This window comes from Drosophila navojoa, unplaced genomic scaffold (genome assembly GCF_054131105.1).
Source record: "Drosophila navojoa isolate 15081-1374.11 unplaced genomic scaffold, UAZ_NAV_1.0 NAV_Backbone_118, whole genome shotgun sequence".
Lineage (NCBI taxonomy): Eukaryota > Metazoa > Arthropoda > Insecta > Diptera > Drosophilidae > Drosophila > Drosophila navojoa.
This window is the reverse complement of record NW_028301760.1, coordinates 1-54800: the sequence shown is the minus strand read 5'-3', so window position 1 is coordinate 54800 and position 54800 is coordinate 1. Positions and strand designations below refer to the sequence as shown.

General features: G+C 38.4%; 2 long non-coding RNA genes and 1 pseudogene across 2 annotated transcripts; 2 read left to right on the top strand and 1 right to left on the bottom strand.

Moving 5' to 3' along the window:
- Positions 1 to 7322: 7322 nt before the first annotated feature.
- Positions 7323 to 8866, top strand: LOC149090465 (uncharacterized). The gene is made up of 2 exons (XR_016197611.1): positions 7323 to 8162; positions 8580 to 8866. It is a non-coding gene; the product is annotated as an uncharacterized LOC149090465 (long non-coding RNA).
- Positions 8867 to 13630: 4764 nt separating this feature from the next.
- Positions 13631 to 14054, top strand: LOC149090464 (uncharacterized). Its single transcript, XR_016197612.1, has 2 exons — positions 13631 to 13737; positions 13952 to 14054. It is a non-coding gene; the product is annotated as an uncharacterized LOC149090464 (long non-coding RNA).
- Positions 14055 to 14429: 375 nt separating this feature from the next.
- LOC108658766 (uncharacterized) lies at positions 14430 to 27994 on the bottom strand (annotated as a pseudogene).
- Positions 27995 to 54800: the final 26806 nt, after the last annotated feature.

Below are 54800 nucleotides of genomic sequence, written 5' to 3'. Positions count from 1 at the left end.
CAGAGCGAAGCCCTTAGCAAAAAACCAGGCATCGCCGTGTCACCTCTACTCAACGTGATCAGCCACGACCCAGAGGATGAATCACACCTTCAGAGGATGAATCACCACAACCTACGCGTTATCCAAGAGCTCCAAGAGGAGGTCCAATCTGCCGGGTCACCCAAAATCTGGCTTATCATTGTCACCGGGATCAGCGTCACCATCAGCGGCTCCACACTCATCCACTTAGTCTGGAGGAGAAGACGAGCCTCGCACGAGATCCAGGGGGGGATTGGAGATTTTAGTTTGAACGAGGTCGGTCAAAATCTTAAGGGGAGAGTAGTTAACACAAACATAGCATAAGCTTATTTCTCTCTCACTTGCCGAAGCTTGTGACATGGTGCTGACGAAACTGGAGTAAATTCAGCGCCCTGACCACAGCGGACAGCAACAGTAAACTGACTCCTTACATAGGTGTGCGGGGGTCAGCTTTATTGTCGAGCAAATCGGCACGCCGATTCGCTGTCCCACACTTTAGTTTTAGTTTTGTTTTTGTATTCACGAGAAAACGTCACAAAAAATACATTACTCCGGCACCAGCCGTAAATCAAAGTTCCTTAATTCGCTCAGTTTAACTTATTTTACATACATATATGAGGGCTATTTAAGAAGAAACAAATTTAAACTTATAAAATTTTTCAATTAGAAAAAAGAATAAAATAAGTATCTATTTTATAAAAAACGAAATATGTATGAAAAAAACACACAACATTGAAGGGGCTTTGAGCCTCCGCCGCTGTAACATAACTTGCGAAGCCTCTATCACCCACGCCATCGTTTTGCTTGACAATCTGGTAGCTAAAATACAATAAGCTAATAACAGAGCGTCATTTGACAAAACTACAATAACAGCTAGAAAATCCAGAAATCAATCGCAATTCTTAGAATGCTAAAAAGCGCGCTTTTGTAATGTAAGCAAACGCTAAAGAATCTGCAATAGGTGTGACCGAAAGATATTAACGAAAATTACCATACAATTGTACTCAAAAAGTGCATGATCAATATAATAATTATCGATTACTCGATAAAGATTACCAAAAGCTACAATCACTAACCAGAGAACACATAGACTAGACAACTAGTGGAAAGCTTTTTGCACGCTTTTTCTGGGACTTTAGCGCCCCAGACTGCTTTGAATTCGCTCGGCGAATTACTTTTAGGCTCGAGCAACGAAAATATACGCAAGCACAATCATTTCGCTTCACGCGCTCGACCGAGATGGTCAAATGTTGAACAAAAGATCCTTCTATGCTCAATCTTTCCCTTGCTCTCTCTCTCTCGATGCTCTATGCTCTCTCAAATGTGTATATGTGTGTATGCATGTGAGCACAAGCAGCAGCTCACGAAAATTGAAATTTCTTCGCAGCAAGAACCCATGCCTTCCCTTCTGTGTGAAGAGTATACCGAACTCTTTAAACCGTTTGCCAAGCTCGTACAAATAATGTATATGTGTCTTCGATATTACTTGTGGGAAGGGTATGAAAGCGTTGGTGCTCATAGTGAAAATGCTTTCGCGACGAGCGTGCACACACACAGTCTCCGTTACTATATGTATTATGAGCATTTGTGTGCCTGTGTGCGTAGCTCTTGCTGCCTGTAGCGATTTTAGAGCCCCGAATTCGCATTTGGTAGATCTTGTGAACTACTCACACATGCATACATACATATGTTTGCTTGTGTGTACGCAGAAGCCGCGATGCTCACATATGATGGGGTAATCATTGTAGAAGCCTTTGACTGCCTTTGTGCCTTTATATGTGCGTGTGTGTATGTGCATGTGTGTAAGCATGGGACATGAGCATTGGCGTGTGCCTACCTCAACTTAAAATTGTGCGAACGATTTTCGGTTTTGAATTGAAGAGGCGCGTTTATATGTATTTCAGTAGCTGACTGACTAAAGTGCACTTGTCACTTGTCACATCCCAATACTTTGTGGCACTGACCGAAGAGTAACTCACGCACATGTGTATGTATGTATGTATGTATGTATGTGGTATAGGGACAGCCAAGTTACTTAAGCACCTGATTTAAATGATCGTGGGTTAGCCTATCAGAATGCATTTTTAAAAAATGTAGTATCTGATCAGTGGGCAAAATGGGATGCGATTATCGATCCCTTGCATATTTGTATGTACATACATTTACAGGTGCATGCAAGTAAAAAAAAAGTGTAAAAAATGCAAGTGCACTTGTCAGTGTAGTCAGCTACTGAAATATAAGCGCGCCTCTTCAATTCAGACCCAAAATCGCTCGCACAATTTTAAGTTGAGGTAGGCACACGCCAATGCTCATGTCCCATGCTTACACACATGCACATACACACACGCACATATAAAGGCACAAAGGCAGTCAAAGGCTTCTACAATGATCACCCCATCATATGTGAGCATCGCGGCTTCTGCGTACACACAATCAAACATACATATGTATGTATGCATGTGTGAGTAGTTACAAGATCTACCAAATGTGAATTCGGGGCTCTGAAATCGCTACAGGCAGCAAGAGCTACGCACACAGGCACACAAATGCTCATAATACATATAGTAACGGAGACTGTGTGTGTGCACGCTCGTCGCGAAAGCATTTTCACTATGAGCACCAACGCTTTCATACCCTTCCCACAAGTAATATCGAAGACACATATACATATTTTGTACGAGCTTGGCAAACGATTTAAAGAGTTCGGTATACTCTTCACACAGAAGGGAAGGCATGGGTTCTTGCTGCGAAGAAATTTCAATTTTCGTGAGCTGCTGCTTGTGCTCACATGCATACACACATATACACATTTGAGAGAGCATAGAGCATCGAGAGAGAGAGAGCAAGGGAAAGATTGAGCATAGAAGGATCTTTTGTTCAACATTTGACCATCTCGGTCGAGCGCGTGAAGCGAAATGATTGTGCTTGCGTATATTTTCGTTGCTCGAGCCTAAAAGTAATTCGCCGAGCGAATTCAAAGCAGTCTGGGGCGCTAAAGTCCCAGAAAAAGCGTGCAAAAAACTTTCCACTAGTTGTCTAGTCTATGTGTTCTCTGGTTAGTGCTACAATATAATCAAAAAGCATAATTGTTTTGTACTACATTTTTTTTAAAGCCAAATTAAATTTGAAATAAGAATAAATGCCCCTTTGTAAACATAGCATCATGTATACGGACTGTGAATGAGTATTCCGCAATCGGTAGCGCCCGACTGCAACGTTCTTTCTTGTTTTTCATTAACATAAACCTAAAACAACCATTTATTAAAAATGTTGAATATTGAATTTAATCACTATGTTTAGAAACACTCATGTTGCAGCATATAGCAATAGTTTGCAACATTGTGAAATTCATCTTCATGCAAAAGCAACATCGATCGCATTGTTGAGTGTCGCGACACTAGTCTAGAAACATTATGTGTCTGACGAATTTGACTAGCACGCATTGAATGTTGCTGCGTCGCGAACTGTCTTGTTGCGATTCTTGAGCTGTGTAGATCGATGTATAGATCGATGTATGTACATATGTATGTGAGTGCATGCTGTATATTAGAAGCGTAGTTTACACATATGCATATATAGCTAGCGCAGTGGCGCCACAGTTCTTGGAAGAGAAACAGCGTTTGACGGCGAAAAATATTCTATTTGGAAATTTAGAATACGTTCTTTGTTATTGGAACAAGGTTTACTTAGTGTCGTGGATAGTGATGCTCCTCTTGAGGACAGAGAAAGATTTTTAAGAAAGAACAGTAAGAACAGTAATAGAATATATAACTGATGCATTTTTAGGCTTTGTAGCAAATGAAAATTCTGCGAAGAAAATTTTTTCCGATCTCGACGCTCTTTATGAGCGTAAAAGCATAGCGTCACAATTGTCTGTCCGAAAGCAATTATTGTCTTTAAAGTTAAAAAGCGGCACATCTCTGATTAACCATTTCAATATTTTTGACGATTTAATCACCGAATTAATTGCATCGGGTGCAAAGGTTGAGGAGATGGACAAAGTGAGCCATATATTGTTGACATTGTCGCCTTTCTATAATGGAGTCATAACTGCTATTGAAACGTTGTCCGAAGAAAATATAACTTTGTCTTTTGTGAAAAATCGGTTGCTTGACCATGAAGTTAAATTGAGAGATGATGCGAAAGACACAAGTACCAAAGTTTTACAGGCTATAAGTAGTAAAGTTTCTCCTAAAAATAAAAGAAATATAAGTTCCAACAGAAACCGTAAAACATTTTGTTCAAACAAATCTAAATCAAATATGAAATGCTATTTTTGTGGAAAAAAGGGACACCTTCAGAAAGATTGCTTTAAATTGAAAAAGCTAAAGCCAAGCAATAATAAAGAAAACGAAAAGCAGGTACAAGCAGCATCGGTTGTACCACAGCAAGCAATCGCCTTCATGATAAGACGGGCGATAAGTCACTCTACCATATGTGGCGGTGTGTCATTTATTTTGGACTCAGGAGCGTCTGATCACATCATAAACAGCAAGAGTCTGTATGCTGATCATATTGATGTGGAACCCCCTATTGGTATTGCAGTGGCAAAATGTGTCGAATATGTACATATGTATATGCCACATCAAAAGGCATAGTTAAGCTACGCAGCAGTAGCCAAGTCGATGTCACTCTGGAGGATGTTTTTTTTTTGTAAAGAAATTCCTCATAACTTGCTCTCTGTGAAGCGAATGCAAGATTCTGGAATAACAATCGAATTTTATCCAGGAGGTGTGAAGCCCACAAAAGATGGGCAAGTGGTTCTGGAAGGTATTTGTGAGTATAGCGTTCCCATTATAAAGTTTGAGCTATGCCATAGAGCATATGCAATGCATAAAGGTAATACTTATAGTAATACTAGTAGTAAAAATAAAGAAAATCGTTTGTGGCATGAAAGGTTGGGGCATTTAAGTAAAGGTAAATTTTTAGAAATCAAGAGACATAACATGTTTGAAGATACTCATCTCTTGAAAAATGTACAAATTGATAATGAAATTTGTGAAGCATGTGTAAATGGGAAGCAATGTAAAATAAAATAAGGAATATATTAGAAGACCTTTGTTTATTATCCATTCTGATGTGTGTGGTCCGATAACACCTTCTACTGTAGATGGCAAAAGTTATTACGCTGTATTTATTGATCAATATACACACTATTGCGAAACATATCTTTTGACCCATAAATCAGATATTTTTGCAATGTTTAAAGACTTTATAGCAAAAAGCGAGGCTCATTTCAGTTTGAAAGTTGCCAAGCTATATATAGATAATGGAAGGGAGTATTTATCCAACGAAATGCGACAATTTTGTGTAGATAAGGGAATAAGCTACCATTTAACAGTACCTCATACCCCTCAGCAAAATGGTGTTGCAGAACGCATGATAAGAACATTGACTGAAAAGGCTCGCACCATGGTAAATGGCGCACAAATGAATAAATTATAAATAAATTATATATTATATTATAAAATAATAAAGCCATTTTAACAGCTACTTATTTAATAAATAGACTCCCAAGTAGTGCACTAAGGGGCCACAAAAAAACTCCATATGAAATGTGGCACAACAAGAAACCAAATTTAAAATATTTAAAAGTGTTTGGTTCTATTGTGTATGTTCATCAAAAGGTGAGAAAAAGAAAGTTCGATGATAAATCAACTAAAGCCATTATTGTTGGCTTTGAGCCAAATGGTTTTCGACTTTGGGATTTAAGCGCAAGAAAGTTTGTGGTTGCAAGAGATGTTATTGTAGATGAAGCTACAATGAATTTTAGAGCTGATGCAGATTCTGTTGCAGATTCTGTGTTCTTGAATGAGAATAAGAAACATGAAGCCCTGGACCTCATTGATAATCCCAGTGATAGTGGGAATCATAAAGGTCATGATGATATCCTTAATAAGAGTAAGGATTGTGAAAATTCAGATTTGCTGAATGCAGACCTCATTGACGTCCTTAATGAAGATAAGGAGCATAAAGGTCAGGATAATATCCTTAATAAAAGTAAGGATTGTGAAAATTCAGATTTGCTGAATGTGGACCTCATTACCATTCCTAATAAGGAGCATAAAGGCCAGAAGGGTATCCGTAATGAGAGTACGGAAGAAAATGCTGATATATGTGTATCAGATGATCAGTCTAAAAATTCTCTTGAAACATCATGTGTTGGTGTGGAATCCATTGGTAAGCAATGTGATGTTAGACGAAGTGAAAGGTTAATGAACAAACCAGCGACGGCTTACAAACTTTTAAACAGCTGTTTAATGAATGCGCAGAATTTACCCAATAATGTTCCCAAGTCATTTGATGAAATCACGAATAGAGCTGGCAGAAAGCAAAGAAGAGCTGGAGTCTCATTATCAAAATGAAACATGGACTATTATAGATAGACCACAAAATAAGAATTTAGTCGACAGTAAGTGGGTTTTCTCGATAAAGCATGATGAATTTGGAAATCCAACCAAATATAAGGCGAGACTTGTAGCTCGAGGTTTTACACAGGAATACATGATTGATTATGAGGAAACATTTGCTCCAGTAGCACGAATATCTAGCTTGCGTCTTATACTATCTATGTCAAATCAATTTGATTTACAAGTTCACCACATAGACGTTAGGACCGCATTTTTAAATGGAGAACTAAAAGGAAATTTATATGATTATTCCTTAAGGCTTATCATACGGAAATGATAAAGTTTGTAAATTAAATAAAGCTCTTTATGGACTAAAGAAGCAGCTAGATGTTGGTTTCAGGTGTTCGAAAAAGCACTGCAAGAAATTGGATTTGTAAGTTCTGAAGTTGACAGTTGTATATACATAATTGATAATGGAGACATTTTAAAAAATATTTATGTACTTTTATATGTAGACGACATAATTATAGCAACAAAACACCTCGAAACTATGTCCAATTTTAAATCATATTTGAAGGGCAAATTTAGGATGATTGATTTAATGGAAATAAAATTTTTTATTGGAATTAAAATAGATAGGTCTGAAGATAGGTTAAGTCTTTGTCAGTCAACTTATATTAAAAACGTTTTAGAAAGATTTAATATGCATGAGTCTAAGCCAGTTAGTACCCCACTTGCAAATAAACTTATTTATGAAGCATTGAACTCAGAGGAGGAATGCGATGCTCCTTGTCGAAACTTGATTGGTTGCCTTATGTACATAATAATATGTACGCGCCCTGATATATGTACATCAGTGAGCATTTTGAGCAGATATACCAGCAAAAATAACAAAGAACTATGGCAATGCCTGAAAAGAGTTCTAAGATACCTGAAAGGTACGATTGATTTGAGAATGTTATTGTTGGATATGCTGACTCGGACTGGGAAGGTTGTGAAAGTGACAGGAAAAGTACGACTGGGTACATATTTAAAATGTTTCACTTAAATCTGATTTGCTGGAATTGTAGGAAACAAAATTCAGTAGCGGCTTCTTCTACAGAAGCAGAATACATGGCTTTATTTGAAGCAGTCAGGGAAGCTTTATGGCTTAAGTCATTAATGCAAGGAATAAAGTTTGAAATATACAAGCCAATCAAAATCTATGAAGACAACCAAGGTTGCATTAACATTGCGAATAACCCAACATACCACAAACGCACGAAACACATTGATATTAAATACCATTTTTCACGGGAACAAATTGCTAATAAACTAATTATTGTTTAGTTTATTTGTACAGATGGTCAGCTGGCGGATATGATGACGAAGCCTCTACCAGCAATGAGATTCCTAAGTCTGCGTGATCAGATGTGTCTGACTGAAGATTAACTAACAAAATGGTCTATGAAGAAAAATATTTGAATATTTAATTTTTCCTTTAATTGTTCCTTTTTGTATGGAATCTATTTTTGTTTCTTAAATTCATGTTGAATGTTAAATTCTTATCTTAGTTTATAATTGAATGTTTAATTTTTCCTTTGATTTTCAATTAAAATTTAAATAATATTAGTATTATTTAGAATGGTCTGGGTTCCCCCAATCCGTCGCAACGAATGCTGGACCATGTTATTGTAATTACTCCCCAGAAAGGTACAGCACATCAAGATAAGAAATCATGTACAAATGAATTAATGTATTATATATTTTTTTTTTAATTTAATTTTTTGTTATATCGATGTTTCTTGTGAGGAGGTGAACGAATACACTTGACTATGATGGTGTTTAGTTTCGTATTGATCTTTATTATTCTGAGTCTGGGTTTATATACCCAGACTCATGTATAATTTCAACCCTTAAATCTAATGTATCTATTGCTGAGTGTGTAAGGCTCAGCATTGGGCTATTACATATTCTTATCTTATCGCTGAGTGTGTAAGACTCCGCGTTGGTCTATTAGCTATTCTTATCCTATCGCTGAGTTTGTAAGGCTCAGCACTTGTCTCTTACGTTATCTTGTCGCTAAGGGTCAGAGTCGTATTTTATTTCTAGTTTGACAGTTCACACTTTCACATGTGGTATCTATTTTATGTATGCCGTCTGTCAAGTACATAGATTGTATGTTCCCATACTTATCATATTTCTATGTTCATGCATTTCCATGAACAGGAGGTGTGTTGAATATTGAATTTCATCACTATGTTTAGAAACACTCATGTTGCAGCATATAGCAATAGTTTGCAACATTGTGAAATTAATCTTCATGCAAAAGCAACATCGATCGCATTGTTGAGTGTCGCCTCACTAGTCTAGAAACATTATGTGTCTGACGAATTTGACTAGCAAGCATTGAATGTTGCTGCGTCGCGAACTGTTTTGTTGCGATTCTTGAGCTGTGTAGATCGATGTGCTGTGCCGTGCTTAAATCAAAATATAAGTCGTAATACAAAGTATAACAACTACTGTGTGATCTTATTTCGGGCCTGGTTTTTCAACAAAAAACTTAAAGCTCAAATTCACTATGCTCCTTAAAATTATATTATAATAACTAGCTGGCCCGGCAAAAGTTGCCTTGCCCTATCTATTATTTCTAGGTAAAAAAAATCTGTTGTTCAGGTTTGGGATACACTCTGATTAATTTATTAATCGGATTTTCATTCAAGCACCTTGTGGTAAACGACATTCTTTGTTTTTTGGTCAGGTGCAAGAACAATTGACCATGAGAAAACAAGTAAGAACGTTGCAGTCGGGCGCTACCGATTGCGGAATACTCATTCACAGTCCGTATACATGATGCTATGTTTACAAAGGGGCATTTATTCTTATTTCAAATTTAATTTGGCTTTAAAAAAAATGTAGTACAAAACAATTATGCTTTTTGATTATATTGTAGCACTAACCAGAGAACACATAGACTAGACAACTAGTGGAAAGCTTTTTGCACGCTTTTTCTGGGACTTTAGCGCCCCAGACTGCTTTGAATTCGCTCGGCGAATTACTTTTAGGCTCGAGCAACGAAAATATACGCAAGCACAATCATTTCGCTTCACGCGCTCGACCGAGATGGTCAAATGTTGAACAAAAGATCCTTCTATGCTCAATCTTTCCCTTGCTCTCTCTCTCTCTCGATGCTCTATGCTCTCTCAAATGTGTATATGTGTGTATGCATGTGAGCACAAGCAGCAGCTCACGAAAATTGAAATTTCTTCGCAGCAAGAACCCATGCCTTCCCTTCTGTGTGAAGAGTATACCGAACTCTTTAAACCGTTTGCCAAGCTCGTACAAAATATGTATATGTGTCTTCGATATTACTTGTGGGAAGGGTATGAAAGCGTTGGTGCTCATAGTGAAAATGCTTTCGCGACGAGCGTGCACACACACAGTCTCCGTTACTATATGTATTATGAGCATTTGTGTGCCTGTGTGCGTAGCTCTTGTACACTTTTTTTTTACTTGCATGCACCTGTAAATGTATGTACATACAAATATGCAAGGGATCGATAATCGCATCCCATTTTGCCCACTGATCAGATACTACATTTTTTAAAAATGCATTCTGATAGGCTAACCCACGATCATTTAAATCAGGTGCTTAAGTAACTTGGCTGTCCCTATACCACACACATATACATACATACATACATACACATGTGCGTGAGTTACTCTTCGGTCAGTGCCACAAACTATTGGGATGTGACAAGTGACAAGTGCACTTTAGTCAGTCAGCTACTGAAATACATATAAACGCGCCTCTTCAATTCAAAACCCAAAATCGTTCGCACAATTTTAAGTTGAGGTAGGCACACGCCAATGCTCATGTCCCATGCTTACACACATGCACATACACACACGCACATATAAAGGCACAAAGGCAGTCAAAGGCTTCTACAATGATCACCCCATCATATGTGAGCATCGCGGCTTCTGCGTACACACAAGCAAACATATGTATGTATGCATGTGTGAGTAGTTCACAAGATCTACCAAATGCGAATTCGGGGCTCTGAAATCGCTACAGGCAGCAAGAGCTACGCACACAGGCACACAAATGCTCATAATACATATAGTAACGAAGACTGTGTGTGTGCACGCTCGTCGCGAAAGCATTTTCACTATGAGCACCAACGCTTTCATACCCTTCCCACAAGTAATATCGAAGACACATATACATATTTTGTACGAGCTTGGCAAACGGTTTAAAGAGTTCGGTATACTCTTCACACAGAAGGGAAGGCATGGGTTCTTGCTGCGAAGAAATTTCAATTTTCGTGAGCTGCTGCTTGTGCTCACATGCATACACACATGTACACATTTGAGAGAGCATAGAGCATCGAGAGAGAGAGAGAGAGCAAGGGAAAGATTGAGCATAGAAGAATCTTTTGTTCAACATTTGACCATCTCGGTCGAGCGCGTGAAGCGAAATGATTGTGCTTGCGTATATTTTCGTTGCTCGAGCCTAAAAGTAATTCGCCGAGCGAATTCAAAGCAGTCTGAGGCGCTAAAGTCCCAGAAAAAGCGTGCAAAAAGCTTTCCACTAGTTGTCTAGTCTATGTGTTCTCTGGTTAGTGATTGTAGCTTTTGGTAATTTTTATCGAGTAATCGATAATTATTATATTGATCATGCACTTTTTGAGTACAATTGTATGGTAATTTTCGTTAATATCTTTCGGTCACACCTATTGCAAATTCTTTAGCGTTTGCTTACATTACAAAAGCGCGCTTTTTAGCATTCTAAGAATTGCGATTGATTTCTGGATTTTCTAGCTGTTATTGTAGTTTTGTCAAATGACGCTCTGTTATTAGCTTATTGTATTTTAGCTACCAGATTGTCAAGCAAAACGATGGCGTGGGTGATAGAGGCTTCGCAAGTTATGTTACAGCGGCGGAGGTTCAAAGCCCCTTCAATGTTGTGTGTTTTTTTCATACATATTTCGTTTTTTATAAAATAGATACTTATTTTATTCTTTTTTCTAATTGAAAAATTTTATAAGTTTAAATTTGTTTCTTCTTAAATAGCCCTCATATATGTATGTACGCATTCATGCATGTATATGTATGTACATATGTAAGTCTGCACGCATATGTAGCATCAAGCATTCCAGCCTTTCTTATGCACACGCTCATTTGTATGTGTGTATGTATGTACACATAAATGCATACTCCAGCGTTGAAATGAGACTGATTTGTTTTTGCTTTGTTCTTGAATTTACCATTCACTACTCTCATAACAAGAATCTTATTTTTGGATTTCATTTTAATTACAATAGTTGACAGTAGGGGGTGGCGCTGTCAGCAAAGGCGCCGGTTCAATTTGTTTTTGTTCTTTTGACAAACATGACTTGAGTGCGAGTTCAAATCCCGCGGAAAACTCTTTTTTGTAAATTGCAAATTTTTTTATTTTAGCTTCTTTTATATTTTTTAAATATTCAAATTTTTTTTTTAAATTTTATAAAAATCAATATCAATGCCTATTAAGCCTATTTGTATATACATGTACATACATAGATAGCTCAAGCATATAAATGTCGCAAATTGATACTACAAATGCCGATTGCCACGCCCCTAGTGGCCGTAGACACCTCATTTTTGGCCAGTTCTTAGAAAGAGTTAACGGTAACGTAAATGCGAAATTTGAATGCTTACGCTCAAAAAATGTGAAAATTACAGGGTATTTTTCGATATGCCACGCCCCCAAAGAGGGGTGACAATTATTTTTGGGGCATCGATAGAGGAGGTTACCAGTAACTTAACTATCCAAATTTGAAGCTTCTAGCTCTTAAACTGTAGGAGATATAAAGTTTTGCGGTTTGCCACGCCCCCTTTCGGCGGACATATATCCACTATAGCTTGTTGGACTTGGGAGGTGAACTCGCGTATATATACCAAATCAAGTCTCTAGCATCAATAGTGCCTAAAATATAGCCAAATTTGAAAAATCACTATATCTTCACGTCCGATTTTCCACGCCCCTATTAGGCGTAGACATAAAATTTTTCATCAGTCATTATAGAATTACAGCATTAGCTCACGTGCAAAATTTCAACGTTCTAGCTTTAGAACTTTAGGAGATACAGTTTTATCTGATTTGCCACCCCCCCAATGGGGGTAGCATAGCTTTTTGGACTTGGGGGGTCAACGCGGATCTACATACCAAACTTCAACTTTCTAGCTCTTCAACTAACATGATTTCTGGTACATCGGAAAATGCATTTTCCGATTTGCCACGCCCCTAGTGGGCGGATCGGGAAAATTTTAACACTTTATAAATCGGAGTTATACACGAGTATGTGTTCCAAATTTCAAGTCTCTAGCTTCAATAGCGGCGAAATGAACTGCGTTCATACAGACAGACGGACAGACGGACGGACGGACAGACGGACAGCAAGACGGACATTGCACAAAACCAATATACTAATTCACTTCGTAAATGAGTATAAACACGCATTTTCTAGATTGAGGCCACAAATAGTCAAAGATTGGCCCTGTGATTTGTTGATCGTCATGGCGAAGGCAAGACGAATCGGGAATTGAATTCGTTTAAGCTCAAAGGGCATATCTGTTGGGATCATCGGAATCCTAGGAATAACAACTTCATTTATAAATTTTTCTTTGAGTATAGACGCGTGAATCACATTGCTCATCAGTTTTCTTATCACTAAACGCGTTCCATTGCACAGTTTTTGTTGGTTTAAATTTCTAAGCATGATAACTACCGAACCAACCTTCAGTTGTAAATTGTGCGGTGGTAAACCAGGCACATCCAAGGAGTTCAAAAATTCAGTTGGTTTGTTACACAGTTAGATTTGAATGAATACAGAGTACCAACGATTTTATTTTGAATTATAAGATTATGGTCATCCACATCTTTATAAGCTCGCTCACTTAACCATTTAGTATTTTTGTGAAGAGCAATAATATTCGAAAATACTTTGTTGATAATCTCATTTTTTAATGAGGCTAAATTGCAAAATTGTTGAGGAATTGAAATCAAGCCACTCGATTCGTCAACAGGAATACGGCCATTACCGATATTCAACAATTGCTTCGAGAAATCATCAGCAGATAAATCGTTCAACAATGCAAATCTCATATTTACAGACGGCTGAAGTTTGGTTACATATCGCTACAGATTTGATGCTTTGAGGCAAGCGTTAATTTCATCGGCAGCAGTAGATCTTGGAATTACTGGTAGTGTGTCGGAAATCGCCAGATAATAAAATCCTTGAAACATTTCTTATGGCCGTTTCACGGGCTGCCTCTCTTTGAGAAGCACGAATTAAGGCCCTTCTTTGCTGGGAACTAACGCGGCGCCTTTCTCGGGCGATTTCTCGTTCTTCGTCAGATAATTGTCTCGCGTTATTCCATTGCCTAATTGCATGTGTCCGCCGGGAAAGATTAGATCTTCTAGGACGCGGCTTTTTTATTAATAGTAATACTGAATATGCCCTCGCACAAAACCACAAAACAATCGAGATATATAAATATGAATAATTTACACAAATTAATGTCTGGGACAAACAATTTTTTTCTTCGTTCTTCGTCAGATAATTGTCTCGCGTTATTCCGTTGCCTAATTGCATTATGGGTCCGCCGGGAAAGATTAGATCTTCTAGGACGCGGCATTTTTATTAATATTAATACTGAATATGCCCTCGCACAAAAACACTAAACAATCGAGATATATAAATATGAATAATTTACACAATTAATGTCTGGGACAAACAAATTTTTTTTTTATAAAATTAGCTATTGTATGAATTTGTTTACATTTGTTTATTTACTTCTATACTATTGTATAATATGAGAGCAGGACCGAAAACTGTCACTGTTAAAAAGCCTACTGAGTATCAATGGAAATTTGAATCTTTAGGGAAAAACCGCGTTTTTCAAGTATTCGTGAAATTTTTTCAGTATTTTTAAGATCTGCTATCCTACTCGTAGCAGAGACAAATCCAACAAATCCAAAACCATGAAAATCGGTCCAGCAGATCTCGAGTTATAAGGTCTTTTCACAACTCTCTTTTATATATATATATAACAAAAACAATTGCCTCGATGGCAGTTAAAAAAAAAAAAAGTTAGTTTGTTGAGTTTTTCCGGTTTTAATGACGCCCTTCTTGAATTAGCAATCATTCCAGCTTTGCTAAACATCCTCTCGCTCTCAGCGGATGTTGCCGGGATATAGAGGTATTTTTTTGCCGTTTTTTTTAAAAGCAACGTCGTTGTTGGCGTTCTGAAAAAATTATATCGTTACCGAAAATTTATATTTATTAATATAGTCAAATATATTTGCGCAACAACTACCTTCCAATACATTAGGGGATCCTGATTTTCGTCAAGATTACGATTTGTATAATAATTCCTGATGTGAACTATAGAGTCAGCTCTGTCGTTTTGAATTTTTTGCTCTATATTTCTTTTCACTCGTTTAAAAAATGGTTGGCTGGGTTCGGGTGCCCCATTCGGTTTTGGAGAGATCTCTTTTGGCAGCTGCAAATCTTTATTTAAAAGTGTTAGATCATTTTCCAGCAATTTCATAGCCTCTTTTGTGTGGAACGGATCCAGCAGTGTTCTATAGACGCCTTGGCTTCTGGCAATTGCCCTTCCCTGAAATTGGCATAATGTATATGGCTCTGTTTGACAAAAGTAACAATTTTTTTGCATTTGGCGAATTTCTCTTTGCGATAATTTTACACATCTTTACCATCATCGCATCATTGACATCAGTGACAACTGCCGCAACTTTATGGAGTAGGTTCCATTTATTTAAAATGCTTGTCAGCGAATCTGCAATATTTTCTGCAGTGTGATGCTTCTGTTCATTAAGTATGTTCGTCTACAACACTGCGGAACGCAATGTTCGCAATGTAAGACATATTTGCCAAAGACGTCCACAAGTCGGTAGTAATGGCCAAATTTTCGATGCATTCAAGAATATCAAACAATGCGGTCTTCATAGACATACACTGCGCGTCATCAGGTTAGCGCCCCCCTTCACACTCATCTTCTTTTGCTTTTTTCTCTTTTCCTATTGCACGCAACTTCGTAGTTTTTGTTTTGATTTTGTTGTCAACATATGAGATGTCTCTCATAATAAAATCAAGCGCGAGAGAAGAACCGTTATATTTTATTTTCTATTCTTCTTTATTTTCGCAAAGAATGCGTGCACTTATTTTGCGTCATCAGATTAGCGCCCCCAAATGCAATTTTAGTTATCTTGCTTATTTTGCCAAGTACAGTCACCAAATTTTTTGGGAAGCTCAAAGTATTCAATATCTTTAAATAAATTTACAGTATGGGTAAGAAAACAGTTTTATCTTATGATGAAAAATGAAAGATTGAGGCATACTTTGATTCTGGATTATCCTTCCATAAAATTGCTGAAAAAACAGGAAGACACAGGAAAACAATTGCCAATTTTCTTAAAAATAAGGAAAACTATGGAAAAAACTACAAAGGCGGCAATAATCAAGTGATTTCACAAGCAGATAGAAGAGCAATAGTTCGAGAAGCTTCGAATTCCCATGACTCAATCACTAAGATTAGGGAAAAAACCGGTGTTAAGGCGAGCTTATCAACGGTCCAAAGAGTAATTAAGAAAGCTAATAACATAAAGAGACTGAGATTAAAAAAAAAAACCACCACTCAATATGCTGAGAAAAGAAATGCGCATTAGTTTTGCCAGAGCGCACATGACGTGGTCTACCCAATGGCAGTATGTTGTTTTTTCAGATGAAAAAAAATGTAATTTGGAAGGACCTAATGGCTATAATTATTATTTCCATGACCTACGCAAAGAAGAACATCACTTGGAGCGGTTACACAGCCGGGTGGGGGGGGGGGGTCTTATGGTCTGGGGAGCTATATCTTACTACGGCTCATGCAAGCTTCAATTTTTGACATCGCGTATGAACGCACAGGACCATAACATCGTTTTAAAAACTGCTTTTCCACATTTCCAAAACATTATTCAAAACATGCAGTGGACTTTCCAGCACGATAATGCCCCAATTCACACCGCCCGATCCGTGAAGTCCTGGATCCAGGGCCAAAAAGTTGATCTCATGGAGTGGCCACCATACTTACCCGACCTTAATAACATCGAAAACGTCTGGGGATGGTTGGTCAGGAAAGTATATGAGTCCGGAAGGCAATATAGTACAAGGACAGAGTTAATCAATGGTATTGAACACGCTTGGTCAACCATACCCTTGAATTATATTGAACAACTTTATAATTCCATTCCTAATCGAATTTTTGAAGTAATTTTAAACAATGGCAGCACTACGCACTACTAATATTACTTACAAATAACAATAGCTTGAAATACCGGTGTTATTTTTGGTCATTAGCCTAAATAAATTGAATTTAATGCAGGGGGCGCTAATCTGATGACCAAATTTTTGTTACATATTTTTGTACATTTTACAAAAAATATTATTAAAAATAATCCTTATTGTTACAGTAGCCATTATTTTTGTATTTTAAAGAGAAATAAATGGAGTATAATATAAAAAATTTCAAAGATGGAGCTTGATGGCTTAGAATTTTATTTAGCTTTGTAGGTTAAGTGTAAAGGGGGGCGCTAACCTGATGACGCGCAGTGTATATCTTCTCTCCATTTGAACATGTTTTAAAGTACTCCTACACGGCTCATCAACTAGACTAAAGGGCTGCATACTTGCGGGCACAAATTCATCTAATGCGTCGTCTATTTTCCTTTGGGGCGTTGCCGCATATTTTTTATTTACGCAGTGCAATATGCTATCAGACACACATAAAATACACAAGCTATGATTCCATGCGTTTCCAATAGATATATCAGTTGTACTTACGTTTTATTCACAAAAACTGATTAATTATACTCATTCACGAAGTGAATTAGTATATTGGTTTTGTGCAATGTCCGTCGTGCTGTCCGTCCGTCTGTCCGTCTGTCCGTCCGTCCGTCTGTCCGTATGAACGCAGTTCATTTCGCCGCTATTGAAGCTAGAGACTTGAAATTTGGAACACATACTCGTGTATAACTCCGATTTATAAAGTGTTAAAATTTTCCCGATCCGCCCACTAGGGGCGTGGCAAATCGGAAAATGCATTTTCCGATATACCAGAAATCATGTTAGTTGAAGAGCTAGAAAGTTGAAATTTGGTATGTAGATCCGCGTTGACCCCCCAAGTCCAAAAAGCTATGGTGGATATATCTACGCCCATTGGGGGCGTGGCAAATCAGATAAAACTGTATCTCATAAAGTTCTAAAGCTAGAACGTTGAAATTTCGCACGTGAGCTAATGCTATAATTCTATAATGACTGATGAAAAAATTTTATGTCTACGCCTACTGGGGGCGTGGCAAATCGGACCTGAAGATATAGTGATTTTTCAAATTTGGCTATATTTTAGGCACTATTGATGCTAGAGACTTGAAATTTGGTATATATACGCGAGTTGACCTCCCAAGTCCAACAAGCTATAGTGGATATATGTCCGCCCAAAGGGGGCGTGGCAAACCGCAAAACTTTATATCTCCTACAGTTTAAGAGCTAGAAGCTTCAAATTTGGATAGTTGAGTTACTGGTAACCTCCTCTATCGATGCCCGAAAAATAATTGTCACGTCTTTTTGGGGGCGTGGCATATCGAAAAATACCCAGTACTTTTCACATTTTTTGAGCGTAAGCATTCAAATTTCGCATTTACGTTACAGTTAGCTCTTTCTAAGAACTGGCCAAAAATGAGGTGTCTACGGCCACTAGGGGAGTGGCAATAGGCATTTGTAGTATCAAATTGCGACATTTACATGTACATGTATATACAAATAGGCTTAATAGGCATTGATAACTCGGAAGGAAACATTTTCATAAAATTTAAAAATAAAATTTGTATATTTAAAAAATATAAAAGAAGCTAAAATAACAAAATTTGCAATTTACAAAAAAGAGTTTTCCGCGGGATTCGAACTCGCACCCAAGCCATGTTTGTCAAAATAAAAAAAAAAAACAAATTTAGCCGGCGCCTTTGTCGACAGCGCTACCGCCTACTGTGAACAAACATAATTAAAATGAAATCCAAAAATGAGATTCTTGTTATGACGCATTATAGAAAAGAAGAGCCAGAGTAGAGGATGATAAATTTGCATTACATACATACACACATACAAATGAGCGCGTGCATAAGAAAGGCTGGAATGCTTGATGCTACATATGCGTGCAGACTTATGTACATACATATACATGCATATATGCTTTTTAAGAAGAAACAAATTTCAACTTATAAAATTGTTCGATTAGAAAAAAGAATAAAATATCTATTTTATAAAAAACGAAATATGTATGAAAAAAAAAAACACAACCTTAATGGGGACTTGAACCTCCGCCGCTGTAACATAACTTGCGACGCCTTTAGCGCCCACGTTATCGCTTTGCTTTACAGACTGGTAGCTAAAATACAATAAGCTAATAACAGAGCGTCATCTGACAAAACTACAACAACAGCTAGAAAATCCAGAAATCAATCGCAATTCTTAGAATGCTAAAAAGCGCGCTTTTGTAATGTAAGCAAACGCTAAAGAATCTGCAATAGGTGTGACCGAAAGCTATCAACGAAAATTACCATACATTTGTACTCAAAAAGTGCACGATCAATTTAATAATTATCGATTACTCGATAAAAATTACCAAAAGCTACAATATAATCAAAAAGCATAATTGTTTTGTACTAATTTTTTTTTTAAAACCAAATTAAATTAAATTTACAAAGGGACTGTGAATGAGTTTTCCGCAGTCGGTAGCGCCCGACTGCAACGTTCTTACTTGTTTTTTATTCTTTCTATTGCAATTAAATTAAATCAATAAATTTTTTATAAACTTTAGCAAAAGTAAAGAAATGCGCTTCTTACTCAGTTAAAACCAACGCCAAGAATAACCTTTTTTTTCGATATATCGATAAAAAGAAAACTATATCGATCTTTCGTCAAAATTCGAAAATATCGATTATAACGATTCCGATCCGATATTTTTGCAGCACTAATTTTGGCGGCCGGTGATAGTTATCGGAAATGTTATTGATACTAGACGATTTTAGCTGCTTGGACACAAAACAAAACAACCAATCTGATAATTTGAGTTTATTATTTAGTAAATATGCACAGCAAGGTCTTTAAACTTTATAGTAATTTTTCAAGTATTTTGAAACGTTTTTTTAATGAAGCAAAAGTAGAATAAGGTATTTATTAAGTTATAGAAAAAAAAAATATTGCAAAAACTTCATCGTACATTTTTTTAAAATTAAATAAACAAAAAAAAAACCCTAATTTTGCTGAACAAAACTATTGGCACACTTAGTATTTTTTTGTTTTTTTTTTTTAACAATTTGACCGATTTGGCAACATTGTTTTTGGCAATTTCGCCATCAGCTATGTCCCGTTTTTAAAAAAATCACAAGTCTGGTTTCCAACATAGAATATTTGGTAGCAATTTGCTATTGCTGGGCTGTTTGGAAGTACGCAAGTGAAAATCAAAGAAATTAAAAGATGATCATATGTGGATAAGTTATCTAAAACTTCAAAATAAAACTAAAACAAGTAAGAACGTTGCAATCGGGCGCTACCGACTGCGGAATACTCATTCACAGTCCGTATACATGATGCTATGTTTACAAAGGGGCATATATTCTTATTTCAAATTTAATTTGGCTTTAAAAAAATTTAGTACAAAACAATTATGCTTTTTGATTATATTGTAGCTTTTGGTAATTTTTGTCGAGTAATCGATAATTATTATATTGATCGTGCACGTTTTGAGTACAATTGTATGGTAATTTTCGTTAATATCTTTCGGTCACACCTATTGCAGATTCTTTAGCGTTAGCTTACATTACAAAAGCGCGCTTTTTAGCATTCTAAGAATTGCGATTGATTTCTGGATTTTCTAGCTGTTATTGTAGTTTTATCAGATGACGCTCTGTTATTAGCTTATTGTATTTTAGCTACCAGATTGTCAAGCAAAACGATGACGTGGGTGATAGAGGCTTCGCAAGTTATGTTACAGCGGCGGAGGTTCAAAGCCCCTTCAATGTTGTGTGTTTTTTTCATACATATTTCGTTTTTTATAAAATAGATACTTATTTTATTCTTTTTTATACTCATTCACGAAGTGGGGGCGTGGCAAATCAGATAAAACTGTATCTCATAAAGTTCTAAAGCTAGAACGTCGAAATTTTGCACGTGAGCTAATGCTATAATTCTATAATGACTGATGAAAAAATTTTATGTTTGCGCCTACTGGGGGCGTGGCAAATCGGACCTGAAGATATAGTGATTTTTCAAATTTGGCTATATTTTAGGCACTATTGATGCTAGAGACTTGTAATTTGGTATATATATGCTAGTTGACCACCCAAGTCCAACAAGCTATGGGGGATATATGTCCGCCCAAAGGGGGCGTGGCAAACCGCAAAACTTTATATCTCCAACAGTTTAAGAGCTAGAAGCTCTATCGATGCCCGAAAAATAATTGTCACGCCTCTTTGGGGGCGTGGCATATCGAAAAATACCCAGTACTTTTCACATTTTTTGAGCGTAAGCATTCAAATTTCGCATTTACGTTACAGTTAGCTCTTTCTAAGAACTGGCCAAAAATGAGGTGTCTACGGCCACTAGGGGCGTGGCAATCGGCATTTGTAGTATCAAATTGCGACATTTACATGTACATGTATATACAAATAGGCTTAATAGGCATTGATAACTCGGAAGGAAACATTTTTATAAAATTTAAAAATAAAATTTGTATATTTAAAAAATATAAAAGAAGCTAAAATAACAAAATTTGCAATTTACAAAAAAGAGTTTTCCGCGGGATTCGAACTCGTACCCAAGCCATGTTTGTCAAAATAAAAAAAAAACAAATTTAGCCGGCGCCTTTGTCGACAGCGCTACCGCTTTCTGTCAACAAACATAATTAAAATGAAATCCAAAAATGAGATTCTTGTTATGACTCATTATAGAAAAGAAGAGCCAGAGTAGCGGATGATAAATTTGCATTACATACATACACACATACAAATGAGCGCGTGCATAAGAAAGGCTGTAATGCTTGATGCTACATATGCGTGCAGACTTATGTACATATATATACATGCATATATGCGTACATACATATATGAGGGCTTTTTAAGAAGAAACAAATTTAAACTTATAAAATTGTTCAATTAGAAAAAAGAATAAAATATCTATTTTATAAAAAACGAAATATGTATGATAAAAAAAAAACCCGATGGGGATTTGAACCTCCGTCGCCGTAACATAACTTGCGACGTCTTTAGCGCCCACGCTATCGCTTTGCTTCACAAACTGGTAGCTAAAATACAATAAGCTAATAACAGAGCGTCATCTGACAAAACTACAATAACAGCTAGAAAATCCAGAAATCAATCGCAATTCTTAGAATGCTAAAAAGCGCGCATTTGTAATGTAAGCAAACGCTAAAGAATCTGCAATAGGTGTGACCGAAAGCTATCAAACGAAAATTACCATACATTTGTACTCAAAAAGTGCACGATCAATTTAATAATTATCGATTACTCGATCAAAATTACCAAAAGCTACAATATAATCAAAAAGCATAATTGTTTTGTACTAATTTTTTTTTAAAACCAAATTAAATTAAATTTACAAAGGGACTGTGAATGAGTATTCCGCAGTCGGTAGCGCCCGACTGCAACGTTCTTACTTGTTTATCAATGATCGTGTGCGTTTTAAGTCATTAATTCATAAAAACAATTGTTTCAAATAAGAATTTGTTTAATTTAATATAAGATGACTCTAGTCGAGACTGCTCGACTAGGAGACACCCTCAACCCTCCAATCTGATATTCTAATCATTCTCTACTCTTATGCACATCTACATACATACACATGTACATATGTATAAAACGCGGTCTGCTAACTGCGCAGTAAGCAGCGACTGCGCTTGGGCTGCGCCGCAGTCTGGGCAATATTATGGGAATTTATTTGTTGAATATTTTAATTTCTACGCGTACTATCTTAATGAATGTGTGTATATTCCGAAGCACAAGTCTAGTATTTGAAGTACGCCTTTTACAAATCTGATGGTGAGGGGGTGGTTATAGTGGTGATGGGTAAATTTTAACAAAAACCGAAATAGTATAAAATGCATCTTAATATACGTTTTAGATTTGGAGACACTAGCTTTAAAGATGTGAGAGATATGATTGTATAACTGATCTTCATTAAGGTTTTTTATCGACAAAAAAATATCGGAATGAGTTATCGTCTTTTAGTGATAAACTCGATATGCGCGCGATATATACGGACATTTAAAAAAAAAATTGAAGTCTCTAGCTCTTATATCTTCTGAGACAGACGGACAGACAGACGGACAGGGCCAAATCGACTCAGCTCGTCGCCCTGATCAAGAATATATATACTTTGTGGGGTCTGACACGCCTCCTTCTGCCTGTTACATACATTTTAACAAAACCATTATACCCTGATTTCATATTTTCAATGGGTTCAAAAAAAAAAAAAAACAAGTAAGAACGTTGCAGTCGGGCGCTACCGATTGCGGAATACTCATTCACAGTCCGTATACATGATGCTATGTTTACAAAGGGGCATTTATTCTTATTTCAAATTTAATTTGGCTTTAAAAAAAATGTAGTACAAAACAATTATGCTTTTTGATTATATTGTAGCTTTTGGTAATTTTTATCGAGTAATCGATAATTATTATATTGATCGTGCACTTTTTGAGTACAATTGTATGGTAATTTTCGTTAATATCTTTCGGTCACACCTATTGCAGATTCTTTAGCGATTGCTTACATTACAAAAGCGCGATTTTTAGCATTCTAAGAATTGCGATTGATTTCTGGATTTTCTAGCTGTTATTGTAGTTTTATCAGATGACGCTCTGTTATTAGCTTATTATATTTTAGCTACCAGATTGTCAAGCAAAACGATGACGTGGGTGATAGAGGCTTCGCAAGTTATGTTACAGCGGCGGAGGTTCAAAGCCCCTTCAATGTTGTGTGTTTTTTTCATACATATTTCGTTTTTTATAAAATAGATACTTATTTTATTCTTTTTTCTAATTGAAAAATTTTATAAGTTTAAATTTGTTTCTGCTTAAATAGCCCTCATATATGTATGTACGCATTCATGCATGTATATGTATGTACATATGTAAGTCTGCACGCATATGTAGCATCAAGCATTCCAGCATTTCTTATGGACGCGCTCATTTGTATGTGTGTATGTATGTACACATAAATGCATACTCTAGCGTTGAAATGAGACTGATTTGTTTTTGCTTTGTTCTTGAATTTACCATTCGCTACTCTCATAACAAGAATCTTATTTTTGGATTTCATTTTAATTACAATAGTTGACAGTAGGGGTGGCGCTGTCAGCAAAGGCGCCGGTTCAATTCGTTTTTGTTCTTTTGACAAACATGACTTGGGTGCGAGTTCAAATCCCGCGGAAAGCTCTTTTTTGTAAATTGCAAATTTTGTTATTTTAGCTTCTTTTATATTTTTTAAATATTTAAATTTTATTTTTAAATTCTATAAAAATGTTTCCTTCCGTGTTATCAATGCCTATTAAGCCTATTTGTATATACATGTACATACATAGATAGCTCAAGAATATAAATGTCGAAATTCGATACTACAAATGCCGATTGCCACGCCCCTAGTGGCCGTAGACACCTTATTTTTGGCCAGTTCTTAGAAAGAGCTAACGCTAACGTAAATGCGAAATTTGAATGCTTACGCTCATAAAATGTGAAAATTACAGGGTATTTTTCGATATGCCACGCCCCCAAAGAGGCGTGACAATTATTTTTGGGGCATCATTAGAAGAGGTTACCAGTAACTCAACTATCTAAATTTGAAGCTTCTAGCTCTTAAACTGTAGGAGATATAAAGTTTTGCGGTTTGCCACGCCTCCTTTGGGCGGACATATATCAACTATAGCTTGTAGGACTTGGGAGGTCAACTCGCGTATATGTACCAAATTTCAAGTCTCTAGCATCAATAGTGCCTAAAATATAGCCAAATTTGAAAAATCACTATATCTTCAGGTCTGGTTTGCCACGCCCCTAGTAGGCGTGGACATAAAATTTGTTCATCAGTCATTATAGAATTAAAGCATTAGCTCGCGAAATTTCGACGTTCTAGCTTTAGAACTTTAGGAGATACAGTTTTATCTGATTTGCCACGCCCCCAATGGGCGTAGATATATCCACCATAGCTTTTTGGACTTGGGGGTCAACGCGTATCTACATACCAAATTTCAACTTTCTAGCTCTTCAACTAACATGATTTCTGGTATATCGAAAAATGCATTTTCCGATTTGCCACGCCCCTATTGGGCGGATCGGGAAAATTTTAACACTTTATAAATCGGAGTTATACACGATTATGTGTTCCAAACTTCAAGTCTCTAGCTTCAATAGCGGCGAAATGAACTGCGTTCATACGGACAGACGGACAGACGGACGGACAGCAAGACGGACATTGCACAAAACCAATATACTAATTCACTTCGTGAATGAGTATAACAACAAATAAAACAAAGATTGCAAACATTGGAAAATAAATTTATAAATGTAAATGTATTGGTATGTGTGTTTTCACGCACAGGCTGTTGTGCACATAGAGAAAACATCTTCTACCAGTGATGTCAATTTTTTTTTTTTGGAAAAAAAGGCAAATATGTTCGGAAAATACGAAAATAAAGGATGGCAATTACTAAAAAAGGACAGAAAAAAGGAAAAAGTTTTATATTTGTTAATTTGTGTTTTTTATTTTTTATTCAAAACATTTCAAGGCATTGTCAAGTATGCAATCCGTGTCCTCTTCACTAGCCAAAATCTTGGTTATATTTATATCCGTACTCTCGCAGTTCTGTGAGATGATCTACAGGCTCAATCGCACAATGCTTTGCTATGAACAGAGCTAATGCAGCTACTTGACGACTAGATTCGGGACACTCTGCCGGCTTAAAAAAAATTTTGTTTTTTTGCGCAAAGCACGAAGCATTTTGCATGTTTTTTTGTCGCCATAAGTGCGCGAATTTGGTCGATTTTGCAATTAATTTGCAGATTCTGCAGTACGCTTTATAGTCGTCTTCATAGCGAGCTATCCACGACTTAAAATCTGGCTGTTGTAGCCAGCAATCTCGAAATTTTAGCCTATACGTTTCTTTGGGCATTTTATTACACTTTTCGCATGGAGCACAATTTAAAAAGCAATTAAAAACGATATCGATAATACATACAAGTCATCTAAGCAATTCAATTTATCACTGTTATACTCATTTTGGCACTGTTCTTAAACAAATGTCGGTACACAATTTAGTGTATTTTATGCTAAAGTTCTGTTCAACCAACCAACTGGGAAAATATGAACACGATTCGCATTCACAAAAAAAGGAGAGATTTCCGGATAGAGGATGTTTGATATTTTTTCCGGAAAAAGCCCTTAAAAACAGGACAGATCTGTCCGAAAAGAGGACAAATTGGCATCACTGATGCATACACACATTTACAGTCCCTTGCTACATGTATGGGCTTTTGTGTGCGTGCGGCGCGAAAATCAATTCTTTCTCAGTATTTTCGTCAATCTTCAGTTACAGTCCCGTTTTACATGTATGTATGAGCTATTATGTGTTAGTGGGAAACCTTTCTTGCTGCCTGAGCATGACTGCTTACCGACTAAAAAAATCCTCCTCTTCGGGGGCTCGAAACCACCTTGGAACCAAGAGTTATCCCATCCCATACTGTGCTCTAAATGAGCGTTGCCCTCTGTGTGCCTGCGTCCAGGTCATACTTCTTCCGCCGAAAAACCTTTTCGCCGAAGTCATAGACTTTTTTTTAAGCATCTATGCTACTGCACATTTGCTGTACTAATGTCTCTACTTTGACTTCACCGACTGTTTCTGCCAGGTCGATTATTTCTTCCGACCACCTGTTTAAGTTGAAGAAAGTGGGTTCTGCATCGTCCATTGCATTTTCGCAGTAAATACAGCTGGATTCAGCAGTTTTTCCCATCTTATTTGGATACTTATTGGATACTTTCCATGTCCGGAGAGTAGTTTTGTCAAATAGAACGACGTTTCACCGTGTTTTCTATTTATCCACTTCTCTAGATTATTTTAGCGGTCCATCGCCTTCCACGAGACTATGGTTTGCTGTCGTATGCTCTTTGCCGCCTGTTCTGAGAATTCTCCTCTTTGCCGAAGATTCCATATTTTTTTGCGCTCTTGGGCAAGCAACTCAACCGGTATGATTGCTGCTATCACAGTCATGGTAGCCCCGGAGACTGTGCGGTAAGCCGATGTTATCCTTAAGGCTGCTCTTCGTTGCACTGATAACATCGGCTTTCGCCTTACATTCGCTTTTAAGGAAGTCTTTCACGAGAAGTCTTCGTTTTCCTGCCGTCGGACCGTCCATGTTTGCCATCAGTCTACTCAAAGACCCCGTTGCTGTCGCTGTTTTCCGCGTGGCATGCTTCAGCTGTTCCCAGAAGGTAAGTTTACTGTCTAGTCTAACGCCTAGATAGTTCACTATTCTCTGAGTCCTTATAAGGCTTCCGCTTACTCGCATCTCTATTTCGGTTGGGATCTGCTTCCCCGTGAACAGAAGTAACTCTGTTTTATGGGTGGCAAGTTCCAATCCTCGAGAGCTGAGCCATGTCTGCGTGCGGATCATGACTTGGGTAAGTCTCTTTTGGGCCTCTACGCTGTTTCTGGCAGTAATAACAGCTGCGATATCGTCGGCATAACCAATTAGGAAAGTGTCCTCAGGCATATCCAGTCTTAGGATGTCGTCGTAGCTGATATTCCACAGGTCTGGTCCCAGGATTGACCCCTGTGCAGCTCCTCTAGTCACTCAATACCGTCTGTGTGGAGTACAGGAGTATTCGATCCTGCAAATAGCTCCTGATCATATTCATCAGGTACTTGGTATGTGGAAACGATGCTCCAAGGAAGTAAGCATATCGGTCCACCTTACACTATTAAAGGCGTTTTTAACGTCCAGCGTTGCTAGCAGGACCACTGGGCGCGAGTATGCATTTCCTCTTTGCGTAGCTCTGGCTGCCTGAACCACGTCATCGATAGCTCACATTGTGGATTTTCCAGCTCTGATCTCGTGTTGCCTGGGGCTAAGTCCTCCAGCGGCCTCTACAGTAGTCTGGGTCTTATGAGCTTTTCTAACAGCTTCCCCGCTGTGTTTAGCGTACACAATGTGTGATAAGCCGAAGGTGATTTGGGATCGCCTTTGCTAATGAACACCAGTCTCTGTTCTCTCCACGCTTCTGGGAATATCCTTTCTTTTAGACATGCGTTATACATCCTAAGGAGAAAAGCAGGCCGTCCTGATGCTATCACCTTCAGAATCTCTGCTGGTATATTATCTGGTCCCGGCGCTTTCTTATTCTTTAGGGAGAGAGCCGCAATCTTGAGTTCTTCCACGGTGAAATTTGGGACTGAACCATCGAACTCAATGGGTGTCCGCACACACGTCTCGTGGATGTGTGTTGGAAATAGTGTTTCCACTATGTGATCCATCGTTTCATCATTCACGTCTACCTCCGTGTTTGCTGTGCCTTTTTGGCATCGAAACGTTACACGCTCTTTCCATAGCTGTTTGGCTTCTTTCGACCACTTGTTTCGAGGTCAATGTGCCGTCGAACTGTCATTCACGTCTATCTAGTTCAGCTGGTAATTTGCCTGTATCCACCTTGCTTATGTCCCATCTGTGGGAAGTCTTTCTTGGGCATGGTGGAGGGTTTTGCTGATTGGTATTGCCTGAGTATGCTCATAATACGTGAACATTAGCTTGTGATTGCCACGGGCTTTTAATTGTGCGAGCGATTTGGAATTAAATTTGCAGAGAGAGTGCTAAACGTTATTTAATTATTATTTACATGTAAGTGATTTATCTATTGTTAAGAATCGTGCCAATATTTATTTAAGTTTGTTTTTTTCAAAAATATGGCTAAATCTAGTATTTTAAAGAGATCACGAGGAAGTGGGGATAAATGCAATATTAAAGCGTTTGGTTCAAGCTTTTGAAAAATTTAGTTTCTGGATTTAATGCAGAGCTATTAGAAAGTCTACTGTGCATTGTTGCAAAAATTATCTTCAATATAACTCATACAGGGATTTGAGAACGATGGTGTAAAAAGACTAAGTTACCTAAAGTCAGCAAGTCTGTGTTTTTCTTATTAGGGGCTTTTTTTATACTCATTCACGAAGTGAATTAGTATATTGGTTTTGTGCAATGTCCGTCTTGCTGTCCGTCCGTCTGTCCGTCTGTCCGTCCGTCCGTCCGTCCGTATGAACGCAGTTCATTTCGCCGCTATTGAAGCTAGAGACTTGAAATTTGGAGCACATAATCGTGTATAACTCCGATTTATAAAGTGTTAAAATTTTCCGATCCGCCCACTAGGGGCGTGGCAAATCGGAAAATGCATTTTCCGATATACCAAAAATCATGTTAGTTGAAGAGCCAGATAGTTGAAATTTGGTATGTAGATCCGCGTTGACCCCCCAAGTCCAAAAAGCTATTGTGGATATATCTACGCCCATTGGGGGCGTGGCAAATCAGATAAAACTGTATCTCATAAAGTTCTAAAGCTAGAACGTTGAAATTTCGCACGTGAGCTAATGCTATAATTCTATAATGACTGATGAAAAAATGTTATGTCTACGCCTACTGGGGGCGTGTCAAATCGGACCTGAAGACATAGTGATTTTTCAAATTTGGCTATATTTTAGGCACTATTGATGCTAGAGACTTGAAATTTGGTATATATACGCGAGTTGACCTCCCAAGTCCAACAAGCTATAGTGGATATATGTCCGCCCAAAGGGGGCGTGGCAAACCGCAAAACTTTATATGTCCTACAGTTTAAGAGCTAGAAGCTTCAAATTTGGATAGTTGAGTTACTGGTAACCTCCTCTATCGATGCCCGAAAAATAATTGTCACGCCTTTTTGGGGGCGTGGCATATCGAAAAATACCCTGTAATTTTCACATTTTTTGAGCGTAAGCATTCAAATTTCGCATTTACGTTACCGTTAGCTCTTTCTAAGAACTGGCCAAAAATGTGTGTCTACGTGTCTACGGCCACTAGGGGCGTGGCAATCGGCATTTGTAGTATCAAATTGCGACATTTATATGCTTGAGCTATATATGTATAATACGTTGGTACTCCCTTGGAGCAACGACACAATTTGATTCATCTAAAATAAGCGTTCTTTTATTACAACGAAAAGATAATAGCACATGGTTACTAACCTAAAATAAGCGAATCAACAATTAAATGTTTATGCTTCTATGCATTCCATTGAACTTCAATTATTAATTATTATAATTATTTTTTTTAACTTAAGATTAATCTAATTATTTTTTAAAGTAGTTTAATATTGATTAATTGATTATTAAGCTCATTAACTTCACTTGTATCACAAATCTCTCTTTTTCATCTTCTTATTTATCAGCTGATCTCCCCGATAATTTATTTGTGTTTATCGATATGTGGCCCACATATGCATGTAAAACTCACAAACATATGATTAGAGAAATGTAAATGTACACAAAGCTTACATATGTATGTACATGTATATACAAATAGGCTTAATAGGCATTGATAACATGGAAAGAAAGATTTTTATAAAATTTAAAAATAAAATTTAAATATTTAAAAAATACAAAAGAAGCTAAAATAACCAAATTTGCAATTTACAACAAAGAGTTTTCCGCGGGAACTCGCACCCAAGCCATGTTTGTCAAAAATAACAAAACAAATTTCAACCGGCGCCTTTGCCGACAGCGCCACCACCTACTGTCAATTACTGTAATTAAAATGAAATAAAAAAATAAGATTCTTGTTATGAGAGTAGCGGATGATAAATTCAAGAACAAAGCAAAAACAAATCAGTCTCATTTCAACGCTAGAGTATGCATTTATGTGTACATACATACACACATACAAATGAGCGCGTGCATAAGAAAGGCTGGAATGCTTGATGCTACATATGCGTGCAGACTTACATATGTACATACATATACATGCATGAATGCGTACATACATATATGAGGGCTATTTAAGAAGAAACAAATTTAAACTTATAACATTTTTCAATTAGAAAAAAGAATAAAATAAGTATCTATTTTAAAAACAAGTAAGAAAACTCTAGTCGAGAGCGCTCGACTAGATACTACCCTGAACCAAACTAATAGAAAAGCACATTTAGTATGGTTCAATTTATAACCTATTGCGCTTGGGTTACGCTGCAGTGTTCGCAATATTATGAGAACTTATTTGTTGAATAATTTAATTTCTAGACGTACGATCGTAATGAAACTTTCAGAACGTAATCATGTTGTTTAAATGTATGTGTATACCGAAGCACAAGTCTCTAGTATTTGATATACGACTTTTACAAAGATGAGGGTGAGGGGGTGGTTTTAGGGGTGGGGGGGTAAATTTTAACAAAAACCGAAATTGTATAAAATACTTTATCTTTATATACATTTTAAATTTCGAGACTCTAGCTTAAAAGATGTAGGAGATATAATTTTTTAAGTGATCTTCGATAAGGGTTTTTTATCGATAAAAAGTATCGGAATGAGTTATCGTTTTTTAGGGATAAACTCGATATGCGCGTGATATATACGGACATTTAAAAAAAAAGTTGAAGTCTCTATCTCTTATATCATTTGAAATCGACGCGTTCAAACATACGGACAGACGGACGGACGGACGGACAGACAGACGGACAGGGCTAAATCGACTCAGCTCGTCGCCCTAATCAAGAATATATATACTTTGTGGGGTCTGCCACGCCTCCTTCTGCCTGTTACATACATGTTAACAAAACCATTATACCCTGATTTCCCATTTTTCAATGGATTCAGGGTATAAAAACGAAATATGTATGAAAAAAACACACAACATTGAAGGGGCTTTGAACCTCCGCCGCTGTAACATAACTTTGCGACGCCTCTATCACCCAAGCTATCGTTTTGCTTGACAATCTGGTAGCTAAAATACAATAAGCTAATAACAGAGCGTCATCTGACAAAACTACAATAACAGCTAGAAAATCCAGAAACCAATCGCAATTCTTAGAATGCTAAAAAGCGCGCTTTTGTAATGTAAGCAAACGCTTATGAATCTGCAATAGGTGTGACCGAAAGCTATTAACGAAAATTACCATACATTTTGTTGATATGGCAATTTTAATATTGCATAGTGGCAACGCTATCATGTACTTAGATGTTAAGAAGCATAATAAATTCAGTCTCACTTTAACAACCAAACGTTGCAGTTCTGCTTATCCACTAGTACTCGCCAACAGGTTATGGGCCCAGGGCTTATGTGTGTGTGCAAAGAAATAGTGTAAAGCAGAGGGAAAAAAGTGAGCTCGAGAAGTTTCTGTGCCTAACGGACATTGCAAGCAGAAAAGTTAAAACTGAAAAAATGAGTTCTATGTACAATATAGAAAACTAGATGACACCAACTATGACTGTTGGAGTGTCATGGTAGAAAGTGTTTTGGTTCATCAAAACTTATGGGCCGTGGTTTCAAATGAGTATGTGAAGCCAGAAGATGAAACGAGTGATGCGTTTAAGGCATGGAAACGTGAGAACGACAAAGCTAAGGCAGTGCTAATTTTGTCGATGAGTGCGTCGCAAGTAAACTACGTGAAGAGATGCATTTACGCTAAAGATGTATGGAACGAACTGGAAAAGCTACATCGATCATCTGGACCCGTGCGGAGAGTAACATTGTTTAAACAGCTTTTAAACAAGAGAATGGCAGAAGAAGAAAATCTGCAAACGTACATCATGGAATTTTCAAACATTGTTGAAAATCTATCAGCGATTGGAATTACGTTACAAGAAGAGCTCATTGTCATCATGCTACTGGCAAGTCTACCACCATCGTTCGAGATCTTTGTTGTTGCATTAGAGGCTCGTGATGAGTTGCCGAGCTTCAGCAGCATAAAGTGCAAATTGTCAGAGGAGAACGAGAGGCCAAAAATTTGCGACCAAAGAGAAGCTACGCAATCATTTTCGGCAAGGCAGACGGGACAAGAAGGCAAAGGACGGGGAATAAATGAGACGACAGAGAGACGCCGGTATTTTAAATGTTTTAAGTGTGGTCAGCAAGGCCACTACGCAGCGAATTGTACGACGAAAGAGGCGGGCAAAAAATACGGCAAGGAACGGCGTGGAAAAGGTAACGAGAAAAACGAAAATGGAAATGAAAAACAACGCTCGTTTGCTGGCATGATGGGAAACTATCGTATGAGTCGAGATGCTTGGATTATCGATAGCGGAGCAACATCGCATATGTGTGCACGTCGTGATTTATTCGATAACTTTGAGCAATACAATGAAAGTATCGAATTGGCTGGAAATAACTTTACGACGGCTTGTGGCAGAGGCACAGTAGTTATCAATAGTCTGTGTGGCTTTGAAATTACTTTAAAAGACGTATTATATGTACCAGGGCTGCAATGTAATTTCATATCAGTTGGAAAGGCAGTTGCCAATGGATGCTCTGTTAAATTTAATTCCGTTTTTGCAAAGTTGTTGACAGCGAGAACATAATTATATTAATTGCCAAGAGGATCAGCGGACTGTTTCTGTGTGAAACAAAAAATACTGAAAAGTTATGTTTATCGAAAAATGCTGATGATATCAAGAAGTGGCATGCACGATACGGCCATTTAAATGTGCAGTCTTCGGGAGCTGAAAAGTAAAGAAATGGTGCGTGGATTGGCAGTAAGCTCTGTCATTGAACATTTTGATTGCATAAGTTGCTTAAAAAGTAAATGTCACGCTAAACCATTTGAAGATAGAGCAAAAGAAATATGTGAGTTGATACATAGTGACGTGTGTGGACCTATAGGCAAGTATCGAATGGCGGCGCCAGATACTTTCATACAATGATTGACGATAAGAGCCGTTACATTCATGTTTACTTTATGAAGCAGAAATCTGAGGTGACCAAGATATTTAAAGAGCATGTAACGATGTTAGAGCGTCAGAAACGTCTGAAAGTGAAAACCATTAGAAGTGACAATGGTACAGAGTATGTCAACAAAGATTTTGACGAGTATATTAGATTGGCTGGTATTAAACGGCAGCTGACTGCACCGTACACCCCGCAGCAAAATGGTGTTGCAGAGCGCTGCAACCGGACACTGGTTGAGATGGCCAGAGTAATGCTTAATAGTGCAGCATTAAACGAGAGTTTCTGGGCGGAGGCAGTCGCGTGCGCTGCATATCTAAGAAACCGATCACCAACGAAAGCTCTGGATGGCATAACACCTTTCGAGGACGTTTACAGGGCTGAAGCCAGTTGTCAAGCACCTGAGAGTGTTTGGATGTACAGCGATTGCACTGGAAAAAGGTCCAAAGAAGAAGTTCCAGGAGAAAGGGAAAGAGTATACTATGGTTGGATACTCAGAGTCGTCAAAAGCATATCGACTGTTCGACAAGAACACAGGTGACGTGAAGATCAGCAGAGATGTTTACTTCATCGAGGACAGCGTACCTGAGTCAACCGAGAAAGCTAGCGCTACGATTATGGTTGAAGATGATAATGCTGATCATGAAGATATACAAGAGAATACGGAGGACCAACCAGACGAAGATGCTGACGAAGTTGAACAGCCAAAAAGAGGGCCAGGTAGGCCTAAAATAATCAGGACGGGCTTGAGAGGACGGCCAACTAAGCAATACAACATGGCTAATGTAATGTTAAGCAGTAACATTAAAGTCCCTTTAACCGTGCAGCAAGCACAATCGAGTCCACAAGCAGATGAATGGAAAGCTGCAATGCAGGAAGAGTACAACGCATTGATGTGTAACGACACATGGGACCTGGTTCAGTTACCACATGGTTAGAAGCCCATAGGCTGCAAATGGGTGTTCACCTTAAAGACGAATTCATCTGGAGAGGTTGAGCGCTACAAAGCGCGCTTGGTAGCAAAAGGATGCAGCCAGAGGTATGGCATAGACTTCAAAGAAACGTATTCTCCAGTAGTGCGCTATAGTACAATACGGATGATCTTGGCTATGGCTGCAGAATATTAGCTTTATGTACATCAACTTGATGTTTCGACGGCATACCTAAACGGCATTCTGGAAGAAGATATCTACATGCAACAGCCAGAACTCTACGATGACCATTCTGGATGTGTGTTGAAGCTTAAAAGGTCACTGTATGGCCTGAAGCAAGCTGGTCGGGTTTGGAACACTAAGCTGGACGGCGTTCTAACCAAAATGGGATACAGGGCATGCGAGAGCGAGCGATGTCTGTATACCAAGTGCTCAGATGACCAGACGATAAACCTGATTGCAGTATACGTAGATGATATGCTGCTGGCATCTTCAAGCATGGGTGAGATAATAGCTACTAAAGCGGATATTTCTTCTGAATTTCAGATAGTGGGCAAGGGTCAAGTAACGAACTTCTTGGGCCTTGAAATCCAGCGAGAAGGAACGACTGGTGCGATTCGTGTGAGCCAAAAGAAGCATATAGTGGGTCTGCTCGATGAGATGGGCATGTCCAACTACCGCACTACGTCAATACCATTGGAAGCTAACTTCCAAGTGAACTGCGAGGGAGAGTTGTGTAAGTGCGTTGATATCACAAAGTATCAGTCTGTGATTGGCTCGCTGATGTATATTGCGCTATGCACACGACCGGACATCTTGCATTCAGTGTGCAAGCTAGCACAAAGGAATTTAAATCCACACAGCGAACATCTCGCAGCGTGCACAACACGGAAGATCTAGCGCTAGTCTAAATCTGGTTAAGAATCCTGTATATCATGCGCGAAGCAAACATATTGATACCAAATTTCACCATATACGTAATTGTTATGCAGATAAGTTACTTGAGTTATCTCATTGTCCATCAAGTGAAATGGTTGCCGATATATTAACTAAGAATTTGTCAAAAGTAAAACATATGAAATGCACAGCGTTGATCGGCCTAATGTAATATAAGAATTGAGGAAGAGTGTTGATATGGCAATTCTAATATTGCATAGTGGCAACGCTATCATGTACTTAGATGTTAAGAAGCATAATAAATTCAGTCTCACTTGAACAACCAAACGTTGCAGTTCTGCTTATCCACTAGCGCACCAATACTCGCCAACACATTTGTACTCAAAAAGTGCACGATCAATATAATAATTATCGATTACTCGATAAAAATTACCAAAAGCTACAATCAAAAAGCATAATTGTTTTGTACTAAATTTTTTTAAAGCCAAATTAAATTTGAAATAAGAATATATGCCCATTTGTAAACATAGCATCATGTATACGGACTGTGAATGAGTATTCCGCAGTCGGTAGCGCCCGACTGAAACGTTCTTACTTGTTTATATCTGGAAGTATGTTTTAAGCTATACGGCTTCATCTCGTGGCATAAATCATACTGACCTAAAAAATAAAGTAGAAGAAAATATTATACTATCGCAAGCATTAGGGCTTAATGTCAAAGCCGTTTTTTGCGATCAGTGATCCAATAATAGAGCAGTATTTAATAGATGGAGTATTGATTTATTGAAGAAATTATTGCGATATTTTATGCACCGCATCTAGTTAAATCTCTTCAAAATATTCTTTTAAAGAGTAATATTTTAGCACCTGATGGGATAGTTTAATGGAGTACAATTAGAAAATTATATGAAACTGAGACGAAAAATTTAACTCGCTTTTGTCCGAAATTAACACTAAAAGATGTCAGTCCGAATTGTTTTGAAAAAAATGAAATTTAAATTTGCAACACAAGTCGCACTGTTGTAGATTCAGGGGGGTTTGCCGATTGCAAAGACAGTGCAGTGACAACGGCAATATTTATTGAAAAAATCAATAATCTCTTTGATTGCTTAAATAGTCTTGTACTATTTGATAGCAAACCTTATGGATGTGCCCTTAGGGAGAAAAATAATGTCCATGAATACCTTCAGGAAATGCGTGAGTATTTCCAAAATCTCCACTATCCACACAAAGTCTATTGCATTGATGGGATGCCTGTTACAATCTCATCGTAATTGCTTTGACGGAAAATATTTAGAACAACAACACTGATATTTTCTTTGTTGCGACATCCAAATTAAATCAGGACCCGTTGGAGAATTTATTTTATTTGATGAGATGTCGGCAGCATACCATAAGGTCTAAGAACATGCTGAAGCAGGTCATGACCTCCTTTCGCAAGTTCTTAGACTTACGCGAGCGTATAATTCGGCAGCACACCATAAGGTCTAAGAACATGCTGAAGCAGGTCATGACCTCCTTTCGCAAGTTCTTAGACCTTATGGTGTGCTGCTGAATTATACGCTCGAGTAAGTCCCATAGATGCTCAATAGGATTGAGGTCTGCGGATTGGGAAGGCGTTCGGAGATGGCTTTTTACATTGTAAAGTAGCCAGAGCTTTACATTGTGGGCTGTATGCTTCAGATCATTGCCCTGTTGAAAGCGAAATTCGCCATCCATCTGCAATTTCTGGGCACTCTGATGCAGATTCTCACTAAGAACTTTTATATAATCCTTATGGTCCATTGTCGATTGTCTACAAATGAGAGACTTCCCGCGCCACTGGCCGCAATACCCCCCCATTACAACACATCCACCATACTTTACTGTAGATAATAAATATTCCTTATCCACGACTGTTCCGCATTTTCTCCATACTATTTTCTTCCCTTTTATGCCAAATAGGGAAAACTTGACATCCTTTGTGAGCAGTTGTTTATTATTGGATTTTGAGGCGCCAATTGCACAATACGTTTTTTCACTCGTTCCGTGCGCAAGGGTGGGCGACCGGACCGGGGCTTTGACAATATGGAGCCCGATTAAACATAATTGTCGTAGACTTTTTGGCACGAGGAATGAGTTTTGCCTAGCAATTGACCAATTTCTCGGTAGGATATGTCTTCCAACCTATATTTTACGAACTTCTACCGATGTTTCATTTCCTTTTTGCTCCATGATAAATCGCGTGTCAAATTGTTTTCAATTTAGTAGCAAATTACGCAAATCAGCGAAAAGGAATTACAACAACATGAAAAAACTAACGGTGATCGTGAATTGCAGCACAGTACGCAGCAAATATAAAGTGTACGCAGACTTTTGAGGTGTCATTATACCCTAAACCCATTGAAAATGGGAAATCAGGGTATAATGGTTTTGTTAAAAGTATGTAACAGGCAGAAGGAGGCGTGGCAGACCCCACAAAGTATATATATTCTTGATCAGGGCGACAAGCTGAGTCGATTTGGCCCTGTCCGTCTGTCCGTCTGTCTGTCCGTCCGTCCGTCCGTCCGTCCGTATGTATGAACGCGTCGATTTCAGAAGATATAAGAGCTAGAGACTTCAACTTTTTTTTTTTAAAAACGATAACTCATTCCGATACATTTTTATCGATAAAAAACCTTATCGAAGATCACTTAAAAAATTATATCTCCTACATCTTTCAAGCTAGTCTCCAAATTGAAAATGTATATTAAGACGCATGTCATACAATTTCGGTTTTTGTTAAAATTTGCCGCCCACCCCTAAATCCACCCCCTCACCATCATCTTTGTAAAAGTCGTATATCAAATACTAGAGACTTGTGCTTCAGTATACACATACATTTTAACATTATGATTACGTTCTGAAAGTTTCATTACGATCGTACGTCTAGAAATTAAATTGTGTAAGTAAGAAAGCTCTAGTCGAGGCTGCTCGACTACGAGATCCCCTGAACCCTACAAGGAACTGATATTTCAATAATAATTAGCACACACACACGCACACGCACACACACACACACGCACACACACACACACGCATACAAACAAACACACGCACACACATACACATACAAACAAACACACGCACACACACACGCATATATCGGCGATTGCGCTTGGGTTGCGCAGTGTGGCAATATAATGATAACTTATTTGATGAATAATTTAATTTATAGACATACGATCTTAATGAAAATTTCAGAACATAATTATAATGTTTAAATGTATGTGTATACCGAAGCTCAAGTCTCTAGTATTTGATATACGACTTTTACAAAGATGAGGGTGAGGGGGTGGATTTAGGGGTGGGGGGTAAATTTTAACAAAAACCGAAATTGTATAAAATTCATCTTAATATACATTTTAAATTTGGAGAATCTAGCTTGAAAGATGTAGGAGATATAATTTTTAAACTGATCTTCGATAAGGTTTTTTATCGATAAAAAAGTATCGGACTGAGTTATCGTATTTTAGTGATAAGCTCGATATGCGCGCGATATATACGGACATTTTAAAAAAAAGTTGAAGTCTCTAGCTCTTATATCTTCTGAAATCGACGCGTTCATACATACGGACGGACGGACGGACGGACAGACAGACGGACAGACGCCCTGATCAAGAATATATATACTATGTGGGGTCTCCCACGCCTCCTTCTGCCTGTTACAAACTTTTAACAAACCCATTATACCCTGATTTCCCATTTTCAATGGGTTCAGGGTATAAAAAGAATTATTGCCTTAAGTTTTCTATATTCAATGCAATGTGCATGTAAACTTAAAAATATGATTCTGTGAGTAAGTGTAAATAACACTTTCAAGCAGACTGAGAAAAAAACTCTAGATACAAGCAAAAATGTTTAGCTAGCTTTAGTGCACAAATAATAATAATAATAATAAAATCAGTTTTAAATAAGAAGTAATAATAAGAATTATACAGAACAAAAAAAAAAAAATTAATTAAAAAAAAATCTAAAACCATAATAATGAACATTAGAAAAACTGTGAGTGCTTAAATAACTCTTTTCTTCTCTTATATATATGTCGTGTCTTCACAATATTATGAATATCGTGTTATCACTATTATAAGCATTGTGTCATCACTATATTTCAAGAGCGCGTAAGCGCGTAAAGAGGAAAGAATAAAATAAATCATCAAATAGAGTTATAAAAGAGCCTCTTGGTAATTTAATACAAACCGGTGAGTCGTATCCATTTTGTTTTGATACTGGACTTGAGGGTTCTCTCGTAAGAGAAGCTGTGTCCCATAAGATTTCTGGCAAAAGAATTAATTACGTTCACCTTAAAGTTATCAGAAATAACTCTATAACTAGCACGATGAAAAGTTTATCAAATGTTATCATAGACGAATATTCACTTGAATATTTCATGTTGCGTTGAATGAGTATCTAAATTACGATATAATAATAGGTCGAGAAATTTTGTGTCATGGCTTTAGCTTTACATTATCAAATTAGAAAGTCGAACTTTTAAGATCAAAATCTATATTTCAAATCTATAACACTGTAGATGATAAATATCCGTTGCCGTTGATAATCGATCAAAAAGCTTGACTTTGCGGTGCAAAGTATTTTTCTTGTCTAGATATGGCGAGCGGGTCTTATCAGATTCCTATCCACCCAAATTCAATAAATCGCACAGCTTTCGTCATTCCAGACGGGCAATATGAGTTCTTGTATATGCTTTTCGAGTTAAAAAAATGACCCGTCAGTGCTTCAACGAGCAGTGATGAAAGCTATAGGAGAACTTGCATATTCAAACGTAATTGTTTACATGCATGATAAATGCTGAAGCGATAGATGACGCATTTAACCGGTTGGAAAATGTGTTGAAAATATTGTCTGGGGGCTGGATTTTATTTTACCTTTGCTAAGTGCTCGTTTTAAAATCTAGCGTTGAATATCTGATGTCGAAGATATCGGAGTAGTATTTTCTAAAATCCATCACCGGACACTTTCCAGGCCTCGACATGTTCGCTCGTTCTTCTCGAAACTGCCATAACGACGTTTTACCATCTCTCTGCTGTTCTATGTATGTCGGGCCCAGACTGCGTCAGACAGAGACGTCTGCCAGGGTTAGGATAACGGATCGGGGAAAAAACGAATGGAATTGAAAATAATGGCAGTCACATAGTCACACATACAACCTTAACCGTTATTACGAAGTACATTTTATTCTTTCCTCTTTACACTCTTAATTTTGAAATATAGTGATGACACAATGCTTATAATAGTAATAACACGATATTCATAATATTGTGAAGACACGACATACATATAAGGGAAGAAAAGAGTTATTTAAGCACTCACAGTTTTTCGCTGCCAGTCGCTTCCAGCGATTCAGAATAGACATCGAATCTTCCGTAATTCTGGGCTCAGTAATTGAGAGAAGAGGCTCACCGACTAGGAAATGACCCGGAGTAAGGGCTAGTAGGTCGGTGAAATCCTCGGACATGGGTACTAGTGGTCTTGAGTTGAGACAGGCTTCTATTCTCGCCAAGAGGGCCGAAAGCTCTTCGAAAGTATATTTCGTCGTGCCGGTGGATTTGTAGAATAGGGCCTTGAAACTCTTCACCCTTGATTCCCACAAGCCACCCATGTGGGGGGCGCTCGGTGGATTGAGATAGAGATTCCAAGAAGTCTTGCGATAAGATTTTCGCAGCTCCGACAAACGTCTTCCCGTTGTCGGAGTAGAGTCTCTGCGGGCATCCACGCCTAGCCACCAAGCGGGAGAATGCCGCTAAGAATTTCAAGGTTGATGGCCTTGGTGCTGAAACACAAAAACACGCAGACGTACCCCTATGTAATAAGGCAGGCGCGTCCGGTCACATCGAAGGGTCCTGTAAAGTCGACGGCTACGAATGTGAAGGGCCCTGAGAAGGTTGTCCGTTCACTTGCAGGGCTTTTGTTCCATAACAGTCTCCAAGTTAGGAGCGGGAAGGAGTGGCCAGTGCGGATTCGAGAGGAGCTCTTGTGGATGAGCCCTCCTGCTAGTTAAGTCTCCTGGATTCTGTTCTGAGCTCACATGATGCCACTCACCAGGATTGGTGAGTTCAGTTAATATACTAATCCGATTAGCGACGAAAGTTGCCCAATCGCGGGCCGGCTTGTTTAGCCATGCTAAGACGATGGTCGAGTCAAGCAGTATAGAACATAGGTCATTCAGAATAGATATTATTCAGGCTCTTCCCATTGGAAGATGGGCACGAAGCTTGAACACCACCCTCACTTTGGTGGTGGTGCTGTCTAGTAGGATAGCTTCGTATTCGGCCTTGAGTGTCGGGTTCTTTGACAATCTACTCTCATTCTTGAGAAACTGCCCAAGCGCGATGGATCGCGAATGACCTAAGTCAGGATGATCCGGATTTTTGAACGGAAGAGTCACGTCGTAGGAGACTTGACTCTCAGTTTGGCTCGGGCAAAGTTATCCTCACACGCAGAGTCTGGCTCACTGGCTACCTTGAGGGGATCTCCACCTCCCATTTGGAGATGAGGTGGTTGAGTTTCTCTTCGTTGAGAAAGGTAACTCTAGTTGTGAATGCTGAAACCGTCTCTTGAGGTTTCTTTGTGACTGGACCCGTAAGAATCCAGATAAAGATTGTCTCTTGCCCCATAAGTGATCCGCAGAGGTTTGGGCGGAAGCTCCCTAAACTATCGACGGAAGGATATCTGCACCTAAGAGAACGTCAATTTGAGCGCTCTTGAAGAAGAGTGGCTCGGCTAATGGGATGTCGGGAAGATTGTTAAAGAGCTGTTGCGGAATGGGATACGATGGCAGATTGCCGGAGAGCCGTGGGATGACCAGGGCTGCGGCCTCAATTCGAGGTCTCGGTTTCAGCGGAGTGCCGATATGGAAGTCACAAAGCTTCTTTGAGTGTGCTGCCACAGAGTGGTCTAGACCGGACACCTGTGTTTGCACGGATCGGTATGGTAGCTTCATCAGACGGAACAATCGTTCGGAAATGAACGTCGCCTCGGACCCCGCGTCGATTAGAGCCCTGGCTGGATATGTGACCCCCAAGTGACACATATCAATTACGGCAGTACCAAGCAGGACCCCTGGAGTATCGGCCGTGAAATACGACTGGACATTACGAGGTACTTCGGACGTACCTGGAGTCGAAGCGGATCCGGCCGAGGAGCTGATTGCTGTGGAGCCTTCACGGTGAAGCAGTGTATTGTGCCTTGCATTTGGCGCAATTATGGATGCTGGCGCAGTCACGCAGCTGATGACCTTGCGCAAAGCAATTCAGACTGGGTTGCTTTCGCTTTACGTAGGTCTCGCGCGCGAAAACGAGGACACAGTCGAACCGGATGGTTCTCTTTACAACACAAATCGCACTTTTTGGACTTAGAGTGCACTTGTGTCTCGAAGGCATGGACTTTTTTATGAGAGGTGGTGATCGTGGATCTCGGATCTGCACCTGGGACCTTTGGGATGGGCTTATCACCTTCCATAGCTTCTAGCGCGCGAGCATGCTCGCTTAGGAAGAGACTTACGTCTTTCCAGGCTGGGATGTCTGACTTCCTGGTAAGGGAATGCTCCCAAAGAGATCGAGTGTGTTCAGGTAACTTGGAATTGTCAGAGACCCACCTCAATCAGGTCCTAACTCTTCTAAGGCAGGTGCCAACATTAACCGGTGACACCAATGGATTAAGTGCTTTCGTCAGACGTATCGACTACATTATGCAACTATTTCCAATAAAGGACGTCCGGCAACATAGCTTAATGTATGGAACCATCGAGATGCTACTAACTGGAGCAGCGCAACGAGTGTCCCAGCTCACACAAGCCGCAGGTTGGGCTAGTCTTCGATCCGCCTTGATTAGTGAATTCAAAACTCACACACCTTGCGAGGAACTTCTACGACGTTTGTACAACACTAATTTCAATTTCACCTTCGTAAGTTTATTGAAGAATTAGAGCATAAGACATTCATAATTATAAACAAATTGACATTAGAAGGCGATCCCTACAATGCTACACTCTATATAAATGCAATGAATAATACTGTAAAAGAAGTTATTACTAGAAAGTCTATATGACCTTAGCGAAGTTTGATATTTCAACAGTGTCTAATTTAAAACAAATAGCCCAAAGAGAAGACTTATATGAAAATAGTTTCGCAGACAAACCCAAGTACTCTTCGAAGTCAACTGATTCCCAAACTTATTCTAAACAAAACCCAACTCAAATAAATTATAAACCAACGAATTACAAACAAAATAACTATCAATCCACTTCAGCAGGACAGAATAATCCTACTAACCAACAACTTTATACTGAGTTCCGTAACAAATTACGAAACGCAACTAAATTCTCTAAACTATCAACAGACCACTCAAACTCAAAGTCCTTTTCCTAACCAACCAACTAAACGAACTAGAGAAAGCAACAGCGGACAGACTAAAATGGATTGGTCAGAAAATTTTCATCAATCTGCCTCGGAACAAACCAGACCGATAACACCAATCGAACAAACCCCTACATCAGACATCAGAATGCATAATAGACACAGGTTCTTCCATAAACCTTATTAATAAAAACTTTTTCAACTTCCCAGAAACTAAAGAACATCTAAAAGTCCAAACCATTAAAGGTATCATAAAACTCAATAAAAGCGTCGCATTCGCAAGCAGCAAACTCTGTCCCACTATACAAAAATTCTATTGTCACAATTTCTCAGACAGTTACGATATACTATTAGGTAGAAATTACCTTTCGGCATCCAAAGCCATCATTAATTATGCAGAAGATAACATAACCATAGGGAACTACACTTTCAAATTCAAATATAACAAGTAAAGAACGTTGCAGTCGGGCGCTACCGACTGCGGAATACTCATTCACAGTCCCTTTATAAATTTAATTTAATTTGGTTAAAAAAAATTAGTACAAAACAATTATGCTTTTTGATTATATTGTAGCTTTTGGTAATTTTTATCGAGTAATCGATAATTATTATATTGATCGTGCACTTTTTGAGTACAAATGTATGGTAATTTTCGTTGATAGCTTTCGGTCACACCTATTTCAGATTCTTTAGCGTTTGCTTACATTACAAAAGCGCGCTTTTTAGCATTCTAAGAATTGCGATTGATTTCTGGATTTTCTAGCTGTAGTTTTGTCAGATGACGCTCTGTTATTAGCTTATTGTATTTTAGCTACCAGTTTGTAAAGCAGAGCGATAGCGTGGGCGCTAAAGGCGTCCCAAGTTATGTTACAGTTGCGGAGGTACAAGTCCCCATCAAGGATATGTTTTTTTTTTCATACATATTTCGTTTTTTATAAAATAGATATTTTATTCTTTTTTCTAATTGAACAATTTTATAAGTTTAAAGTTGTTTCTTCTTAAAAGCCCTCATATATGTATGTACGCATATATGCATGTATATGTATGTACATAAGTCTGCACGCATATGTAGCATCAAGCATTCCAGCCTTTCTTATGCACGCGCTCATTTGTATGTGTGTATGTATGTAATGCAAATTTATCATCCTCTACTCTGGCTCTTCTTTCTATAATGCGTCATAACAAGAATCTCATTTTTGGATTTCATTTTAATTATGTTTGTTCACAGTAGGCGGTAGCGCTTTCGGCAAAGGCGCCGGCTGTTGTTATTTTGACAAACATTGCTTGGGTGCGAGTTCAAATCCCGCGGAAAACTCTTTTTTGTAAATTGCAAATTTTGGAATTTTAGCTTCTTTTATATTTTTTAAATATTTAAATTTTATTTTTAAATTTTATAAAAATGTTACCTTCCGTGTTATCAATGCCTATTAAGCCTATTTGTATATACATGTACATACATAGATAGCTCAAGCATATAAATGTCGCGATTTGATACTACAAATGCCGATTGCCACGCCCCTAGTGGCCGTAGACACCTCATTTTTGGCCAGTTCTTAGAAAGAGCTAACGGTAACGTAAATGCGAAATTTGAATGCTTACGCTCAAAAAATGTGAAAATTACAGGGTATTTTTCGATATGCCACGCCCCCAAAAAGGCGTGACAATTATTTTTCGGGCATCGATAACCTCCTCTACCAGTAACTCAACTATCAAAATTTGAAGCTTCTAGCTCTTAAACTGTAGGAGATATAAAGTTTTGCGGTTTGCCACGCCCCCTTTGGGCGGACATATATCCACTATAGCTTGTTGGACTTGGGAGGTCAACTCGCGTATATATACCAAATTTCAAGTCTCTAGCATCAATAGTGCCTAAAATATAGCCAAATTTGAAAAATCACTATATCTTCAGGTCCGATTTGCCACGCCCCCAGTAGGCGTAGACATATAATTTTTTAATCAGTCATTATAGAATTATAGCATTAGCTCACGTGCGAAATTTCAACGTTCTAGCTTTAGAACTTTATGAGATACAGTTTTATCTGATTTGCCACGCCCCCAATGGGCGTAGATATATCCACCATAGCTTTTTGGACTTGGAGGGTCAACGCGGATCTACATACAAAATTTCGACTTTCTAGCTCTTCAACTAACATGATTTCTGGTATATCGGAAAATGCATTTTCCGATTTGCCACGCCCATAGTGGGCGGATCGGGAAAATTTTAACACTTTATAAATCGGAGTTGTACACGAGTATGCATTTTCCGATATACCAGAAATCATGTTAGTTGAAGAGCTAGAAAGTCGAAATTTTGTATGTAGATCCGCGTTGACCCTCCAAGTCCAAAAAGCTATGGTGGATATATCTACGCCCATTGGGGGCGTGGCAAATCAGATAAAACTGTATCTCATAAAGTTCTAAAGCTAGAACGTTGAAATTTCGCACGTGAGCTAATGCTATAATTCTATAATGACTGATTAAAAAATTATATGTCTACGCCTACTGTGGGCGTGGCAAATCGGACCTGAAGATATAGTGATTTTTCAAATTTGGCTATATTTTAGGCACTATTGATGCTAGAGACTTGAAATTTGGTATATATACGCGAGTTGACCTCCCAAGTCCAACAAGCTATAGTGGATATATGTCCACCCAAAGGGGGCGTGGCAAACCGCAAAACTTTATATGTCCTACAGTTTAAGAGCTAGAAGCTTCAAATTTGGATAGTTGAGTTACTGGTAACCTCCTCTATCGATGCCCGAAAAATAATTGTCACGCCTTTTTGGGGGCGTGGCATATCGAAAAATACCCTGTAATTTTCACATTTTTTGAGCGTAAGCATTCAAATTTCGCATTTACGTTACCGTTAGCTCTTTCTAAGAACTGGCCAAAAATGAGGTGTCTACGGCCACTAGGGGCGTGGCAATCGGCATTTGTAGTATCAAATCGCGACATTTATATGCTTGAGCTATCTATGTATGTACATGTATATACAAATAGGCTTAATAGGCATTGATAACACGGAAGGTAACATTTTTATAAAATTTAAAAATAAAATTTAAATATTTAAAAAATATAAAAGAAGCTAAAATTCCAAAATTTGCAATTTACAAAAAAGAGTTTTCCGCGGGATTTGAACTCGCACCCAAGCAATGTTTGTCAAAATAACAACAGCCGGCGCCTTTGCCGAAAGCGCTACCGCCTACTGTGAACAAACATAATTAAAATGAAATCCAAAAATGAGATTCTTGTTATGACGCATTATAGAAAAGAAGAGCCAGAGTAGAGGATGATAAATTTGCATTACATACATACACACATACAAATGAGCGCGTGCATAAGAAAGGCTGGAATGCTTGATGCTACATATGCGTGCAGACTTATATACATACATATACATGCATATATGCGTACATACATACATATATGAGGGCTTTTTAAGAAGAAACAAATTTCAACTTATAAAATTGTTCAATTAGAAAAAAGAATAAAATATCTATTTTATAAAAAACGAAATATGTATGAAAAAAAAACACAACCTTAATGGGGACTTGAACCTCCGCCGCTGTAACATAACTTGCGACGCCTTTAGCGCCCACGTTATCGCCTTGCTTTACAGACTGGTAGCTAAAATACAATAAGCTAATAACAGAGCGTCTTCTGACAAAACTACAACAACAGCTAGAAAATCCAGAAATCAATCGCAATTCTTAGAATGCTAAAAAGCGCGCTTTTGTAATGTAAGCAAACGCTAAAGAATCTGCAATAGGTGTGACCGAAAGCTATCAACGAAAATTACCATACATTTGTACTCAAAAAGTGCACGATCAATTTAATAATTATCGATTACTCGATAAAAATTACCAAAAGCTACAATATAATCAACAAGTAAGAAAGCTCTAGTCGAGACTGCTCGACTACGAGATCCCCTGAACCCTACAAGCAACTGATATTCCAATAATAATTAGCACACACACACGCACTCATACAAACAAATACACGCACACACACACGCATACAAACAAACACACGCACACACATACACATCCAAACAAACACACGCATACACACACACTCACATATACAGGCGATTGCGCTTGGGTTGCGCTGCAATGTTGGCAATAAATTAAAACTTATTTGTTGAATAATTTAATTTCTAGACGTACGATCGTAATGAAACTTTCAGAACGTAATCATAATGTTTAAATGTATGTGTATGCCGAAGCACAAGTCTCTAGTATTTGATATACAACTTTTACAAAGATGAGGGTGAGGGGGTGGATTTAGGGGTGGGGGGTAAATTTTAACAAAAACCGAAATTGTATAAAATTCATCTTAATATACATTTTAAATTTGGAGACTCTAGCTTGAAAGATGTAGGAGATATAATTTTTTAATTGATCTTCGATAAGGTTTTTTATCGATAAAAAAGTATCGGAATGAGTTATCGTATTTTAGTGATAAACTCGATATGCGCGTGATATATACGGACATTTAAAAAAAAAGTTGAAGTCTCTAGCTCTTATATCTTCTGAAATCGACGCGTTCATACATACGGATGGACGGACGGACGGACGGACGGACGGACGGACGGACCGACAGACGGACAGGGCCAAATCGACTCAGCTTGTCGCCCTGATCAAGAACGCCTCCTTCTGCCTGTTACATACTTTTAACAAAACCATTATACCCTGATTTCCCATTTTCAATGGGTTCAGGGTATAAAAAGCATAATTGTTTTGTACTAATTTTTTTTTTTAACCAAATTAAATTAAATTTATAAAGGGACTGTGAATGAGTATTCCGCAGTCGGTAGCGCCCGACTGCAACGTTCTTTACTTGTTATATTTGAATTTGAAAGTGTTGTTCCCTATGGTTATGTTATCTTCTGCATAATTAATGATGGCTTTGGATGCCGAAAGGTAATTTCTACCTAATAGTATATCGTAACTGTCTGAGAAATTGTGACAATAGAATTTTTGTATAGTGGGACAGAGTTTGCTGCTTGCGAATGCGACGCTTTTATTGAGTTTTATGATACCTTTAATGGTTTGGACTTTTAGATGTTCTTTAGTTTCTGGGAAGTTGAAAATGTTTTTATTAATAAGGTTTATGGAAGAACCTGTGTCTATTATGCATTCTGATGTCTGATGTAGGGGTTTGTTCGATTGGTGTTATCGGTCTGGTTTGTTCCGAGGCAGATTGATGAAAATTTCTGACCAATCCATTTTAGTCTGTCCGCTGTTGCTTTCTCTAGTTCGTTTAGTTGGTTGGTTAGGAAAAGGACTTTGAGTTTGAGTGGTCTGTTGTTAGTTTAGAGAATTTAGTTGCGTTTCGTAATTTGTTACGGAACTCAGTATAAAGTTGTTGGTTAGTAGGATTATTCTGTCCTGCTGAAGTGGATTGATAGTTATTTTGTTTGTAATTCGTTGGTTTATAATTTATTTGAGTTGGGTTTTGTTTAGAATAAGTTTGGGAATCAGTTGACTTCGAAGAGTACTTGGGTTTGTCTGCGAAACTATTTTCATATAAGTCTTCTCTTTGGGCTATTTGTTTTAAATTAGACACTGTTGAAATATCAAACTTCGCTAAGGTCATATAGACTTTCTAGTAATAACTTCTTTTACAGTATTATTCATTGCATTTATATAGAGTGTAGCATTGTAGGGATCGCCTTCTAATGTCAATTTGTTTATAATTATGAATGTCTTATGCTCTAATTCTTCAATAAACTTACGAAGGTGAAATTGAAATTAGTGTTGTACAAACGTCGTAGAAGTTCCTCGCAAGGTGTGTGAGTTTTGAATTCACTAATCAAGGCGGATCGAAGACTAGCCCAACCTGCGGCTTGTGTGAGCTGGGACACTCGTTGCGCTGCTCCAGTTAGTAGCATCTCGATGGTTCCATACATTAAGCTATGTTGCCGGACGTCCTTTATTGGAAATAGTTGCATAATGTAGTCGATACGTCTGACGAAAGCACTTAATCCATTGGTGTCACCGGTTAATGTTGGCACCTGCCTTAGAAGAGTTAGGACCTGATTGAGGTGGGTCTCTGACAATTCCAAGTTACCTGAACACACTCGATCTCTTTGGGAGCATTCCCTTACCAGGAAGTCAGACATCCCAGCCTGGAAAGACGTAAGTCTCTTCCTAAGCGAGCATGCTCGCGCGCTAGAAGCTATGGAAGGTGATAAGCCCATCCCAAAGGTCCCAGGTGCAGATCCGAGATCCACGATCACCACCTCTCATAAAAAGTCCATGCCTTCGAGACACAAGTGCACTCTAAGTCCAAAAAGTGCGATTTGTGTTGTAAAGAGAACCATCCGGTTCGACTGTGTCCTCGTTTTCGCGCGCGAGACCTACATAAAGCGAAAGCAACCCAGTCTGAATTGTTTTGCGCAAGGTCATCAGCTGCGTGACTGCGCCAGCATCCATAATTGCGCCAAATGCAAGGCACAATACACTGCTTCACCGTGAAGGCTCCACAGCAATCAGCTCCTCGGCCGGATCCGCTTCGACTCCAGGTACGTCCGAAGTACCTCGTAATGTCCAGTCGTATTTCACGGCCGATACTCCAGGGGTCCTGCTTGGTACTGCCGTAATTGATATGTGTCACTTGGGGGTCACATATCCAGCCAGGGCTCTAATCGACGCGGGGTCCGAGGCGACGTTCATTTCCGAACGATTGTTCCGTCTGATGAAGCTACCATACCGATCCGTGCAAACACAGGTGTCCGGTCTAGACCACTCTGTGGCAGCACACTCAAAGAAGCTTTGTGACTTCCATATCGGCACTCCGCTGAAACCGAGACCTCGAATTGAGGCCGCAGCCCTGGTCATCCCACGGCTCTCCGGCAATCTGCCATCGTATCCCATTCCGCAACAGCTCTTTAACAATCTTCCCGACATCCCATTAGCCGAGCCACTCTTCTTCAAGAGCGCTCAAATTGACGTTCTCTTAGGTGCAGATATCCTTCCGTCGATAGTTTAGGGAGCTTCCGCCCAAACCTCTGCGGATCACTTATGGGGCAAGAGACAATCTTTATCTGGATTCTTACGGGTCCAGTCACAAAGAAACCTCAAGAGACGGTTTCAGCATTCACAACTAGAGTTACCTTTCTCAACGAAGAAAAACTCAACCACCTCATCTCCAAATGGGAGGTGGAGATCCCCTCAAGGTAGCCAGTGAGCCAGACTCTGCGTGTGAGGATAACTTTGCCCGAGCCAAACTGAGAGTCAAGTCTCCTACGACGTGACTCTTCCGTTCAAAAATCCGGATCATCCTGACTTAGGTCATTCGCGATCATGCTTGGGCAGTTTCTCAAGAATGAGAGTAGATTGTCAAAGAACCCGACACTCAAGGCCGAATACGAAGCTATCCTACTAGACAGCACCACCACCAAAGTGAGGGTGGTGTTCAAGCTTCGTGCCCATCTTCCAATGGGAAGAGCCTGAATAATATCTATTCTGAATGACCTATGTTCTATACTGCTTGACTCGACCATCGTCTTAGCATGGCTAAACAAGCCGGCCCGCGATTGGGCAACTTTCGTCGCTAATCGGATTAGTATATTAACTGAACTCACCAATCCTGGTGAGTGGCATCATGTGAGCTCAGAACAGAATCCAGGAGACTTAACTAGCAGGGGGCTCATCCACAAGAGCTCCTCTCGAATCCGCACTGGCCACTCCTTCCCGCTCCTAACTTGGAGACTGTTATGGAACAAAAGCCCTGCAAGTGAACGGACAACCTTCTCAGGGCCCTTCACATTCGTAGCCGTCGACTTTACAGGACCCTTCGATGTGACCGGACGCGCCTGCCTTATTACATAGGGGTACGTCTGCGTGTTTTTGTGTTTCAGCACCAAGGCCATCAACCTTGAAATTCTTAGCGGCATTCTCCCGCTTGGTGGCTAGGCGTGGATGCCCGCAGAGACTCTACTCCGACAACGGGAAGACGTTTGTCGGAGCTGCGAAAATCTTATCGCAAGACTTCTTGGAATCTCTATCCTGGCATTTCAATCCACCGAGCGCCCCCCACATGGGTGGCTTGTGGGAATCAAGGGTGAAGAGTTTCAAGGCCCTATTCTACAAATCCACCGGCACGACGAAATATACTTTCGAAGAGCTTTCGGCCCTCTTGGCGAGAATAGAAGCCTGTCTCAACTCAAGACCACTAGTACCCATGTCCGAGGATTTCACCGACCTACTAGCCCTTACTCCGGGTCATTTCCTAGTCGGTGAGCCTCTTCTCTCAATTACTGAGCCCAGAATTACGGAAGATTCGATGTCTATTCTGAATCGCTGGAAGCGACTGGCAGCGAAAAACTGTGAGTGCTTAAATAACTCTTTTCTTCCCTTATATGTATGTCGTGTCTTCACAATATTATGAATATCGTGTTATTACTATTATAAGCATTGTGTCATCACTATATTTCAAAATTAAGAGTGTAAAGAGGAAAGAATAAAATGTACTTCGTAATAACGGTTAAGGTTGTATGTGTGACTATGTGACTGCCATTATTTCAATTCCATTCGTTTTTTCCCCGATCCGTTATCCTAACCCTGGCAGACTTCTCTGTCTGACGCAGTCTGGGCCCGACATACATAGAACAGCAGAGAGATGGTAAAACGTCGTTATGGCAGTTTCGAGAAGAACGAGCGAACATGTCGAGGCCTGGAAAGTGTCCGGTGATGGATTTTAGAAAATACTACTCCTATATCTTCGACATCAGATATTCAACGCTAGATTTAAAAAACGAGCACTTAGCAAAGGTAAAATAAAATCCAGCCCCAGACAATATTTTCAACACATTTTCCAACCGGTTAAATGCGTCATCTATCGCTTCAGCATTTATCATGCATGTAAACAATTACGTTTGAATATGCAAGTTCTCCTATAGCTTTCATCACTGCTCGTTGAAGCACTGACGGGTCATTTTTTTAACTCGAAAAGCATATACAAGAACTCATATTGCCCGTCTGGAATGACGAAAGCTGTGCGATTTATTGAATTTGGGTGGATAGGAATCTGATAAGACCCGCTCGCCATATCTAGACAAGAAAAATACTTTGCACCGCAAAGTCAAGCTTTTTGATCGATTATCAACGGCAACGGATATTTATCATCTACAGTGTTATAGATTTGAAATATAGATTTTGATCTTAAAAGTTCGACTTTCTAATTTGATAATGTAAAGCTAAAGCCATGACACAAAATTTCTCGACCTATTATTATATCGTAATTTAGATACTCATTCAACGCAACATGAAATATAACCTCAAGTGAATATTCGTCTATGATAACATTTGATAAACTTTTCATCGTGCTAGTTATAGAGTTATCTCTGATAACTTTAAGGTGAACGTAATTAATTCTTTTGCCAGAAATCTTATGGGACACAGCTTCTCTTACGAGAGAACCCTCAAGTCCAGTATCAAAACAAAATGGATACGACTCACCGGTTTGTATTAAATTACCAAGAGGCTCTTTTATAACTCTATTTGATGATTTATTTTATTCTTTCCTCTTTACGCGCTTACGCGCTCTTGAAATATAGTGATGACACAATGCTTATAATAGTGATAACACGATATTCATAATATTGTGAAGACACGACATATATATAAGAGAAGAAAAGAGTTATTTAAGCACTCACAGTTTTTCTAATGTTCATTATTATGGTTTTAGATTTTTTTTTAATTTATTTTTTTTTTTTTGTTCTGTATAATTCTTATTATTACTTCTTATTTAAAACTGATTTTATTATTATTATTATTATTTGTGCACTAAAGCTAGCTAAACATTTTTGCTTGTATCTAGAGTTTTTTTCTCAGTCTGTTTGAAAGTGTTATTTACACTTACTCACAGAATCATATTTTTAAGTTTACATGCACATTGCATTGAATATAGAAAACTTAAGGCAATAATTCTTTTTATACCCTGAACCCATTGAAAATGGGAAATCAGGGTATAATGGGTTTGTTAAAAGTTTGTAACAGGCAGAAGGAGGCGTGGGAGACCCCACATAGTATATATATTCTTGATCAGGGCGACGAGCTGAGTTGATTTAGCCCTGTCCGTCTGTCTGTCCGTCCGTCCGTCCGTCCGTATGTATGAACGCGTCGATTTCAGAAGATATAAGAGCTAGAGACTTCAACTTTTTTTTAAAATGTCCGTATATATCGCGCGCATATCGAGCTTATCACTAAAATACGATAACTCAGTCCGATACTTTTTTATCGATAAAAAACCTTATCGAAGATCACTTAAAAAATTATATCTCCTACATCTTTCAAGCTAGAGTCTCCAAATTTAAAATGTATATTAAGATGAATTTTATACAATTTCGGTTTTTGTTAAATTTTACCCCCCACCCCTAAATCCACCCCCTCACCCTCATCTTTGTAAAAGTTGTATATCAAATACTAGAGACTTGTGCTTCGGCATACACATACATTTAAACATTATGATTACGTTCTGAAAGTTTCATTACGATCGTACGTCTAGAAATTAAATTATTCAACAAATAAGTTTTCATTATATTGCCAACATTGCAGCGCAACCCAAGCGCAATCGCCTGTATATGTGAGTGTGTGTGTATGCGTGTGTTTGTTTGGATGTGTATGTGTGTGCGTGTGTTTGTTTGTATGCGTGTGTGTGTGCGTGTATTTGTTTGTATGAGTGCGTGTGTGTGTGCTAATTATTATTGGAATATCAGTTGCTTGTAGGGTTCAGGGGATCTCGTAGTCGAGCAGTCTCGACTAGAGCTTTCTTACTTGTTGATTATATTGTAGCTTTTGGTAATTTTTATCGAGTAATCGATAATTATTAAATTGATCGTGCACTTTTTGAGTACAAATGTATGGTAATTTTCGTTAATAGCTTTCGGTCACACCTATTGCAGATTCTTTAGCGTTTGCTTACATTACAAAAGCGCGCTTTTTAGCATTCTAAGAATTGCGATTGATTTCTGGATTTTCTAGCTGTTGTTGTAGTTTTGTCAGATGACGCTCTGTTATCAGCTTATTGTATTTTAGCTACCAGTCTGTAAAGCAAGGCGATAACGTGGGCGCTAAAGGCGTCGCAAGTTATGTTACAGCGGCGGAGGTTCAAGTCCCCATTAAGGTTGTGTTTTTTTTTTCATACATATTTCGTTT